This window comes from Eumetopias jubatus, unplaced genomic scaffold (assembly GCF_037043125.1).
Source record: "Eumetopias jubatus isolate StellerSeaLion01/CBP00866 unplaced genomic scaffold, mEumJub1_p1.0 scaffold_12, whole genome shotgun sequence".
Classification (NCBI taxonomy): Eukaryota; Metazoa; Chordata; class Mammalia; order Carnivora; family Otariidae; genus Eumetopias; species Eumetopias jubatus.
Window position 1 is genome coordinate 6,897,704 of NW_028274818.1, and position 64,221 is coordinate 6,961,924.

Sequence of the window (64,221 nt, forward strand, 5' to 3'; positions counted from 1 at the left end):
GACCACTGGGAACTCTTTCACTTGGTTCCTGTGTCCCTTTGATACAACCCCATCACTTTTTTGGGTGTATACTTTCTTGATTTCTGTCACTAAAAGATTCTGTATGTGTCCTACCCCAGGCCTGGGATCAGCCACTTCTCCAGGGAACTCTGGTTTCTTTTATTGGAAAATGCTATTAAAAACCAAGATGGCGGCACCAAGACTTACTTGCTGCTCTTGTGGTGTCTGGCTTCTAGGCCCTCTGCGCTGATACAGCAAAGAGACACTTGTGTGTATACTAACCTCTATATATGCTATATCTTTAAATCTCTGTTAAGCTGAACATGAGTTCGTACTAATGTCTCAACTCTAAGCCCTTACCACACAGGTCATTTGGGGAAATTTAAAGATACAGAATCCCAGGTACCGATAAATATTGACCTTAGATCTTTTGAAAGGCAAACACATTAACATAATTGAATGTTTTTCTTGGTTTAGTATTGGAATCAGTATCAAAATTATGTAAACTTCATAAATGTAAGTTCTAGTTTATCACCATTCACAATTTGGGTAAGTATGTATTGTAGTAAAACTTTGTTACCTGCCTATAGTTTTGCTAATTTTAATCCCATGACCTAATAGAGTTACATCATGTGACTCTTGAATGTCCCACTTGATTCTCAAAGTCTGTGATTTGAAGTCCCAGATAAAGACTCTAAGAACACAAATATAATCCTAAAAATCATATTCATTCATGTTGATGGTATTTGTCTCACTCATTTCCTCTCCTCTTTCTTGTTTTCTCGCATTTTTTGGTGGGCTGCAGGCTCCAGTTCCAACACCATCTTCTGAGCTGACCTCCGTTCCCAGGATGCCCTTGGTGCTGCTCCTGCTGCTGCCCATCTTGAGTTCTGCAAAAGCTCAGGTTAATCCAGGTAACACAGCCATTGCTCAGCCACATGCTAGAAGACCAGCTGGACATTCAAGTCCATCAATGTTTATCTTGGGAAAGGCCCTGCCAAGGGTATCCACAGGGTCTTTCTTTATTCTTTACTTTTCTTCTTTCCTTCTTTCTTTCCCTCTCTCTGTCTTTCTCCCTTCCTTCCTTTCTCTATCTCTTTCCTTCTTTCCTTCCTTTTCCTTCCTTCCTTCCTCCCTCCTTCCTTTCTTTCTTTTCCTCCCTTCCTCCCTCCCTCCTTCCCTCCCACCCTTCCTTCCTTCCTTCCTTCCTTTTCTTTCATGATATAACATGTCCAAAGCAGAATCAGAAACTAATGTCCTGTGTCTATGTAACATCTTGACTATTGTGAAAGGGCTCCTGATATCAAGTAGAGTGGAGTGAATGGGAATTTAAAAAAAAAAAAAGAAAGAAAGGGAAGTGGAAGAAGCAGCCATATGCTTCTGCATCTTCTAGGAAACAGAAGGAGAGAACTTTTTAGATGTCTTCTAGAACCTCTGCAGATTGGGTTTCCAGTTATTTTTCTATGGTTCAGGCCTGCATTTTACTTGGATGTCACATTGTGCTTTTGGGACCCTGGTCTTGCCGGATCTTGGCAGTCTTTCCTACTGGGTGTGGCCATACTCAAAAATAGATGTGCGAAGAGAAATCTTTTCGTTTCCCCCAATTTTAAAAAATTAGATGTATGTTTTAACTTTAAATTGAAGCATATAGTTTTGTCACTTGTCTATTACACAGCAGTGCCTCTTAATGACCTGTGTAGTGCTGGTGACTTTGCCTGGTTGCGCTGTTGTTCTGATCTCTGGGTTCCTGCACATATCTGGGAGTCAGCTGGTTATTGGCTCGTCTAGGATGGCCTTGGCTCTGACGACAGGGCACCTTGGCTGTGCTCTCTTCCAGCAGACTAGTGTGGATATGTTTTCGTGGAAATTGCACACAAGCAAGAGCAGAAGCAGAGACGTGCAGCATTTCTCAAGCCGATGCGTCAGTCGTATTTGCTGAGATCTCATTGGCCAAAGCAAATGGCATGGCCACGCCCAGCATCAGAGTGGGCGGGCATAAAGAGTTACCTGGGACAGGCCTGAGTACAGGGAAGGGGGAGGGAGGACTGCCATCCATTTCTCGTGTGGACACAGATATAAATATAGGAAAGTACCCATAGTATAGGTGCTTAGTGCGATGAATTTTACAAACCGAATACATCCATCAGCAGGATCCAGATTAAGAAACAGAACCTCACCAGACGTCAGAGGCTCTCCTCGCGCTCCTTTCTAGCCACTTCTCCCCACCCTCACCCCAGGCTAATTGTTATCCTGCTTTCTAACAATATAGATTAATTTTGCCTGTTTTTGTTCTTTATATAAGTGGAAGCAGATGATGCCTAAATGTTCTTTTGTGTCTGGCTTCTTTCATTCAGTGTGTTGTTTGTGATGTTCATTGCATGCAGTTGGCAGCTGTTTGTTTTCATTGTTGTATAATGTTACTTTGTTTGACTATTTTATTTATCCAGTGTACTGTGGACGGGAAAGTGGATTGTTTCCAGTTTGCGTCCATTATGAATAAATCTGCAATAATCATTCTCGTAAAGGTCTTTTGGTAGAAGTCTGTACTCAGCCTTTTGGAGTGTACACCTAGAAGTGTAATTGCTGGGTTATATGTCACATACAATTGCTTTTCTACATACCGCCAAAGAGTTTTCCAAAGGGCTTTCACCCATTTGCCCCTCCATGGTCACATATGAGAGTTCCAGTTGCTGCGTGCTGTATTGGGATTTTTGAGGACATTTTTATTTTGTCCTTTTCCTACAGCATGTGGGTACATTGTGAACATTCTCACCCTCTTCCCCTCGCAAGAATTCTGTCTCCGTGGGATAGTCTTCATACCTGAAAAGGAAGTATCATCAAAACACCTTAAAATCAAAGATTTATTGGTTTAATAAACCCAGTGTCTTACTACTTTCTTGTAATGAGCTTAGTTGGTACATCTCAGATCTGAATTTTGACTCACCAGTCTTTCATTTTCCTCCTCTGTGTTCCTCTCACCTGGTTGAAGGGTGGTTGCTTCCTGCTCAGTGTAACAAGCCCATTGTCATCTCCCTGACTAGATCTCTGAGGAAGTGTTGCTGTGTGTGTGCAGAATGGTAGAAAGTTTTGGTGCCAGGCACATTGCAGAGACTGGAATGACATGAAGGCATTTTCATGAATATACCAAAAGAGCTAGCCAACTGTGTGAGAGGACACTGTGGTAGCCCTCTGGCAGGAAATGAGCTGTTTGAAAACAGTAAACAGTTATCTTTAAAACATTTTCTCCCTATTCCTGCTGTCAACTATTTCTATTGGCTCTTTCTGCCAGGGAAGAAGAAATAAAGGTCTTGACTTGCAAAGATCTTTATAGGAACATAGCATATTTGAGGTATGTTGAAGAACTAATCCTTCTCTCTTCCATGTCTTCTATTTTATCAAGGTAAGCTAGAGACAAGCAATGGGAAATTGTAATCTGTGTTAAAGGATCTGATCACAAAGCTTGGGGTTCGTGGAGTCTTAGGGCATGCACACTGATTAACATAGGGTAGGTATATAATAAACACATGTTTATGGATTTATGGGTGGCTTTTTAGAAGTCCTTATTGGTGTTTCTTGAAAGATGGAAATTCTTGGCCAGTTAAGTTTTCCTCATAGGTTGGTCACATGGTATAAACAGATGGCATCTTGGACTTAAGCCAGGAGAACAGGGTTATAAACAGATCTGGTATAGAGCCAATTGTTAAAATATCAACACATATTTTAATAGATTATTTGCTATAAAATATTGGCTGGCAAATAGTAATTGGGTTAAGCATTAAACTTAATTAATAATATAATTAATCTAAAACAAGCTCATTCATTTAAGCCCACTTTGGAGATTTCATCATGGCAGCTGGCGTCACCCCACAGAGGCTGCAGAGTGGTGCTAGGGTGATACAGGTAGTAGATCATGACATGATGGCAGGGGTCTGTTGACTCACTGCTCTACAGCAGCAGAGCTCTGAGAGTGGCAGCAAAGCAGGTGGTGGGGCAGGCAGTAATGGTGGCATTTCTGGTAGTGGCAGTGTTGAAGGTGGCATTGTCCCTGCAGTGTAGGCTCTGCAGGTCCCCGTGGGAAATGCTGACACGCAGGAGTACGTACCCAGTTCTAAAGTGTGCAGTGTGCTGAGCCATCTTCCAGTTCTAACAGCCCACAAGGGAGCAGGTCCCGATGACTGTTAGTTCAATGGGGAAGTCATTGGAAAAGTTTGAGGCAGTTTCCTCTGTCAAAATCATGGCTCAGGAGGATCAGTTAGCTGGTGGCATCCCTGTCAAACAGTCATACCAACACTTTCTGAAAAACATTTCTACAAATCAACAAATGATTTGGATATTACTAGAACATTCTGACGAATGATTTGCAGTTCACTTAGAAAATAGTATTCAACTCATTTAGAAAGTTATTTTGAGGAAAAACCTGGTTACGAACCTGGCTTGGTCTTAAATTAATTGTGTGACACTAAGCATGCCACTGTACTTCTCTTTGCACTCCCTTAATCCTTTCACCTGTAGTGAGATGAAGTTGGATTAGATGATCTATGAGAGCCTTTCTGTCACTATGATTTTATGGTGTGGGAGCTTTACTGCCTGTATTGGAAGATGTGGATGGGTTTTGGGCTTGGAAGAAGGGTCCCTGATCTTGCATGGCTGTTCTTTGTAAGAAAATCTGCTTGTTCCCAACTCCCTGGCACTTCTCAGACTCAGGGATCTAAAATCTGAACTTTAAAATAACCTTGCCTTTGAGGTGAAGCACAAAGAAGATAGCTGATAAATATTTTTTAACATTTAAACCCTGAAATGCCCTCTAATGACAGGTTGGGTACAGAAAACCTGCCCCAACCTAACCTGCAGGAGTTTCATAGTACTAGAAGCCTTTTGTAGGGCTTTTTTTCTCTGGACGTGGGTCCAAGAAGAAGTCTTTCAGGAAGAAGGACTAGCATACCCAGTGGCTGGAAGGGAGGGAGAGGTACACATGGGCTGCCTGGTGGAGAGTGCTGAGTGAGGGACCCAAAGGGGCAGTTTTTCCATCCTCTCATGGGTCCTTGGGTCAAGTTTCCCCACCTTCCGAACTTGGGCTGGGCTACAGGACTTAACTGGGGAGCTTGGGAGTACCTCCAGGAGAAAGGGAAGTCTTTGGACTTCACAATGAAGCATAAGAATACTCTGGGCTGTAGTAGTTGTTTGATCAGCCACCAAGGTCAGACTCCTCCAGGCTTCTCCTTCGGTGGCCAGTCAGGGCCCAGAATCTCGTGGATTTCTAGGTAGCAGGATGGGTGAAAGTGACCCGATTACCCTGGACACAGAGCCCCTGGGGTCTGAGGTCCTCAAGACTCACCCAACCAACCAGATAATTGCTGTGATAATTGCTTTTACTTGGAAAAGGGAGAAACAGCTCTTTTCCCTAACAGGCAACCCAGGCACTTAGGATCCATGGTGTGGAGCCAGGGCAGGGCACTGCTGGGGCTTTCTGTTTCCATTCCACACTTTCCCCTCCTAGGAAGCAGGCAACTTACTAGCAATTCAGAGCCCTGGGGTGGGGGAATCCTCCTTCATTGTCTAGAATGTTCTACTTTCAGGGGAGGGACAAAGACATTAGGGGGTTGGGATTTTGAGAGGAGGAATTCTTCTCCTATAGACTCCACATTTGTTTTAGGTTCATTGTTATGGTTTTGTTATTTCCAGCATCAGTCCTACCTTCCAGTGAGTTCTTCAGGTCTAGGCAACTAGCATCTTAGGCTGTTTGTATTGCAATGTACCTTAGCAATATTCAAGTCCCTCTTCCGCATTTTACAGACAAAGGAAGTGGTGTCAAAGCGGGTGAATGATTTGCCCATGAGCACAGATCTAGCTTATGATAAAGCAGGAAACCAAGGCTCCAGTCTCCTGGCCCCGAGTTCATTCCACTAAAACCACCCAGCCCCGCGAGGGAACCAGTGAGGAAATGACCTTTCTCCAATAATCATATAATAGCTGGGCATCCTCATGGCTTCCTTTTTGTGACTGCCAGTGTGCATTTATGGGGGTGAGAGGTCATTGGGGTTTGAGGGACAGCCTGAGGCGGAGGAATAGAAGAAGACTAACAGGACCATACAGGGCTCCTTCTTGGAGCCTTGGTCTCATTCGCATGCCCAGCAAGCAAGGCTGGAGCTAGAAGCCCTTTGGGATTGACTCAGCCTTGCAAAGAAACCAAAGTACTAGAGATGCTCCGGTTCCCTTCTGCACAAATTTGTCCCCTTCTCCTCACCCCCTTGTCTCCCACCAAAGCAACATAACAAACATGTTAAGTTATGTATACACATTTCCAAATTGGAGAATCATTTTTGTTTCCATGGGCTCCCATAATTCATGTCCCCAGAGATGTGTGAGAGGGTTTGTGGGGCCTCATCTGATGAGACTGTAGTACTAGTTTCAGATTTCTGAAACCAGATCTGAGGTGCTAGTGCTGTGCCTGTGTGTGTGTGTGTGTGTGTGTGTGTGTGTGTGTGTGTGTGTGTGTGTGTGTGTGAGAGAGAGAGAGAGAGAGAGAGAGAGAGAGAGAGAGTGAGTGAGTTGGGGGCAGGGGAGAGAGATTGCTTGCTTGCTTTATTCAGCCTGAACAGGGCCTTCAGAGGGAGATAAAAAGTCTGGGAAGAGGCCTCCCTGCTTGAATTTCTCTTAAGCAAGCAAAGCCTGATGCTGCCCAGATTGGCTCTTTCTTGCTTGTATGTTTGTTTGTCAAGTCTAGCCTGAGGGTGGCCTTTGGTATCCTTCCTGCCAGTAAAAGGATCTTTCTCTGGGGACAACAGAAGCTCATCTGCCCCTCAAACATCCTTGGTTGTACCAAAGGGAAAAAGAGAATGCAGAGCTCAAAAAAGAGTACCAACTAATATCCAACGAGCACTTAATATAGTCCTGGTGCCATTCTAAGTGGGTGTCAGCAAATTTAATCTTCACAGTAGTCTTATGAATTAGATAGTCTTATTATTCCAGTTTTACAAAGGAGAAACTGAGGCCCAGAAACATTAGGTAACCCACTCAGGTTTACAGAGCTAGCTAGGGGGCAGAGCGAGGTTGTGATCCACCTGCAGCAAGCATATTCTTGACCTCTGTGCTCTACTGTCTCTTGAAGTGTTAGACTCACAGAATGTTCATGTGCTACCCAAACAGGTCGGGTCTCCAGTGTGCTATTGGTTGAAATACTGAAGGTATGAGAGTGAGCCGGATATGAAAGCATTTGCGAGGCTAGGGGAAAAGAGGAAAGGAGAACATTTGAGCTTAAGGAAAGGCACGGAGCACAGATAGAAAAGTAAGAGTGTGGAGATGTTTGTCATCAAGGGGTCATGAGGACAAAAGTGAGGTTAGGGTGGTACCCAAACCAGGAGCCACATAACTTTGGGATCCTCAGTATGTGACAAGTGCTTTCTGATAACAGGCTCTGTCTTCACCCTGTGATAACAAAATGCTATGCCATGTCCTTCCTCCCAGGATGCAGGTTCTTTCCACTGCCCCCACAACAGTTAGATTCCTTATTTTACTTTTTAATAAATTTATATCCCCTTCACCCATTTCTCCCACCCTCTACCCCATGCCTCAGGCAACCACCAATCTGTTCTCTGTATCTGTGAGCTTGTTTTTTTTTTTTTTTTGGTCTTTTTTGTTTTGTTTTTTTAGATTCCACACATAAGAGAGATCATAGAGTATTTGTCTCTCTCTGTCTGACTTATTTCACTTAGCATAATGCTTTCAAGTTTTATTCATGTTGTCACAAATGGCAGAATTTCCTTCTTTCTCACGACTGAGATTCTGTTGTGTAAGATACCACAATTTCCTTATCCATTCATCCATTTATGGACACTTTGGTTGTTTCCATATCTTGGCTCTTGTAAACAATGCCGCAATGAACATTGTGGGGGGGTGCATACATCTTTTTGAGTTAGTGTTTTCATTTTCTTCAGATAAATATCCAAAAGTGGAATTGTTGGATCACATGGTGGTTCTATTTTTTTAAGATTTTATTTATTTATTTGAGAGAGAGAGAGACAGACAGAGCACGTGCAAGAGAGCAGGCAGGAGTGAGGGGAGGGGGTAGATGGAGGGAGGGCAGAGAGGGAGAAGCAGGCGGCCTTCTGAGTGAAGGGCTCGACATGGGGCTCAATCTTAGGACCCTGGGATCATGACTTGAGCTGAAGGCAGATGCTTAACCAACAGAGCCACTCAGGAGCTCCCATGGTAGTTCTATTTTTTTTTTTAAGCTTTATTTATTTGAGACAGAGAGAGAGAGAGAGAGAGAGTGCACAAGCAGGGGGAGAAGCAGAGGGAGAGGGAGAAGCAGATTCCCCAGTGAGCAGGGAGCTGGATACAGGACTTTATCCCAGGACCCCAAGATCATGACCTGAGCTGAAGGCAGATGCTTAACTGACTGAGCCACCCAGGCACCCCCATGGTAGTACTATTTTTAATGTTTTGATTGAACTCCACGCTGTTTTTCGTAAGGGCTGCACCAATTTACATTCCCACCAAGAATGCATAAGGATTCTTTTTCTCCACATCCTCACCAACACTTGTTATTTATTGTCTTTTTGATAGTAGCCATTCTAAAAAGTGTGAGGTGATATCTCATTGTGATTTTGATTTTCATTCCCCTGATGATGAGTGACGTTGAACATCTTTTCATGTACCTGTTGGCCATCTGTATGTCTTCTTTGGAAAATGTCTATTTGGATCTTCTGCCTGTTTTTTAATAGGATTGTTTGGGTTTTTTTTTGCTATTGAGTTGCACGAGTTCTTTATATTTCTTGGATATTAGTCCCTTACCAGATATACGATTTGCAAATATTTTCTCTCATTCAGCAGGTTGCCTTTTCATTTGTTGATGGTTTCCTTTGCTGGGCAGAAGCTTTTTAGTATGATGTAGTCCCACTTATTTATTTTTGCTTTTGTTGCTTTTGCTTTTGGTGTCAGATTCAAAAAAATGTTGCCAAGATCCATGTCACCTATGTTTTCTTTTAGGAGTTCTATGGTTTCAGGTCTTATATTCAAGTCTTTAATCCATTTTGAGTAAATTTTTGTGCATGGTGTAAGATAGTGGTCACGTTTTATTCTTTTGCACATGGTTGCCCAATATTCCCAACACCATTTATTGAAGAGACAGTCCTTTTCACATTATATGTTCTTGGCTCCTTTGTTGTAAATTAACTGACCATGTATGTGTGGATTTATTTCTAAACTCTCTATTTGTTCCATTGATCTATATGTCTGTTTTTATGCCAATACCATACTGTTTTAATTACTATAGCTTTGTAATATATCTTGCAGTTGGGGAGCATAATGCTTTCAGCTTTGTTCTTCTTTCTCAAGATTGCTTTGGCTATTCAGATTCTCTTGTGGTTCCATACAAATTTTAGGATTTTTTGTTCTATATCTTTGAAAAAACACCATTGGGATTTTGATAGGGATTGCATTGAATCTGTAGATTTCTTTGGGTAATGTAGACATTTTAACAATATTGATTCTTTCATCCATAAGCATGGAATGTATTTCTATTTATTTGTATCTTCTTTGATTTCTTTTATTAATGTCTTGTAGTTTTTGATATACAGGTCTTTCACCTGCTTGGTTAAATGTATTTCTAGGTATTTTATTATTTTTATGCAATTATAAATGGGATTGTTTTCTTATTTCTCTTTCTGATACCTCATTTTTAGTGTATAGAAATGCAATAGATTTTTGTGTATTGTATTTATATCCTGTAACCAGAATGCAGGTTCCTTTTGCTCTCATATTTTTTAAGGTTTTATTTACTTATTTGAGAGAGAGAGAGAGAGAACATGAGCAGGTGGAGGCGCAGAGAGAGAGGATCTCAAGCAGACTCCCCACTGAGCATGGAGCCCAATGTGGGGCTTGATCTCACGACCCTGAAATCATGACCTAAGCTGAAATCAAGAGTTGGATGCTTAATCAACTGAGCCACACAGGCACCCCTTGCTATCATATTTCAACAGATCTGAGACCAAGATGTTGTAAGATGTAGAGCGGCAGTAAGCCCTCCTGGGTCCTCTGTCCAGATTGTTCCCCAAATTGGTGGTTCCTCTTGACCCTGAGGTCTCATTATAGATAGTGCAGAGAGTGAGTGCGGACAGAGTGTGATGCCAATGTGGTTGATGAATAGACCATGGCAATGGAAATCAAGAGACCTAGAGTTTGGTTCCAGCTCTGTCACTACCTAACTTTGTGACTTTAGATAAAACTCTGTATCTCACTTTGCTCACTTATAAAATGGGGAGAATAAACTCCACTATCTGCACTTCACATGGCTATTTTAGGAGGCCCAAATGAGATAAGGGAAGTTAAGGGGCTTTGGAAAGTTATATGCAAATATTGAGGGTTGTGATTTGTTACTTTTGGAAGAAAAGGAAAATAAAATAAACCAAATACCATAAAACAATGGTTTCTATTTAACAGATGATGGGGGAGGAAAGAGAAAAAGAGTTCATTAGTGACCATTATGGTCCCTTGTGGTTTCCAAGAAAGACTCAAGTTACCTTTGGGAATTGGGGGCTTCTAACAACCCTGAACTCTGGCCATCCTAACTCCAAGGGAATACAGGGCCCTGTGCCCAGGCAAGCTTATCCACAGCAGTGTATTTTTCTGGGGGAGAATAGTGTGATTGTTGACTTAGCTTTTGGTCCTAGCCAGCAGGCCTCTGAAGAGCATGGATGTGGCAAGATAGGCCTCCCAGAATTTTTCGTGGTTTGGACTCATACACAGTAAAGTAAAGTAAAAGTTAAGACATTCAAAACAGTGAGGTTTTGGGGGGGCTTAAGTAGGAGGTGATGAGTTGTTAAAAAATATGCAACTTTTTTTCCCCTGCTTCACAGATGTTTATGACTTTGGTCTTTGTCTTATTTGGTGCGGCAATGATCTCTTGCATATTCATGAACAACACCTACCACAGTCCTTGGCCTATACAGGCAATCAATAGGTACTTGAGGAGTAAGGAGAAGGTAGGAAGGAAGGAAGTCAAGGGGCTCCCAGGCTTCTCTGTATTTTTCTGCAAAAAAGTATCTAAATTATGCCATTTGAGACTTGATCTCACAAAGGTGTGAGGAACCTGAGAAGAAGTTCATTAGAATATCATCCCTTTGAAGGATGGGGATGCTAAGTACAGAGGGAGTGAGCCAGAAGGAGAATGAGGGACCGAAGTGCCCTAGCTGCAGCTGCTAGGGTGAAGTGTCAGAAGTCCAGCCTCCTGGTGTCTGAGGGCCGGGAGAGCTACAGACTGTGCTGGGAGAGAGCAGTCTCTGTGCTTTTCCCCAAATGCCTCAAGTCTCCCTGCTTTGGCCTATCAGCAGAGCATTTTAGCGGTTGTAAATAGAAGGAAATGTGCTTCCATTTACCTAAATATGTGGAAAGCTCTTACTTTTGGCATTATAGGGGAGGAATTCAGTCTTTCGGGTGCCATGGCCTCTATTCAAGACATCAGACCAAACAATGAAGTGTATTTTCTATGGACAAGCCTGGCTAACGTAAGAAATGATTCATCCTGGTATTGGAGGAGCCCTGGCCATGGGGGTAGGGCAGATCCACCTTGGGAAAGTGATAATTTGATAATTTTAATTTGTTGGCTTTTAGTAGGTTAGACCAATATTTAGGCCTTTATTGGAGCTTTTCTTATTGAGATACTTGCTCACCAGTGATAGATAGCTATGCATTTGGCAAATGTGCTCAGCAAGAAAAGTGTTGCTAGCTGGAGGGATCCCCAGTCTCATTCAAGAGCTCTGGGATTTTGCCCCATGGGGACGCTTTGCCTGTGCAAAGCCCAGAGTCAGCCTTCTGTCCCTGCTCCAAATTGAGGACTGGCTAAATGTGGCTGCAGGAGTTATATCACCTCTCAGATTCTCCCTTCTCTGAAGTGCTAGTCCCTTGTGCTCACAACCTCTTTGGAAAAATAGCTGTGTGGCTATTCTGCCCATTTTTAACTTTTTTAACCTCAGGCAGCAAGCAGATGCTTTCAAATAGATGCTTTATGAGTTTTATCTAGGTCTTCCAGATATTCTCAGGAGGAACACTGGTTCCTGCAAGTGACTCCATCCCACCTGGAAACAGAACCAAAAAGTTCACTTTTATCTTGTTGCCATTGTGATTCATGTTAACTGATTATGGTGGGCTTTTTGAATTGGCTGGCGGGAAGCTCAGAGCCAAATTTGCGGCCCATCACTAGCAAAGGTCGAGATCCAGATGTAATATATTTCCAATATTAACCTTAGCTCTCTGGCTTATCTTATTGTCCCCATCCTCTTTCCCCTTAGCATACCTTTATTTGTTTGTTTATTATCTTACACAATTTTGGAAGCCAATTCCAATCTTTATTTTAGAATGAGAGTAAAAACAGCTAAAAAATACATAACATCAAACCTTTGTTATTACTGCTCTAAGCATTGCTCTGCTTTAAACCTTATGAAATACTTGATATACGGTAACTCCTATTTCCTGACAGCATTCCTATAAACAAATGCTATTATTACCATTAAGCTGAGAGGCTGAAAGTTAAGTAATCTTCCTAAGACCATAAAACCTCCGAATTGCTTAAGAAAGAGTGAATGTAATATTTAAAACAAACAGTCCCCTCTCTTCCTCCTTCTGGATGTCATTCCTGGAGCCCTATTATATTTCATGAAGTCCTTTGTATTCATTATATTAAATCTCTCTAACAACCCTCTTGGTAATATTATTAAAGATGAGGAGATTCAGGTTCAGAGAGGTTTAGTAACTTGTCTTGGCGTCCCACGATTTGGAAGTGGCAGAATCCAGTTTTAAGCTTCTAGACCATGCCCCAGTTTTCTTCTCAATTCCTGACCTTCATGGCTGTTCTGCTGTCCCTGCAACTCACCTCCTTGCTGGAAAGAAGGACGTTCCATTTCACTGTGAAGCCTTTGCTGACTTATTGAGCCAGGAAGAAGAATGTATCTTGGCTGACTCTCACTTTACTACCCTGGAATCCCATACAGCCTGGGGACCCCTCTTCTGCAATAATTGTTTTTGGGAAGTATTTTGGGCTTCTAGGAAAGCTGCAATTCGAAAGGGCTAATCCTAAGGAGAATTTCAACTTGGGCAAAAGGGGTGTTGGCAAAATAGCCCCGTGTACCTAGAGGAACCCAAATAATCTTCCTTGGCTCCTAGCAGAATCCCATTGTGTAGGTATTTACCTGAATAGTGAACCAGTTTGAAGTAGCCTCCAATGTGGAGCTTGTGGGGAGCAGGGACCCAAGCGACAGCTTCTCTAATGGGACCATCTTGTCCTTTCTGGAATTGGAAGAATTCGATCGTGGTAGCCAAGGGTTGAAGAAAGAGGAACCAGGGATCAGGAGACCTCAATGTCAGTCCTAATTACACTCATCAGCAGTGCATCCTTGAGTAAGTCAGTTCACTTTTGGGGGGCTCAGAGGTTCTGATATTTAATGTAGAGCCGTTGGAGGGGTTGGTTCCTGAAGTCCCTTCCTGGCTTTAAAGTTTATGATTGCAGATGTTCTTTTAGACCATAGATTGTCTTGGGTCCCTTGGTTGACCCCAATAACCCTGCTCCTGGTCAGGCTCATCTTTCTGGTGCCCAGCGAGCCCCAGGTGTCAGCTCTCCATTCCTTGGGCCTCACGTGTGCCATGTGTGTGTGTTCCTGGAAGCGGCATATAGGACACTCATTGATGGGTAAGCCCATGGTCTGGAGCTAGCAGTGAGATGGTAAACATCATGGAACAAGCAGCCCTTTCAGGCTCTCAACCTTGGCAGCATGGTGTGAAAATAATTCTTGGGAAGCTGGGGCCTAGTGGCAGCTGTTTCTCCTGGCCTGCCTGCCGGGGCCCTACCAGCGCTCAGGATGGAGTGAGCCCTGCCTGGGCATGGGCAGCCGGCACTGGTAGTTTTCCACTCTGGGAAACTGGAAAGTGAATTGGCTTCTCTGTCCAGAAGATTGGCGGGTAGCGGAAGCGTCAAGAACCACCAAGACAACTCAGCAGGCAAAATCAGGACATACTTCTTTGCTGCCGGGTCTCTTGCTTCTCTTGCTATTCTCTGCCTTTTCATGCTTCCCTGTCTTTCATAATGTGGAGTTCAGAGACACATGGATGGGATCTGATAAAAAATGAAGTGGGCTTGGGGAAAAGCAAGGGGGCCTGACATTTAGGACTTGGCACTCTGAGTCTTTGCTATTGGCCGGGATCCCTTCCACAGAACGAGTTTACCAAAAATAGGCATACTCAATAGGAAAACCACAGTGGTACTGCTGAGAAGTGCCACGTTGGTTGCCCCGGGCCAAGGCTTATCCTGGTTCCAAAGACCCACTAGGATGAGAAAGGCCATCCAAGATCAGCTTGTCTATTTTCCTATGCCCTTTCTCTGAGGCCCCTGGGAATACTGATTCACCAAGAAACTTTGCCTAATGGCTGCTTTTCTGGCCCTTATCTCTGAATTCCTCATCCTTATCCTTAAGTTCTTTGGTCCTAAAGTCTAGACCTCCAGAGCCACTCCCATTGTCTGAAGAAGGTTTGTGATACCTGTGGCTCAGAGCCTTGCTCTGGCATCGAGCTAGGGATCCACATCAAGGCATACAGTGTTATTCCCACCTCTTTTCCCATCCTCTGTGTCTCTTGTCACCAAAGTTTGGGGATCCCTCCTTAGTGCAGCTTGTTGGACAGTTATCCAGCGTCCGTTGACTAATATTCATGCCAGAGCTTCTCTTCCTCTCATGCAAATACCCACAAAGCCCTTGAAAGAGCATCCCCACTGCTTGCTGTCGTTTGGAGATGGTTGAGAAATAAGTCATTTCTGGAGACATGAATCAGTCACAGCACCTGCCCTTGAGAGTTCAACACATGTGAGCTCTCCATTCATCTAGACTTGTAGCCCGCCCTCCCTCCCTCCTCCCTCCCTCCCTCCCTCCATCCATCCCTCCCTCCATCCCTCCCTCCCTCCCTCCCTCCATCCATCCATCCATCCATCCATCCATCCCTCTACCCTTTTGCTTATTTATTTGCCACATGGGTATTGAGCATCTAATGGGCACTATGTGTTGGCAGTTGCTGAGGAGGAAAAGGAAGAATCTGACATGATTACCATTCTCAAAATTGCTTACAGCTTCCATAAGGAGGTAAACAAGGACAAGGGAACTAGAAAATCTCTGGTGAAGGTTGTTATCCAAAGGTCCCCCCACCCATCTCTTTTATCTCCCCGTCATATTGTGGTGCTTTTCCGTAGTTTCGTCATACTGTCTGAAATAGTACCAACTAATAATAGCTATGGTCAAATAGACAGTTTGATTGCCTATTTGATTATTAAAAATCTATTGTCTTTTGCCTCTCTCCTCTACCAGAATGTAAGATCCATGGGTTAAGTTATTTTATCTGTCCTGTTCAATACTGTATCTTCAGATCAGGAACTTATTTGTTAGATAAATTCATGAACATTAAATAAATTAACATTGACATTAAATACATACATTCGTTAAATCAATACATGAACAAAAAGATCAGTTGCAATAGGTATGTAATGACCTGGAATTACCAGGAAGTCTTATGTGTCTATTGGCTGGTTAAACATCATTAGTCAGGGCTACCCTTGCCTGATTTCCCAGGTCTCTGTTTTTAAGTCCCATAACTATGAACAACACAAAACTCTTCTTTTATTGCTTTTTTAACAGATATTTACTGAGCACTTAGTTAATGTCAGACACCCTACTAGAAATTAGGGAAACAACAGAGAGAAAGATAGACAGGCTCCCTGGCCATATGACACTTACTCTTTGGTGGAGAGACCAAAATTAAACAAATAATTATTCGTATTACAAGTGTGAGGAATACTAAAAAGGGAGCCAGTGCATTATAGGAGCATGTAACAGAGATTCCTAATTTCCCCCAGGGCTCAGAGGAATTCTCTGAGAGCTGGAGGATGAGTAGGAGTCAGCAGGTAAGGGAGGGGAAGGGAAGAACATTCCAGGTAAAGGGAACAGGACATACAGAGAGATCTTGAGGCTGGAAGGTACTTTGTGCATTTATGAAGTTGAGATGAGACCAATGTGCTGGGTCCTAGAGAGCGGAGATGTGTGGCTAGCCCAAGGTAGGCTGAGGCCCGATCCCGCAGACCTCATGGACCACACTGTCCCAGGAAGTCTGGAAAGCGGTTAGAAGGTTCCTGTCAGAATAAGGTTTTAGGAAGCTCACTTGGGCTGCTGTGTGGAGAAGGGTTGGTAGAGGAACTAGGAAGAAGAGCTAGAAGGCATTATAGTAGTTCACCTGTGAGGTGGCGGAGGTTGGGCCCTGCATGGGAGGCATGGAGAAGGAGACAAATAGCTGGACTCAAGAAATTCGCGGGAAGTAGGAGTTGTGGGATTCCCTAATTGACTGGATGACTGACTCCCAAAGGCAGGTTTACTTCTCACTCCTCAACTGCCTCCTCGCAGGAATAAACATGTCATCTGTCCTTCCTGTCCTGGTCGCCAGGCAGAGGTTCAGAGCCACGTGTGCCACAGCTCAGGGAGGCCTTCCAGTTCTCATCATGATGTTGCCACTGCTGTCCACACGTGGCTGTGTGAGGGAAGGCCTGGAGGGGACGAGGAGGAGGGGCGCACCGACAGAGTTAGAATTGTGTTTTTTTTCATGTGGAGAACTGAAGTCTCCTTTCATCCCCCAGTTCTTCCAGTTATGAAACTGGGGCTGCATAAGAGTCACCTGGAGGGCTGGTGACCACATAGTTGGCTGGGCTTCCCCCTCGGAGTGATTCTGTTGGTCCGGGGTGGGGACTGAGGCTTTGCATTTGTACCAAGTTCCCAGGTGGTGGCAGTGCCGCTGGTCCCCCAGCACACTTGGAGGATCGCATCCCGAACACCGTAGCAGATAAGGGAGCAAAGAGCCCGAGGGGTTGGGGGGGGTGGTGCTCCTCCGACACCAAATGGAGTATTCTAGGTGGGATCTCGCTCCCTCTCTTTCCGGCCCTTTCTTTGTTAAATATGGAAAGTACCTACATAGTTACAGTCAGAACACAAAATAGACAGGATTCCTGAGCCCAGGAGCTATCGACACGTTTCATAAAAGTGGCTCTGCTACAGCAGCTCTGTTAAAACTTCCTGGTTGCTGTTCCCAGGGTAAGCAGTGCCTTGGTGGAGAAGTTATTTGCAACAATATCATGACTCACCCCATGCGACCCTTTTTCTCCATTTCTGGTTTACTTTAGATGTTCCGAGAAACAGAAGTTCTTACTACACTCGTGGCCCAGTGACTGGAGATGCATGATAGCCAGGAATGAAAGCCCAGTAGGACTGTGAATGTGGGTGTCTCTGGACTTTGGAATGGCCCCAGAGAGTCATCATGTGTCCAGGCTGGAGGGACCTGGGAGCAGTGGTTCCCAAGCCTGGCTGCACAGCGAAATCACCTAGGAAATTTTTTAAATATGCAGGTTCCTGGGCAGTTTCAGATGTCCCAAAGACAAGACAAGCCTCTAAGAGAGGGCTCACACCAGATGTTCTACAACCTTCCCAAGCAACTCTAGAGCAGTTGGTCCATGGACTGGCTTTAGGGAACCCCTGCCTTGGAAAATATCTAATGCAGCTCCCTTGCTTTACACATGAGAAAACTGAGACCCAGCAAAGATGGCAACTTTGCTTAGATCCTGGAGTGGATTTGAAATCTCTTTATTTTCAGAGGTTGTGTAGCCGAGAGGGCAGTCTTTCGAGTCAGATTCTAACGTGACTTACCTCTTACTTGATGAATGGCCTTGGGCAGGTTTTTTGTTTTTTTTTTTAAGATTTATTTATTTATTTTGAGAGAGACAGAGAGCATGAGCAGGAGGAGCAGAGGAAGAGGGAGAGAGAATTCTAAGCAGACTCTGCGCTCAGCACAGAGCCCTACATGGGGCTTGATCTCACGACCCTGAGACCACGACCTGAGCTGAAACCAAAAGTTAGTCTCTTAACCAACTGTGCCACCCAGGCACCCCCTTGGGCTGTTATTTAAACTCTTACCTATAGATGGGTGATTGGTGAGAAATACGAAGTAATGAGTGAGAAAATACCACATTGTCTGATACTTGACAAATGCTCTTATTTTATTTTATTTAAATTCAATTCATTGACATAAAATGTATTATTGGTTTCAGAGGTAGAGGTCAGTGATTCATCAGTCTTATATAATACCCAGTGCTCATTACATCACATGCCCTCCTTAATGCCCATCACCCAGTTACCCCCTCCCTCCCCCACAGATGCCTTTAAATGGATGCTATTATTACTATACTTCATTAGATTTAAGACATTGCTGACCCTACCATGTCTCACTACTTTGTGTAACTCTAAGAAAAAAACCCCAGACAGTAAAGCAATGACTCACCATTTGCTTGTAAGATGCATTCAGATTTCAGATATGTTAACGTGTGAAAAATAATAGGAAATATGCTCTTTCACTTCTCTTTCCTCAACCTGCACAGATTATTCCCATTACTAAATTAAATACTTCAATGCCAGAAGAAGCATACTTAGTGTGCTTGAGGAACAGCAAGGAGGCCTGGGTGGCCAGATGGGGAAGTCACTGGATGGGGGTCCAGGACAGCTGGGGACCAACTCTTCAGGTCCCTGGAGACCACACATGCATTTTGAATATTATTATGAATGAGGTGGGAAATTCCTGGAGGGTGATGAGCAGAAGAGTTACATGGTCTGATTTACATTTTCATAGATACATAGGACAAGGCAGACAGAGGAAGTCTGGATAGGAGACTGTTGTTCTATTCCTGGTGATAGGAGACAGTGGGTTGGCCTAGAATGGTAGCAGCATAAGTGGGAAATAGATGGGTTATGGGAACTTTTTAGGGTGGCTAACAGGATTTCTCATCAGCTGATGGGGTGGATATGCAGTATGAAAGGACTCAAGGATGGCCTCAAGATTTTTGGTTCAAGTAATTGGCAGAATGGAGTTGTTTGAAATGGAATAGTCCAGGGGGTAAGGTTTGCAGGGAGACATATTTTACTCAACTTTATCCTTACTCCTAATCTCTATCTATCTCTTTTTTCAATCAATATTATGAGCACCTATTGTCTCCCCACATATGCACTGAGAAATAAAATTGAATACGATATAATCCCCCTGCCCCCCCCCCCTTTTTTCCCCAAAAAGTTCGCCATCTGCAGGGGAGATCGGATTTCCACACAAATAATTATGACAAAGCACTATGTACCTAGGGCTAGAACACAAATATTAAAAATGTTGGAAATCGGAGGAAGGAGAATTTACCAAAATTGGTACTCTTCTTTCTCAAAAACGCTTGGTTTAGTTGCATCCAAGTTTGTTACATGGCAGCAAGAGAATGCTGGATAATAATTTAAGCTAGTCTTTCCACTTCAGGTGTGCGACCTCCTTGCTATACCTGAAACCACCAAGAAGGCTCTTTTCTCGACTTCCTGTTCCCTTTCCACGAAACATCCTGCCCTCTAAGAATCACGTGGCTCCCTGTCTTCCCCCACCCAGGCCTCTGCTCAAAGTCACCTCATCTGAGAGGCCTTCCTTATCTTTTTACAGGAAAGAGCACCTATTTCCTTTCCACACTTAATTTTCTTCACAACACTTACCCTGTTCTCTCATCTGTGTATTTATTTGCCTGTTGTCTGTTTCCCCACACTAGAATGTAAACTCTGACAAAAGGCACTTTGTTTTGTTTATGGCTATATTCCCATAGTGCTCCAAAAAATTGCTGAATGAATGAATGAATGAATGAATGAAAATAGGAACTCAAAAACCGCATGGACTCAGAAAGCAATGAGCAAACAAGCAGATTATCATGCTGGGGATGGAGATAGGACTGGATCCATGAACAAAGCTTTGGTTTCAGAAGGGAGGGAAGGTGCCAGACGCCAACTCTCTTACTAATCTGCAAGACTTCCGCATCAGCCTGGCATGTTGGGAGAAACAGCCTGCATCGTGTTGCACCTGTGGTTAAAGCAGAGGGGGTCCGTTGGGTACATTGGGACTAATTTTGGATCAGGACGGCTTAATAGCTGTGGGACTTTAACTGGTTTGTTTCCTTGCGTATAATTTTAGAATAATAATACATGCCCTATCTACCACATAGGGTTATCATATGGGATCAAACAGATGTAAACAATGGGACACCACTTTGAAAACTGTGAAGAACTGTATTTTAGGAGTCAAGATAGCAATTGGGGGCACCATGACATGACTGATAGCCAAAGGAACAGGGGTTGCCTGCTTTGGCCAGCCAGGCCCCCTCCCTAGAAGGTCCTCGAGGGAAATATACACACAGGGAACAATAACAAAGGGAAAGCAAAGGTCTAGTTTATTAGTAGCTGGCTTGTGTCCCAAATGCCAATGTGAGTGTTCTGGTAAACTGGACTGGGGCATGTGGCATGTGGGATAAAGGTGTCCAGAAGTTCTTGCCATTAAGGCACTGATACTGAGAAGTACTAAGCACCAGGGCTAAAACACTTAGCATAGTCTTTGAGTCAGGGAATGGCCTCCACGACATGGAGGGGTGGACCACGAGAGAGGGCACACCCTGTGAGTGATTTCTGAAATGTTCATTGACCTCACTCATTGGTAATTTTGGCCTCATTGGCATCCTATATCAATATTTCCTCATCCCTACTCCTCCCTTCAATTTCACATTCCAGAGAGTTTAGAATTTGAGAATGTGATGCTTCATTCCTGAACAGCCCAGAATTACACTTGAGATTCAAGCATAATGATTATTTGTAGAACCTGTCACCTCAGGTGGAGAAATTATACATCTGACCAGAATAGACAAAATGATACTAGATCCCACATTCATCCCTTGATTCAAATTTGACTTGGAAAATGCACTGGACAGGAACCTAGAAGTATTTTAGTGGTGTAGATGGTCATAATTCTTGCCAAGATAGCTGTATATGGTTTTGCTTCATCATACTGTTTCTGGAAGTACCAGATGACATCACGGATGTTGTACTTTGTCAAATGCTCTTTCTGCATCTGTTGAAATGATCACATGGTTTTTATCCTTTCTCTTGTTGATGCAATGTAGCATGTTGATCGTTTTGCAAATATTAAACGACCCTTGCATCCTGGGAATAAAGCCCATTTGAGTAATGCTGATTTCATAGAATGAATGAGGAAATAGCCTCTCCTCTTTGATTTTCTGGAAGAGTTTGTGAGTGCTTGGTATTTTTTCTTTCTGAAATATTTGGTAGAATTCAACAGTAAAGCCATCTTGTCCTGGAGTTTTGTTGTTGTTGTTGTTTGTTTTTGTAGGAAGGTTGTTGACCATATATTTAATTTTTTTAGAACATGCAGAGATACTCAGGTTATATATTTCTTTATAAGTAAGCTTTGGTAGTTTGTATCTTTCAAGAAATTTGACTATTTTATCTAAGTTGTTGAAATTGTTGGCATAAAACTGTTTATAATATTCCCTTATTATACTTTTAACATCTGTAGTATCTGTTACTAGGTAACTTCCCACATTCCTGATGTTTGTAGTGTTTTCTTTTTTCTCTTCCAATCAGTCTGGATAGAGATTCTTTTTGCTTTTTTTTTTTTTTTAAGTCTTGTCAAGGAACCAGCTTTTGGTTTTAATAGAGTTTCTCTGTTGTTTTTCTGTTTTCTACTTCATTGATTTCCACTAATATATCTATTATTTTCTTTCTTATAATTACTTCGTATTTTATTTGCTCTACTTTTTCTAGTTTCTGAAGGTGAAAACTGAGGTCATAAGTTTTCAGATCTTTCCTCTTTTCTTTTTTTTTTCTTCAAGATTTTATTTATTTATTTGAGAGAGAGAGAGAATGAGAGATAGAAAGAACGAGAGGGAAGAGAGTCAGAGGGAGAAGCAGACTCCCTGCTGAGCAGGGAGCCCGATGCGGGACCCGATCCCGGGACTCCAGGATCATGACCCGAGCCGAAGGCAGTCGCTTAACCAACTGAGCCACCCAGGCGCCCCCTCCTCTTTTCTTAATATAGGCTTTTACTGTGGTTAATTTTCCCCATAAGTACTTCTCAAGTGGTATCCACAAATTTTGTTATTTTATATTTTCTTTATCTTACAGTACAGAATACTTTCTAATTTCCCTTTTGGTTTCTCCTTTGACCCATGGAATACTCACAGGAGTGTTATTTAGTTTGCAAATGTTTGGGGATTTTCCAGATATCTTTCCATTATTTATTTTTCTAAATAGTAATTGCATTATGACAGAGAACATACTTTGTATGACTGGAATATTTAAAATTTGTTGGGACTTGTTTTATGACTCAGAATATGGTCTATCTTGGTAAATGTTACATATGCACTTTAAAAGAATGTATACTCTTTTGTTGGGTAGAGTTTTATAAATGTCAGTTAGGTAAAACTAGTGGATAATGTTCAGATCTTCAATTTCCTTACTGATATTTTTGTCCACCTGTTTTACCAATTATTGAGATATAAGTGTTGAAATCTCCAACTATAATTGTAGTTTTATTCATTTTTCCCTGCAGTCTTTTTTTTTTTTTTTTTTTTTGCTTCATTTGTTGTGAAGCTCTGTTATGTGCATAAATACTTAGGACTGTCATGTGTTCTTGATGAACTAACCCCTTTATTATTGTGAAATACCATCTTTATTTCTTCTCTTAAAATCTGTTGTGTCTGGCATTAATATAACCGCTCCAGCTTTTTTTTTTTTTTTTAAATAAAGTTTTCGGGGCTCCTGGGTGGCTTAGTCGTTAACCGTCTGCCTTCAGCTCAGGTCATGATCCCCGGGTCCTGGGACTGAGCCCTGCATTGGGCTCCCTGCTCAGTGGGAAGCCTGCTTCTCCCTCTCCCACTTTCCCTGCTTGTGTTCCCTCTCTCTTTCTGTCTTTCTCTGTCATATAAATAAATACAGTCTGTTTAAAAAAAAATAACGTTTTCATGGTATATCTTTTTTCATCCTTGTAACTTACCTCTGGTTTTCTGCCTTTTTTTCAGTGAATTGAATTTTTTTATTCCATTTTGTCTCTTATTGACTTATTAGCTATAAATCTTTTTGAAAATTTTATTTTGGTGCCTGCTTTAGGATTTGTCATGTCCATCTTTAATTAAATAAAGTCTATCTTTAAGTGATATTATATCCCTTCACCTATAATATAAAAATCTTCCAACAGGATAACTTTCATTTTTCCCTTTTCAGCCCTTATGCTATTGTTTTCATGTATTTTTTTTAATATATATTATAAACCCCACAGTATATTGTTACTGTTTTTGTTTAAATAGTCAATTACCATTTAAAGAGATGTAAATAACATTAAAACTCATCTTACATATTTACTATGTAATTACTGTTTCCAACAGGACATTTGCTGTCATTTTTATCTTTGGTCCTCTGTTCATAATGTGTTCTTTTCCTCTAGCTGCTTAAAAACTTTTCTCCTTATCACCTGTTTTAAGCAGTTGGATTTTGATGTACTCCAGTGTAATTTTCTTCATGTTTCTTGTGCTTCAGGTCATTGAGCTTCTTGGGTTTATAGGTTCATCAAATTAGAAAAAAATTTCCACCATGTTTTATTCAAATACGTTTTTTGTCTTCCTTTCTTCTCTTCTTTAAAGGAATCCATTTACATGTGTATCCGGGTGTTTGAAATTGTTCCAGAACTTACTAATATTCTATTTTTTTGTTCATTGATTGATTGATTTTTTTTTGATCAATTTCTGTCATTGTTTCATTTTGGATAATTTCTATTGCCGTCTTAATCTTTTCTTTAATGTGTGAATAACCAATCTTCCTTTAATCTTACCCAGTGCATTTTCTCACACAATCAAGTTTGATGTATATCCTTTCCATATCACCTATAGCTCTCCTTATATTTTTATTTTTCTGTTATTATTTTTATTCAAGTATAATTAACAGACAGTGTTATATTAGTTTCAGGTGTGCAATATAATGATCCAACAATTCAACATTTCTCAGTGCTCATCAAGATAAGTGTCCTCTTGATCCTTTTTATTTGTTTCACCCATCTTCCCCACCTGCCTCCCCTCGGGCAACCACCAGTTTGTTTTCTGCATGTAAGAGACTGGTTTTTTTTTTTTGGTCTCTCTCTCTTTTTAAAATGTGTTTGTTCATTTGTTTTGTTTCTTAAATTCCACATATGAGTGAAATCATGTGGTATTTGCTTTTCTCTGACTTATTTCACTTAGCATTATACGCTCTAGTCCATCCATGTTGTTGCAAGTGCATTCTTTTTATGGCTGAGTAATAGTCCACCACGTCTTCTTTAGCCATTCATCAGCCGATGGACACTTGGGCTGCTTTCGTATCTTGTCTATTGTAAGAAATACTGCAATAAACACATGGGTGCCTATATCTCTTCAAATTAGTGTTTCCATATTCTTTGGGTAAATACCCAGTAGTAGAATTACTGGATCATATGGTAATTATTTTTTAAATTTTTTCAGGAACCTCCACACTGTTTCCCACAGTGGCTGACCTTGTATTTTTGAACATGGACAATATAGTTATAACTGTTTTAATAGTCCTCTTCTTAAATTCTAACTTCTATATAAGTTCTGAATCAGTTTCAGTTGATTGATTTTCTCACTTAGAGGTTCTAGTTCTCTGCTTCTTTACACACCTGCTACTTTTAAAATTACATCGTACATATTTACACTAAAAAAATGACTCCTTATTTACCTGAAATTTAAGTTTAACTAGGAATCCTGTATTTCTCTGGCAACCCTAGATCCCCGTGGCCTCTCCAGACTCTTCTCTTTGTCTCCTTGATTTGCAGAATCCTCTAGATGCTGTCTGAGTTCTCACTCACTGTGCTACAGCCTGACTCTGTCACAGCAGTAAGCTGGTGCCACTGTAGGACTCATCTTTTTTGTTCCCTGTCTCTCAGGGATTGTTGTCCTTTGTTGTCTGATATTCATTGTATTGAAACTCAGTCTTTTGTATACTTTGTTCATTTTTTTGGTTGTTTCACCCGGGAGAGTAAGTCTGGTTCCTGCTACTCTGTCTTGGCTAGAGGTGGAAATCCTTCTCAGAGGCTATTATTTTTAGCCAGAGGCCAAAACATGGTGCCGATGGGGGCCAAAGCTTGGTGTTCAGTCCCTTCATAGGAGAGTTTGTTGGCTTTGTGCCATAATTTTGTGCAATCAGCTACCTAGAAAAAAGAATGTTTGGGGTCACAGGTGGTACCTGGTGACTGTGAGGATGATTCAGCACAGTTGGGAAACTGATTAGAAGTGCACATTTGCTAATAGGGGAATGGGGATGGGCCATGGGCTTATTACCAAATAAAAGGATAAATCAGCACAGTACATTATATTACATTACTTGTCAGATTTTGGACCAAAAGATAGGTGTGGCTGAAGGTCAGTGCTCAGGGGATTGGATGCTAGTAAGTTTGGAGGCAGGACCAGGGAGAAAAGGCTGAGTCAGGGTGATCAAACTGGGGTCATAGAAAGACTTTGGAAAATTTAAGTCCTCTGTTTCCCTGTCCAATAATCAATTATGTTATTCCTACAAGGGGCAGGGAATCTTCGGAAATAAAAAGAAAAGTATTTCCTCTCTGTTTTTCTTCGGTTTCTCTTGGTCCAGCCATATGCCGCTATCCTCTGGGAATGTCAGGAGGCCACATTCCAGATGAGGACATCACAGCTTCCAGTCAGTGGTCAGAATCCACAGCTGCCAAATATGGAAGGTGAGGATGGATACCCCGAGAAAGCCTGAGTCCTGGGTTGGATCCATTTTCTGACTCAAGGGACTGGGGAAGAAGGGTGGTATTTGGTGGGAGCTGTAGGCGTGAGGGAAGGACATCAAGTGCACCTGTCCTGTATGTTTTCAGGAAGAGAATTCAGGGCTTGGCACCATGTGCTGGTCTGGCAACCCCATCCTAGTCACAGGGCCTTGCGCGGCACTGCCCACAACAAATGGGTTCATTGATATGCAGTGGGTTTGCTTTACTCACCTTCTCACTATGAGCAACTGCAGGAAGCTGGCGACAGTGGTAGGTAGGGAGGTGCAGATGAGGTAGGACACTGGGAGCTAGGAGACCCGGTCCTCTTCTTAGTGGGTGTCTGTGAAACATCGCTCACAGTGCAAAGCATCAAGGCTTTAAGCATATACTGAGGGCTCCAATAAATTCTTCCCTTCTCTCAACGATACCTCATAGAAGGGTCATCCTCATCCATAAAGAGTATGGTGGGTTCCTAGTGGCCTAATAGCAGGGGTCCTCTAAAGCAGTGAACCCCCGTGTCAGAAACTACTCTGCTTGTGAGGGCATAATCCTCCTCCTCCTGGAATCTAATTCTTTTGGTGTAAAGTGTTGATTTCTGTTAAGATGGAACACCCATAAGAAAAGCAGCCTTAGTAAACCTTCCCCATAATTTCTTAGTATGTGAAAGGTGAGAGTGATGGTTGGTGGGGTTGGACGAGAACAGCAATGAGTAGGTGACATCTGTGAGAAAAGGCACATTCTAGGGAAGAGGGAAAGTGGTAAGAGACTCCCCAAATAAGCCTTATACTGATTTCACAATTTTGCTCACTGGTAGCTCAGCTTGGAGGTAATAAAATGAAACCAGATTATTTATTACTCCCCTGATGCACTCCTACTCCTCACTCTCATAATGGGTTCCCATGGCTTTTTGCTGGGCTACCATGCCCATCCCGTTGGTTAAAATTCCACTGCATTACATAGCCCACACTGGGGATCTTATGATTCCTCTTTCCTCCTTCCTATAACTTCATATCCAAGCAAGAGGTGGCCACCCTTGTTATGCTGGGACAGAAAGTGGAAGGGGGTGGTAAAATGGCTCATGAGGGGAATATAGGGTTAGGGTAGAATGGGTTTCACTTCCCTTGAGGTCTTTAAATCAGGATGAGAAATAAAGACTACATCTGATCTGAAGGCCTCTAGGCCCTGGTGGTAAGTGTCTCTCTGTGTTTCATAGTGCCCCGGAGACAGGGGACTGACCACAGGTGGTGGCAGTCAGGCCTGAGGGGAGACCTGAAGAGTCTTTTCAGAGTGGGGTCCCAGCCTGCTCTCTTCCCTCAGGGTGGGGCAGCTTCTTGCTGTGGATTGGTGAACAACTCTAGTGTCATGGTTCCTCTCTGTCTCTCCAACCCCATGTCTCAAGGCTGGATTCAGAAGAAGGAGATGGAGCCTGGTGCCCTGAGGTTCCAGTGGAGCCCGATGACCTGAAGGAGTTCCTACAGATTGACTTGCACACCCTGCACTTTATCACTCTGGTGGGGACCCAAGGGCGCCATGCTGGGGGCCATGGCATTGAGTTTGCCCCCATGTACAAGATCACTTACAGTCGGGATGGCACTCGTTGGATCTCTTGGCGGAATCGGCATGGGAAACAGGTAGGAAGAAGAGACATCCAGACCCTGAGATGTCCAGGACCATATTTTGACTTAGACTAGAAGAGGAAGTACACAGGCTGTCTTGTAGGTATGTGCATGCCCTTGTCAATGTGTGACCGAAGATGAGGGAGGGCGGGGTGAGGGGACCGGGAGGAGTAGCAAAGCTGCTGAGAAAGCTGAAAGGATACATTCTGCTCCTTCAATTCAAAAGAGAGGGTCCATGAAAGGGGTGATGAGGAAAAGTCAGCATAACCTCATAGCATCTTCCTGCTCTTTCTCTTCTCTCTCCTCAGGTGCTGGATGGGAATAGTAACCCCTATGACATTTTCCTAAAGGACTTGGAACCACCCATCGTGGCCAGATTTGTCCGCTTCATTCCAGTCACTGACCACTCCATGAATGTGTGCATGCGGGTGGAGCTTTATGGCTGTGTCTGGCTAGGTAGGTCTCCAGAGAGAAAGCTTATAGACCTTATTAAAACCCCAACCCCTGGAAAATAAAGGCAGACAAGTCAGAAAGGTATGGGATTAGTAATCTCTGGAGTGAAGCGATTCCCTGTAGGTTAGAGTCAAGAAAGGACATTGTTCCTCCACCAAGGCCTGGTGCTCTATGCACTAAATGATGCATTCTGAGTCATTTCACTGACTGCCACTGAAGAGTGCTCCTCGGTGGTGCTCCCTTTGTGCCCAGATTTAGTCCTGTGCAGACACACTGAACAAGATTGCACCCTTGAAGTCTCGTGTGGCTCCCTGGCATAGTTGGTCTGAGCAGTAGTTGCCTCTCCTTCCTAAGGCACTGACATATCTGTGTTTCCTTTGGCAGATGGCTTGGTGTCTTACAATGCTCCAGCCGGACAGCAGTTTGTACTCCCTGGAGGCTCCATTATTTACTTGAATGATTCCGTCTATGATGGAGCTGTTGGGTACAGGTAAATTCTGGGAAACTTTGGTCATCAGAATGGGAAAGTGGCCACTAGAAGAGAATATTTTAGTATGGCTTGGGATTAATAATTAATCAACCAGTGAACCAACTGGTGTTTATTTAGACCCTGTATTAGGCATTGTGAAATAATGTAGATGAAATAAAATAGGGATTCTTTATTTGCAAGGAACTTAGATTCTAGTTTGGGAAGACAGGGGAAACAATAAATTACACAAAACAAGAGCTGAAATCGTGGTATAGTTCTAAGTATGATAGCCATACTTTTTTTGACCCTTAAAACAGGAAATATGGTCTAACATAAATAATGGCCTACTTATGGACACAAAGGACCGGGAGAATTGAAGTTACAAGTAGACTAAATTGGACAGGTCAAGAAGTTTGGGAAGAATGAACCCCATAAATGTAAATGCTCTGGCAGTTGTGAAAAGGAGACTCATAAGGTTTATGATAAACAAGGAGAAATTCTAGGACGATATGACTTAGAGCAGAGGAGGCAGGTAGAAGGGAGTGGAGGAAAGGGAACAGGGCTGAGGACAGGAATGGCCTGACTATAGCAGAACCTCGAGCTGGGAGCAGCAGGAAGGGCCAGTGGGTAGTCCTGAAATGGACCACGGTGGAGAAACTGATCAGACACAGTAGGAATTTAGGGTTGGATGAGAGCTGTTCCTACCTATCTCACTTCACACCGAGCCTTGCCATTCTTCTAGTCCACTTTGACACTCTTCTCTCTCTTAGCTTGGTCTTTGTCTGCAAAGATTGAGCCTGGGAGAGAGGTTAGGTTGAAACTAGATGATGGAGGTTTCTAGTGGTTGGCAGAGGATGAAATTAGTCTCAGGAAGAGGAGTGAGGGATTACAGCACTTCCATTGTTTTAAGTGTAAAGAATAAACTCCTGCCCCCCCCCCCCGCCCCCAGCTGCCATCCCCTGAGTGAAGACCTGACTCACCCAGTAGTCGATTTCCAGCTACTTCCTTTCCATCTGCTTAGTCACTGTTGCTCCCCGTTCACTTAAACTGTTCTGGGCATCATTTCACTCAGCCACTCCCCAACCGGCCTTTATTCAAGGCTTAGAGAAAAATCAGAGATCAGTTGAATTCATTTTAGGTTAATAAATCTTTGCTAATCCACTGTTGCTACCTACAGTGAATTTGGCCAGACTTGGTAGGTATTCAAAAATATAAGGAAGTCCTGGATCCTACCTTTAAGAAGCTCACAGTTAGGAATGGGTACTAAACCAGGATATAAATTACTGTGATACAAGCATAGGGGTAAGAGATATCTTATGAGTGCTCTGGGGTTCAAAGGAAAGAGTAAGCTAGGGTAGGAAAGCACAGCACTGGGAGTGAAAACACCTGGATTCATGTCATCAAAGTTACCTCCGTTTGTTTAAGTGATAAAAATGTATAAGAAAAGCATTTTGTAAAGGTAAAGTGATAAATACATGTAAGTTTTTATCTGATTTGGAAAACCAGAAAAGACATGGAATGGATGAAATCTGAAGTGGGCCCCAAACGAGGGGTGGAACTTTCACAGGTCAAGAATCTTGCAATGGCATTTGAGGCAGAGTGAAGAGCATAATGACAAAAGAATCACACTGTAAAGTTTAGGGGAATGACTGCTAAAGATCAATCATTTTGTTGACCACCAGTCATACTTATGTAGCAAAATAGTAGATGAGAAGCATGATTGGAAAGATGATGTCATATTTTGGAGGAACCTGAATGTCAGGGCCAGGAGGAGGAATTGTTTTTTCTTCAACAACATAATCGTCAACAGAACAAGTCATTGAAGATTTTTAAAGCTGGGGAAGGACAAGACTGGAACTGTGCTTTAGACAGATTAATCAAGCAGCTCACAAAGGTTAGATGTGAGTGATAAGAAGAGGTGATGAGGGACATTTTCTAATTGCAAACCCTGATGAAAAGAATGAAGGACCAAGGCCAAAACGGGAGGAGGAGACATTCACGTAGGGACCATTTGCAATCTGATTGGGTGTAAATGAGGAAAAGAGGCAGATGAAACCTTGGGGATGGCATTTATTCATCAACAGTCATATTTTGGTACATACGGTGCGGCAGGCACTTTCAATGAGCCACTGAACATGAAAGAGAATACAATGGGCAGGAATTTCACTTAGGTGAAAGATTTAGTTTAGAAAGAGATAGTGATGGATTTAGTTTGGGATATAAATTTAAGGGACTGGCAGGATATTCAAATGTATAAATAAGGCAGGTACTGGTAACAGAGGAAAGGTCAAGAATAATTGCAGAGATTTCAACACAATCACCTTCCACTTGATAACTGAGGTAGTGGGGTTATCTCTTTGGAGTGTGCCTGAATGATGAGGTATAAGTACCTGATTCAGAGTCTTGGGAATAGATAGTTTTAATAGCAAAAGTTATTTTTTTAACTAAAAAAATTACAGAAGTAGTACATGCTTGTTGTAGTAATTCTAACAATTGTAAAGGATATGAAGTCAACCGGAGTAAGTTTCTGTCCTTACCCATCCCCATTTGATTTAATTTTGACTAAAAGAAATTAACTTTTCATTTGTGTTGCTTTTCATAAGTTTCATGGGGATTTATTGTTCTGGGGACAATGGGAAATATATTTATTGCAAGTAAACTTATGTTCTCCTAGCCTTCTGATCTGTAGAGAGAAGAAAAAGATGGCAAATCCTTGGAAGGGAGATCCAGGCTCTGGTCACTGTGGATAAGGCCAGTCAAATTTTATAATTTGCCAAACATTTTTCAATGAACAAATAAATTTAAAAGTGTATCTGTAAGGCTGGCATAATCACTCAATTATTTTTTTTGTGAATTCATAACTTTTACATTACCTCAAAGGGCACATGTATTATTGCTCGAGGGTGAGTATCCCAATCTCTTCATTTGGGAGACTCCTGACTTAGAGTTTGGCGCTTGAAATGCAGAGCTTGGGAAGAGAGAAGTCCTAGTGGAGAGTTCTTGCTCTGTGTCTCCATGAAAAGAAGCCAAATAGAATAGAAATCCAAAAAGAAATAGCCAAATTAACATAAATACACAATCATCCCGTATACCAATCAAGAAGAGCCTTACAATCAGAAGTGGAAAGCCTGCCAAGCTAGAAAACAAGACTAAATCCAATGCCTGAGACCCTCATGTAATTCATGCATTTTATTCCATGAATCTAGTATTCTCCAAATTTAATTAAAATTACATATAAATTAGTATTTAAATTTGGCACCGATTACTTTTCTTCCCCCCTTTAGTTTGACATCAAATTGAGTTGTTGGATGTGGGGTAGAAGAGGGCATGACTGGCTTCTCTGGAATTGATTCACTGAAAAATGGTAACATACAGTCAAAGGAGAATCAGAAAAATTTCCAACAAGCTCTGGGACTATTTATTGAGTGATGGTCAAGTGCTATACCTACTATAGTGTTCATTCTATGCATCCATCCATCCCTTCATTCATTTACTCATTAATGGATTAATTAATCAAATCAAATAATTAATTAATCAAATTATATAAAAACATATTGTATTCAGTATACAAGAATAGGTAAGGATACAATAGATTATAGAAAGCTTTTCTTATAAAATGATAAATTTTGTTTAAAAGCTTTGCTACTAAAGGAGTAAGCATTGAGTATTTTGTAAAATTCATTTATATGAAATTCTTTGTTCTCCACTGATGCCAGGATAAATGCATCAATACTATAAAATATACTGGATTTTTCATAATCCTTCAACCTTCAAGATAATCAACTCTTACAAAACCCGGGGTAAAGAAGCTGGGAATAAAAGCTCTTCTGTGAATGTGCAATTAATTTCAGGTTCCTCTCTCCCTTTCCCTTCTCTTCCCCTGGCCTGAGCAGCATGACTGAAGGATTGGGCCAGCTGACAGATGGGGTGTCTGGCCTGGACGACTTCACTCAGACCCACGAATACCATGTGTGGCCGGGCTATGACTACGTGGGCTGGAGGAATGAAAGTGCCCCCAGTGGTTACATCGAGATCATGTTTGAATTTGACCGCATCAGGAATTTCACGACCATGAAGGTCAGTGGTATTAGGTGTGGTGGAACGTGTCCAGGGAAGCCAAGATAATGGTGTAGTGAAAAGGCATGCTAGAAAGAACCTTGGGTGGTGTCAGCGGAACTGGATTCAAATCGGTATTTTGCCACTAACAAGCTACATGCGTTTCCAAGTCACTTCATCTCTGGGCTTCTTGCTTCATTTGTAAATAAGGGGGTTAGACTAGGTCACTGTTTCTCAATGTTTTCTGTTACTGTTCCAACATCAGAATCTACAGACCATTAGGCACAGTGGGTCCGGTGTCTAGAGCCCACAATACTTTGAAGACCTAACTTCTTTTAACATCAGGGGGAAGAAAGAACTCTTAGGGTCAAACCTCATTTTCATCTGTTTAACAACACGGTTTTAAAATGCAGTTTTAATTTTTTTTACGGAGGGAGGGGCTCACAAAAGCAAAAGTAAATAGGGCCCATGGAAATCATTTTATGGCCCTGCCCAGTGCTCCCCAGGGACATCCTTTTATCAGTAAGGCTGGCTCATTGCCACTCTAATTCTCAATGGAAGAATGGAGAAATTCTTTGGAAACTGGAAAATCGAGAATTTGTATTTTTTCTTTGGAATCACTTTTCACACCTACCCTGTTTCTTCCTCCCCTGGGCACTGAGAAATCGTGATAGAAGGCTCTGCACTCTTCTGTTTCCAGAGTTCTTTGTTTCCTTATCTATTGCAATGGCACATCTGTCTGGTTGTCCTACTAGATTTCAAGTTCCTCCAACTTGAACTCTAAGCTTGAGGAAAACTGGGGCTTAACAGTAGAAAGTCCTTTGTTGAATGTAAAGGAGGCCCCCGAAGTTTTGGTGGTTCATGTGTAACTCTTACTGGTTTATTGAGGAGCATGAGAGGACTCCAGTATGAGGCCCAAGAGAGTGGGCAGGTGAATTTGCCCTCACACATGGATCCCTGCTTATCTGTTATTTTCCCTATTCATAGATGGGTACAGAATATTAATGGCCAACAAAGTGGTGATGCTGCCTCTATCTAAATCCCCTTGGGATGATTTGCAGTTCAGTGGAAGAAGGCACTGTTTATTTGCAAAAGGAGGTATGTAGGATGAGATGAGGACCCAGAAGAATGAAATCTGTGTTATCATTAAGGGTCCCTAGTAAACCAAAATTTGTTAGTCTCGGCACAAACTTGGAGCCAAAGAGGAAATCCATGTCTGTTATATTACCCTCACATGTTAATGTGATAATATCGCCTAACTGGATTAATAGCTATTAGTTAAATGAACAAACATTTAGGATGAGAACAGAAGGATCAACACATGCCCATCTGCCTGCATATTGTTCAAGGATGGCTCCTTGGCAGGTTGTAAAACGTAAGTGTGTGCAGTTGTGTGTGACACATTCTTCTTCACAGGGTTTTCTGGAGGGAGGAGGGGAATATGCATAGTGACAAAAATATACCTCCAAGGAAAATTTATTTCTATTGCCGAATAGTAAGATATCCACATGAACTTATGAACAAGTATCTCAATTCACAAAAATATACCATTGGGATAATTTTTAGTCCCATAAATAATAAAATGTATTTTAAGCTCTCCACAAAGTTATAATATTTAGTCAATAGACTTTGATCTTCCTGAGTCCCCCATACCTCCTGTTTAATTAGTTTATCAGAGGTCAGAATTATTCAAAAGCATATTGTGCAGTAAGTAGGTACCAGAAGCTTCTAAGAGCTATCTTAGGGTCAGTCCTCTCGAGGCCAAACAAGTCTCTAGCATATTTTAATTTTTCTGAGACAAAAAAAAACAAAAGATGACTTTCAGGTCCCCAACATCTTCTAGAAAGTAGTTACTGGTTTCTAGGCAAATTACTGTCATTCCCCCCACCCCTTAAATACAGTCAAAATATTCTATTGAAATATATTAATGTCCTTTTAAAATGTATTGTATTTATTAAATAAATATGTAAATCCACAGGGGAATGAAATTCTATACTATTTATTTGCATTCCAGGAGAATTCCCAAAACATCTGTAGGAGAGATTACTACCTCCCCCACAGGCTACTTATCCAACAGTTTGCAGATTGCAAAAAAAATCTGAAAAATCTGTTGAAGCTGTAGATGGTATTTTTTGGATTTTTTTTCCTTAGCCTTGCTCCATTGACTTGTGCTCAATAAACTGAAACGGTTAATTCATCCCAAGGAAGATACTAATAGATGTTTTCATCATAAGAACTATTTACAGGAAAATCCAAATGGAGAAGTTAAGGCAGCTTGCTCCATTTCTGTGTGGCGTGGTACTGGCAAAAGCACTGGACTAGGAGTCTAGGGTTCTAGACTCCATTCTGTTGTTGACGGGCCATAGGCAGGTCACACCTACCTGAGCACTAGCTCATTAAGAAATAGAGAGTCAGAGTAGGTGATTTTATTCTGTTCTTTCAGAATATCTCTGCTCATTTCTTTTATCACAACATTTCTACGATCATTGCTGCTGTTTCTTCAGCTAAACATAAATTCTCAACGGTAGTCCTATAGTTGCCATCCAGAAAGCAGAGGAGGGTATCGACGACAGTCGGAGGGTTGCAATGCAGGGCCTAAGCAAGACATTAAAATTCAAATAGCAAATATGTTCCCAGAATGGCAATGAGGCTTTTCCAACCTATGAGGGGCTAGTGACCAATGAAGCTCCATTTTCCACGTACGACTGAGCCAGAGGAAATGTGAGTGAACTACCACCAGGGACCTGACCTGGTTACAAATATGTACATTCCATTTTTGAAGGATGTTGAACACACCAAGGTGCTCCAGATGACTGTTGTGGGATCTTTGTTTCTTATGACCCTTTTAAAAGCCATACAAATGTCCTGGTGAAAGAGTCAGGCCGCAGGCAAGAGGATGCAAGCTACTTTTGGCAAGACCTTCTTTTCTCATCTCAGAAAATATCCCTAAGGAAGATTCCATGCCCTCATCAGAAGGGCTTGACCTAAACTGAACTTCATTAAGACAGATCATTAAGTCTTGTGTCTCTGGCTAAAACATGCTAATTAATACACGGCCCCTGAAATGAGATTTCTAAAGAGAAAGATGAAATTGTTTTGGAATGTGTGTGAGTTCAGGTTTCTCCACTAAACCTGTTGGAAGGAGTGGACTGGCTTTAGCGCGGACCTGGGAGGAACGAGGCGGGAGGGCGTACCCTTACCTCAGCCCAGAATAGCTCGCTTCCGGGTGGACGGACAGTGTGTTGGGGAGGGTTAGAGATGTGGGAGTGTTAAGGGCAAGGAAGGCCCCCGAGAGGATGCTGGTCCAGCCCTCACTTAACTGATGAGGCAACAGGAAATGAGGTGGCCGGGGGCACACAGTTGCAGAGAGGGGACTGGGGGAACTGCCCCGGTTTTAGAGGGTCAGACCAGTGTATCACGGCCGCTGTGAAGAGGATGGAAAGGCAAGTCCAAGAGACTGCAGAGCAACTATTCACCAGGTGCGGGGCTCAGAGAAACGGGCAGATGGGAAATTTTACCAGGTTAGGTTGCCCTGTGTCCCTGTGCCACTTATGGGTGTCAGCCTGTCCCTCACATGCCTCCTTCTCTGCCAGGTCCACTGCAACAACATGTTTGCCAAAGGTGTGAAGATTTTTAAGGAGGTGCAGTGCTACTTCCGTTCGGAGGCCAACGAGTGGGAACCGAACTCCGTGTCCTTCCCCCTCGTCCTGGACGACGTCAACCCCAGTGCTCGGTTCGTCACGGTGCCCCTCCACCACCGCATGGCCAGCGCCATCAAGTGCCAATACCACTTTGCTGATACCTGGATGATGTTCAGTGAGATCACCTTCCAATCAGGTTGGGAGCCGGGGGGCCTCCTGCGGAAGTGGGAGCAGGGTGGTGGGGAGGCAGGTGCGTGCTGGAGCTGCTCATTGGCGGTATCTGAGGAGGAAGGTTGCACAGTGGTTCTCATCGGTGGATAGAGGAATCTTCCGCACGACTAGAATATTTACTGGGCTCTCACATATTTGTTTAAAAGGCATGTAAAATAAAGGATTAAAACATGAGAGCACAATGAGGTAAAATGGTGTAAATTAAGCCGGTTAAGGGGAAGCACACTATTAAAGTATTTAAGTGAAAATTTCTAAATATATACAAAAGTAGAGAACAATGAACCCTCGTCAGTCTCTCAGCCTTACTAACCACTGATGATGTGCCAATCTTGTTTTATCTATTTCTCCCTTGTCACTGTAGTATTTTAAGCAAATTTGAGACATTATTTGATTTCATTACTAAAAATTTGAGAATACATCTAAGAAAATAACATCTTCTTTATAAGCATCATGCCTTATAAGCATGAAGCATTATAACATCTCACACCATTTGTTAATAAGTAATTCCTTAATATTATCTAATAGGCTGTCCACAGTCTCCCCACCTCATCATGGGGAGGTAGTGTTAGATTCTTTCACCTTTAGTGATGCTAAGATTGATTTCTGGGCTCAGGTTATCCCCACAAACTGGTGACCACTGCTTGAATTACTTATTTCATTAGGGATTGCTAAATGGTGATTTTCTAATTCTTGCATTCCTTCTGCATTTATCAGCTGAATTTCTTCTGACTACATGCACTTACTTACTCTGAGATACAGTTCACATTGGAAGGGCAGGATACATGATTAATTTTTTTTCCCTTCATCAGTTTTCAGAGTTGATGCCCCAAGAAATTTCAGTAATGTCTAATGAGTTTTGTTTTTGTTTTTCATACTTGTTTTGCTTTTTAGTATCATTATGGACTCATTGCTTTTTTTAAATAAATTCAATATGTTTAATCAATTGCAATTATTAATTCTTTCTGATGCTCACATTGTCTTGCATTTGACCAGAGCACACACCTTTAAGCTGGCTCTGTGGTCTTTGGATCTGACCCTATAAGCCTTTGATAAATGTCTTATTTTCTGGAAGAACAAAATTACCCAAGTTCTTTTTGAACGTTTTGTTCCATATATGAGACCAACCATTTCCTTAAGCAGTTGTGGTTCCTTTTAGTGGAGAATGGTATTTAGAGACCACAAACTGGACAGTAGGGATTGTGCTGAGTCCTGAAAAGTTAAAAGGCTTTTAGGACATTGTCTATATCACTGCAATGTAGATGGGGTACAAAACCCACACAGTGATTTTTCAAAAGATGCTCAAAGTGATACCAACAATAAGTGATCAAGAAAGAGGGCAGTAGAGAGTGGCTTTTTAAGTGTCAAAAGAGTGATCCTTGCACTGGACCTGTTCAAAAAGTATAGGCGAAAAATAAGGGAAGATAGAAGGAGAGACTAATGTAAAGATAAAGCAAAGACCCCATGCTTCCTGATTTAACTTTTATTTTTAAAAATTTTTATTTATTTATTTTAAGATTTTATTTATGAGCGAGAGAGAGATGAACAGAGGGAAGGGGACAAGCAGACTCCATGCTGAGCATGGAGCCCAACATGGGGCTTGATCCCTGACCCTGAGATCATGACCTGAGCCAAAATCAAGAGTCAGATGGTTACCTGACTGAGCCACCCAGGCTCCCCTGATTTAATTTTTAAAAGAAGAAAATTTCAAGATGTTTTGCTCACTAAGATGTACTGATAAGGAAATAGAACATCTGTTTAGAAAAACAGGTTTGGCGCCTCACTGCCTTCTGTTATAAAGATTTAATTTAAAAATAAATGGATTGATTATTTTATATGAAGTATTTATTAAGAGTAGAGATTATTTAGATGTTCAAAAACAGTGGCATTACATTGTGTTAACTGGAAGACCACAGATTCCCATCCATCCTCAGGGATTCTATTTTCTTGGCAGAGTAATTAGTATACTTACCCTGTTGTAACCAGTTGCAGCTAAGGACTACAGTTTTTGACTGCTGGGAATCTCTTGAGTTTTAAATCTGATATCATGATAATGTTCATTTCCACTGGAGCCTGAGGACCCAACGCAGAAAAGTACATGTAGATGCTAGATACCTCCCAATTTGCGTAATATTGCTAAGAAGAAGAAAAATTAGGATTTATGGAGAGCATGCTTCTTGAAGGGAAATGCATATTCTAATTCTTGACCTCCTTGGTTAGACAAATCAGAGGGGAGAATGAGTTGCCAACGTCAGTCTAGCAAATATGCTTTTGGGGTCTAGTTTTAGAAGCTTATACATCACAGTAAAGGACACCCCAGTATCAATAATCTACCTATAAGGGTGAAGGCTTGATTTATAAATTAAAGGGCTAGGTCAATGAGCATAGTGAAAACAACTTAATTTCCTTGAAGGAAAGAGCCTCTTAGCACTATGTCTGTCCCATGCCTGCTTATACCCATCATGTTCTCTCTACATTTTCCCGAATTTGAGTCTGACTTCCTGTGCATGCTTTATGATAATGCATGGTCACAGCCCACTGAGCCACTGTTTCTTAAACTTTTTTTGTACCATGACACCTAGTATCGTTTAAACAAACATTTTACAAAAGAAGAGTTGCCCTTACTGTCTAGATGAACGGTGATTTTTAAAATTTAGAATATTATATGACTTTATTTTTAAGAAAGGCTGATGGCAACCCACTAAATTGATTTCACAATGTGCTAGGTCACAATCTACCTCCAGAAAAAACACTACTTAGCTGTCTTCTCCCCAGCTCTGACTCACGCTTGTTTTGTAACAGATGCTGCAATGTACAACAACTCTGGGGCCCTGCCCACCTCACCTGTGGTGCCCACAACCTATGGTATGTGTGATTTCTAGTTATAAAAGTTAAAGTTGAAGAGGCCTTCTAGAGGATGAAGAAGGGTGGAAATTTGCAAGGGCCTGACTGTCTGTGTAGGAGGCTTTATACCAGCTGGCTTTGGATGAAGGGGTTTCTGGAAAGGTAGGCTCCAAAGTAAAGGGCCCAAACTCACTCTCCTCACTGCTGGTTCATGTGACTCTTCAGCTAAAGCAGAGTCTGGAGTTGTTCCAATTGCTTCATGGGAGTTTGGGTAGCTTGGAACAGAAACAAGGCAAGGGACATTTCTAGGTAAGACCCATAGTGGGGATCTCAATGAATGGATGGAAGTCCATTAAACAAAATGGTAATCTCTCTAACTGGAGATATATGCTAAAGTGTATCCAGGGCTTCAGATGGTCACTGGCCATATGAGTCAGCAATCTGGGAAACACATATGATCAAATGTCTCCAAAGGGACTCTTCACCTATTTTTCATGAGGTGTGATTATGAGCGAGTAGATCTAGGCTGTGGTAATAAAGGAACAAAATTTCGGGACCAAAGGAAAACCTCTCCATTATCCTGTCTGATACATGTGGAGGAGGAGGCTATGGTCCCAAGGAGGAGGTGTGTATGATGGAAGAGCAAAGTCATACCAGAGTAGCAAGACCAAAAGTAAGCAGAAGTGTTAAGGTGGCATCTTGCAGAATTATCCTGAAGGAAAAGGTTCTACCTTTCCGTCTCTGGCCCAGTACCTCATGCTTTTCCTTGCCCCGTGAGATGATGATGTTCTCCATCTTTCTCTTCCTGGTTGCAGATCCAATGCTTAAGGTCGATGACAGCAATACCCGGATCCTGATTGGCTGCTTGGTGGCCATCATCTTCATCCTCCTGGCCATCATTGTCATCATCCTCTGGAGACAGTTCTGGCAGAAAATGCTGGAGAAGGTGAGGAAGTGCAGAGCAGTCATGGGATAGGAACCTGCTCCATTTGCCTTGCCTAAGCCATTGTTACCCCAGGAGAAAAGGCAAACTACAAGGACTTATAAATGCTTAGAGTGTTAACTGAGGCCACTGAGAAGCCTGGGAGTGGTGAACTTGGTGCTGAAGGGAGTCAGAAAAGAATAAGCTAAGTCAATTTTCTCATGTTTGGAATGGGGATTTTGGAACCTCCCTAGAAAACCCAGAAAACTCTTCCTAATACATTGACTCTCAACTCAAGCATCTCCCTTGAAGGTTTTGATCCACTGGGTTTAGAGGGGAGTGCAGGCATCTGTAGTTTTTAAAAAAATTAACAGATGCACAACTGCTACCTAGCTAAAATTTCTGATAATGCTATTCCTTTTCTTCTGTTATTTACACACGTGCATGTGTGGTGCAGAAAAACATTCAGCCTCATTAATATCCAAGCCAAGTTTTTCATAGTCCTATTTCTACTTCTTTATGTGCTTGAAAGTTATGCTTATGCCTCCCTCTGGGTCCCTCCTCAGATTTGCTTTGTCCAATCTAGCTTATTTGAATACGTTTTTTACACATTTGTCTAACATTTGACAATCTGCGAGGCCTTTTTTCATGTGTGTTATTTTACTTGAACCTCATTGAATAACAGTGAGCTGGGCCTAGTAGTTATATTTAACTCTTTTTATGTTGAGAAAATGTGATTTGCTCAAGATCATACAACTGATACCCTATTTTCTATGCTCATTCCAATTGTCAGTCTTGAAATTTGTCAACTTCCAAATATATATAATCCCAGCAAATATGGGATATCTATGGCTTTTCCTGGTTTCTTAGTCTAGATGGCAACTCTCTGGGCACTTCTGCTAAGTGTCTGATGCTCTTGGGGCCTGCTGATGATTAAGTGTTTCTATAGTTGGCCATGGACATCTTCACTGATCAGTGAGTTCAAATGGATGTGGACTGAGAGGTTATAGACACTCTGAGCTGTGAGGCAATTCAAAAACTTTCTTCTAGAATGCTGGAACACACTGGGTGTCTAAATTCAGGGTGAGGGGCAACAAAGAGTGCTGGTGGTAGTAGAAGCTGGTGGGCTGCAGGTTCATGGGACGGCTTGAAGCCGAAGTGTGTCTTACTGAGTATTTTGTTACGACTGCGTTTTAACTGGGAAGAGGGAATCTGTGTTCTCTACTCTATGAACTGTTTTTCTCTTCATTGGAGCCAGAATTTGCCATACTTCTCTCGGTCTTTCTTGGGAGTCTAATTGGAATATGTCCATGGACTGGAAGAGGAGTGTTGGATTGGAGACCCTTCAAGTAAAAGGGAGAGCAACAATTTTGCCCTGAAATACTTAACTTGGTCCTTCAAGAAATTCTTTCTACCCTGTATATCCTAGTTAAGACAACTCCAGATGCTCTGGAATGACACAGGACTTTTTCCTGGTGACAGATTTGTGTGTGTGTTTTGTGTCTGTGTGTGTGTATAAAACCCTTAAGCATACACATGTATTCCAAGAAACATTATTCAAAATAGCTTTAGACTAACCATTATTTGTAGGATCCTTTTGGCAGTGTTCTTAACATTTTTTCTTTGAGAGAGTTAACCCATTTTTATTGAGTACCTACTATGTGCTGGGTTCCATGTTCAGTATTGGGGGTGTTACTGCAACAAAGGACTTTTCAGTCCAGGGGACGAAGCAGACATCTAAGTGTCTCCATTGAGGACCCAAAGTGTGTTTGTTGGAATGGGACATTGTACATGTTCAAATCCAAATAGTCACATATATTCAGATTTTGACATTTTCCTTTGGAAGGAACAGGCAGGTCACATTGGGTAGGATGCCAAAACAATTTGTTATTTTATTCTTTTTCTTCTTTTATTAGGTGTAATTCACCGCAGTATCCCCAGGGATTTCCTTTCCCATTTTATAGCCATTTTATTTTTGGTTAGTAAAAATGCAGGATTGAGGGCATATTACCCTAACCTACAGTGCCAGAGTGATCAGGTAGACTACTGACCCATCATGTTACAGCACATTTGTTGAGTGAATGGGCATTTTAATGTGTCTACACAAAATCAAACCAATTAAGGGATAAGTCTGCAAAAACCCAGTACTTAATAGAACATCGAAAACTCTGCAGGTTTGAGATCTGTGATTGGCTACTGATAGGTTCTCATAGTGTCAGGTAAATAATGCTTATACATGCTTCAGTGAAAGTTAATGAATGTTGGTAGCACAGAAGTTAGGGGGTCAGGCTCTGCCTTGAAGCAATCAATGAAGGATTATTCTAAGTTTCTACGACCCAGGCATTTGTGGAGCCAGACTGCATCCCTGTCACTTGTGCTTGCAAGTTGAAGAGTAATAGAGAGGTACTTCACCTGAGTGGAAGAGCTGGGTCTCAGAAGAGGAGGAAGCCATGATCCCCTTTGTGCCAACATGCCTTCCCCATCCTTCTCATTCAGGCTTCCCGGAGGATGCTGGATGATGAAATGACAGTCAGCCTTTCCCTGCCCAGTGAGTCCAGCATGTTCAACAACAACCGCTCCTCATCGCCAAGTGAGCAGGAGTCCAATTCCACTTATGATCGCATCTTTCCCCTTCGCCCTGACTACCAGGAGCCATCGAGGCTGATACGAAAACTCCCAGAGTTTGCTCCAGGGGAGGAAGAGTCAGGTGAGGATGACACGGGGGCAGAGAATGAAGGGAGATGTCCTGACAGGCACTATGAAGGTGTGACACTTGGCTCCTACTCAACCAAATCTGGTTTCCATCGAGAGAAGTCCACATTTCCCCGAGAAGTCTGCACTGTCTTCCTAGATTGATCTGCCACGGCTCCTACCCTAATCTGAGTGCCTCTCAGGTGTTTGATCACATAGTAGGTGTTTAAAGGGACCCTCAGGTCAGAAGAGAAAGAAAATAAATAAAGGGTGTCACTAAAGTGTTCACGCCGGAAGAACCTAAGCAGTCACTAGTCTGGTCTCCTCATTTTCCATAGGAAGAAGATGAGGAGGCCCAGGTAGGCTACTCACCCACTACCAAACATCATTAGCCGTAAATTCAGGACTAGCATTTCACCTGGAGAAAATAAATTAATGAAGCTAAAGACAACCTGGAATTCCCAGTTTTCTAGCCCTCGAGATAACTGAGTTTATCTAATTTTTGTTTATTTCTCTTTGGCGGAAATTTATTAGCATAATACAAGATCTTTTGCGACAGCAAATATTTCTTGCCTTTCTTCAAGGAAAGCGTTGCTTTGGTAAAACAGTGCCAATTGATTCACATCCAGTGTTTTTTAAAGAAGTGCTGCAGAGTGACATCAGAAGGGATTCTGGGGTCATCACTGAGGCTCAGAGCAGCTTTTCCAGAAGGTCCGCAACTGAAGAGTGACCAAAGCCAGTAGAAGAACTTGTGTTCAGGAGAGAGCCAGATGGAGAAGTAGACAGGACTGACTGGGAGCGCATAGGCTTTTCAAGGGCTCTTCTCAAAGGAAGAGAGGAAGCTCACATGTATTTATCACTCAGTGGATAGCAAACACTGAAGGAGGGCATTGAACTCAGGGAATTTTACAGAGATAGCGAGAATAAAGGATGTAAACTAATTTATTTCCTAGGCTGAACTAAAGTAATTTACCTATTTTCTAAAGTCTTAAAATATTTCCCCTCTCATATTTTAATTTTTTTAAGGAAGGATGTGTCTTAAACTAGATCATCGAAAATTATTTAATCCCTAAAATGGGTTATTAAATCAATGATAGTGTCTTAAAATCATAGAAATACGTGATTAAGTCTTCCAACTCCCTGCCCTTATATAACATAAACTGTCCTCTAGCTTCACCCACAATCCCCTAAGATTAGCCAAGGAGGGTGTTAATGATCACGTAGTTTAAGAAGAAGAGAGAAAATGATGTTCCACATTCCGAAGGCCACAAGAAAGGGTCTCTGGAGGAACCCTTCTCTGAGTGAGAATGGCGTGGAGTAGCGTAGCCTGTCTTCAGGGCATGTCCTGGCCTTCCTCTCAGATTTTCTTCCTGGAAGGATCTCCAAAGATGCCCCTTGGAGTCGGACTCATTGCGGGTGTCTTCCCAGGCTGCAGTGGCGTTGTGAAGCCGGCCCAGACCGGCGGGCCCGAGGGAGCACCCCACTACGCAGAGGCTGACATTGTGAACCTGCAGGGGGTGACCGGAGGCAACACCTACTCAGTGCCTGCTGTTACCATGGACCTGCTTTCAGGGAAAGATGTGGCTGTGGAAGAATTCCCCAGGAAACTCCTAACATTCAAGGAGAAGCTGGGAGAAGGCCAGTTCGGGGAGGTGAGTTGAATCTTTTTCTGGGGTCTCCAGTTCTTGGTATCCCAAAGATAGTGGTTGAATAAAAATAGCCAGGAGAGCAGAAAAAGTGCCCCTTCCAAAGTGGATTCATGCCAGAATGTCTCCTTCACTCATCTCTCCTTGCCTTGCCCTCTAGAAGGCTGGGATTGGGTCCACCTCATTTTTGTGGAAGAGCCCGCAAAGCTTCCTGGGTCTTCTGATTTCTGTATAGTTTTTAAAGCCAGCAAGTCACTAGACTTTGGATATCCTGAAAAACATTCAGTATTTTCAAATTTTTTTTACAATAGGTTACAGAGGGTGGGGACCCGTAAGATGTGATCATCTTTGATAAACTGTCCAAGAACATCCTGCTACTTGATAGCCACTTTGTTTTCCTCCTTTTCATGGGAGTTACGTGTGAAGTGGTCAAAAACAACCTCGCCCCTGACTTGAGTCCCAGACTCGGCCACGAGGGAATGAACTGCCAACTGAGATAAGGAGGAGCACTCTTCCCAGTCGCCCTCCATGTCACAGTGACTTTGCACTCTTACATCAGTCACGTGAACCTTCTGAGAATCCAAAGCCATGATTTAAGTGGCAACAGGAGCCCTTCAACGGTGCCATCTGAACTACAGATGAGATAGAAGAATGTGTTCTTGGCTTTCCGTGTGGGTGGTATGCTTTGCCCTTGGGTAGGTTTGGTGTTGGTGGAAGAGTTCATGGCATCTGTTTGTGATGTCATATGTACTCCTCCTGTCTCCGGGGTTGAAAACACAAGCTCATTATTCTGCACTAATACAGAGGGGTTACTTTTAATGCTAACGCCATACTAAGGGATTACCTTAGAGAAGAAATGTTCTGTATGAACCAGTAACTAAACTTCCTTGAATCAAAATGGGAGCATTTATGCCGAGCGACATTTTATAGTGGACTGTACTGGAGTAAAATGCTATGTTGTAGATTCATTCACAAATTTAGCGTTCCAATCAATGTATGTTTCTTTTATAAAGTAGTAACATGTCATATTAGCTGGGTAATTTACCCCTGTTTGTGTCAGCTATTTGAATTAAAGGTATGTTACATGTACCTTAACAGTCTTTTGATGATTTTGCTTGAGTTGTAAGAGTTAGCTTATCTCCAGGAAATGCCCAGCAAGAGTACTGAGCCATCTTCCAGAGAAACGCTGATGCTGAGACTAGATGACTTTTGTCTAGGTTCATCTCTGTGAAGTGGAGGGGATGGAAAAATTCAAAGACAAAGATTTTGCCCTAGATGTCAGTGCCAACCAGCCTGTCCTGGTGGCCGTGAAAATGCTCCGAGCAGATGCCAACAAGAATGCCAGGTCTGTGGTCTGCGTTTTGATTTTTCCTTTATGTATTTCACCTTCAGGATCAGGAATACTTCCGGAAACCTTTGAGCAATTTTTTTTCTTTTGAGATGGGAAGGTCTGTGAGCGGCCTCACCTTTGACTGTTGTGCTTTCTTTTTCTGATGGGCCTGCAGGCCTCATCTCTCTTCTCTATCTCTGGCAAATGCAGGTGTCCACTTTCCATTGAATTAGCGGGTTGACTTCTGAACTCCCTTTGCACAGAGCCTGAATACGTGCTCCTTCGACCATGATGAACAGACATACTCCCGAATGTCATTACCGCCTCTTGGCTGACTTCCACGTTCACACACAACTTTCTTGCTAAGTGTCCTCCCTTCTCCTTTATTCCTTTCACTTTCTCATTCCTTTGTTCTCTCTTTTATGCTCCTTTTCTTCTATGTCCAGCAACCCCCAAAATGAGAAGCGACCTCTACTTGGAAAAGTATCCATGGACCTCAAAGCAAAAGGATCCTACAGTCCTTTAGCAGTGTCCCAAACTGGCTAATAGTCTCTTGGATCCTTTACTACATAAATTGCAGTTTCCAGCCATACTCCATTGTCTGACAGCCTTTCCATTACAGTAATGGTGAGTTAATCCTCACCCAGAGAGGCATGCTGGTTGAAAGCTGGTTGTCTGTGTCTCAGGAAAGTCTGCACATCTGGGTAATGTATGTGTTTTCCCTTTTGTGCTGACTTGATTTTGTCTCACTGATACTCAACGTGAGAGAAAGCTTGTGAGTCCTCTTCCCCAAATTATTGGAAATGCCAAGAATGGTGGGTAGAGTTTCATTAAAAGTCTTGCAAAAACTAATGATGTATTGTATGGTGACTAACATAACATAATAAAATAAAATAAAATTTAAAAAATAAATTAATTAATTAAAAAAAAAGTCTTGCAGTAGACAGGATGTGGAATGAAGAAGAAAGAAAGGTGAAGGAACAGAACTGGAATTTTAACTGTGAGAACCTCAATCTTAAAGACATTAGTATGCATGAAAAATGACATCCTCTGGGTCCCTTAGAGAGAGGGAATATTCTTAATACTAACCTTAGCACACAATTGGAGAGAGTAGCAAGAAGAAAAAAAACATAAGATATAACAAAGCCTTTGCCCATTGTTTTGGTTGGTGAGGTTTGGTGTCCCTCCACCTGTGCCCACTGCAATTTAGCAGTGAAGGGTGGCCTAGACTCTGGTCTCCACAAGCTGTGGAAACCCCTGGTTTTGAGTGGAGGGGGAATTAAAGAGGGGGTGTGTCACATCAGGACTACATTGATTTCAAAGGTTTTATATTGACACAGTATGACTCCCAATCCAGGGTTCTTAGAAAACTCACAGGAGATTCATAACTCATCTGCTCTGATAGTTTTAAGAATGTGCGCTGGTGGTCTCACTGACCCAAATATTGTTCCTGGGCAGGTGAGAGCACATTTTGAGACTCAGGGGTGGGGTCCTCAAACAGTTCCAGTCTTGGTCAAGTGAGTACTGTTTTTGAAATGACTCCACATTACCACCATGAGCTTTAAACAGCTCTGTTTTGAACAGGCTGCTCAGTGTGTGTTATGACTGACTGCTGCTGTGTCCTGTACTACAAACAGCCAGTATGAGAAAAATAAAGACTTACCAGACAAACCAGAGGATCATTATTCACTTTATAAAAAATTTCTTTGCTTTATTAGTAGAGTGAGTCCATGGCTTTTAAAAAGGTAAATACCCCAGTACACTTAAGATATGATTTCCAGGGAAAGATTTCATTTTGCAGACTAGTTTTTAGCAGCATGTATTTGATTCAGCAAATGGTAATCACTTTCTACGTGGTGAGCCTTTTGTTGGATTCTAGGGATGCAAATGTGAGCAGGTCATGGTTCATGTTCTCAAAAAGATTATAGTTGCGTAAGGGTGCATACTATTCTGGGGTGTATAGAATGAGATAGTTTCTAGGCACCAACTTCTCTGTCCTCTCAAAGGTTATCCCAAGGGAAATAAGACTCGGGATAATGGGTAGGACTAGGCTTTGCTGTGTCTTTTTCCCCCTCTTGTCTCTAACCCTGGCAAACCTCTGGGTTTACCTATGTCTGTGTCGTCCAAAGGAATGATTTTCTTAAGGAGATAAAGATCATGTCCCGGCTCAAGGACCCAAACATCATCCGCCTCTTAGCCGTGTGCATCACCGACGACCCGCTTTGCATGATCACTGAGTACATGGAGAATGGAGATCTCAATCAGTTTCTTTCCCGCCACGAACCCCCCAGTTCTGCCTCCAGCAACGCACCCACTGTCAGGTATATAAGCCAGGTCTCCCATCTCTTCCCTGTGTTCATGAGATTAACCTGGGCTCTGAAGATGGGGAGCAGCGAATGTTAAAGTTCCTCAGTGTTCTGGCATGGCAGGGAGTCTAGTAATCAGGAAATAATGGTGCCGCTGCCCTTTGGGGGAAAGCAAAGAGAGTCACTGAGAACAGGGAAAGGATGTTGAGGTTGAAATTCCAGTTCTTCGGTACCACCTGTAGAAAGAGTGCCTCTCACGGCTTCCTCTTCCCATAGGCCACTTTCTTCTTTTTTATTCCCTCAGTTATGCCAACCTGAAGTTTATGGCTACCCAGATTGCCTCTGGCATGAAGTACCTTTCCTCCCTTAATTTTGTCCATCGAGATCTGGCCACACGAAACTGCTTAGTGGGTAAGAACTATACCATCAAGATAGCTGACTTTGGAATGAGCAGAAACCTGTACAGTGGTGACTACTACCGGATCCAGGGCCGGGCAGTGCTCCCCATCCGCTGGATGTCTTGGGAGAGCATCTTGCTGGTGAGTTCCTCACAGGTTTTGTTTTTTTTTTTTTAAGATTTTATGTATTTATTTGAGAGAGAGAACAGAGTGAGAGAGAGAGAGAGAGAGGAAGCATGAGTCGGGGGAAGGGCAGAAGGAGAGGGAGAAGCAGACTCCCTGCTGAGCAAGGAGCCTGACGTGGGACTTGATCCCAGGACCCCGGGATCATGACCTGAGCCGAAGGCAGATGCCTCACCGACTGAACCACCCAGGAACCCCAGAGTTCCTCACATTTTTAGGCCCTACCTCAGCAACTGACGTATAGGCAGGTGCACATGGCCCATAGGGACAAACCTGTAGGGAGCAAACAACAGATGCTGATATTTTCTCTGACTTGAGATAATTTACTTGGTGTATTAATTATTATTATTTTTTAACACTTGCCTATTTCTGCTGATAAAATGTAACACTCTCACTACAGGACACTTGGGGAAAAGGTTAAAAATGCACCTATCATCATAAGGGATTTAGGATCATTTTTTTTCTCTCTACCCTTTCGACCTACTGATTGGTCTTCATTAATCTAGGTTATTAAAAACCTTATCAATTAATGATATCTACACAAAATATTTTTCTTCTGTATTAACTTCATAACCATGTTTCTAATGAAGTATTTAGACTGACGTCTATATGTTTCTTTTAATGATTATCACTGTTTAGTTTTTATTTTAAGTTCATCATTTTTTGCTTTATAATTTTTATTCAATTCTTGGTATTCTGGACCACGAGTGAATAATTTTTTCCCAAATGTCTCTCTTGGGGGTATATTTTCTGACCATGCATATTTGAGACATTTTATTGTTGATTTTACACCACTTGGTTGATTCATGGAATTATTAGACTTTAAACATTTACTTCCTACAATGCTGTGTACATGTAATTTTGTCTTTTGTCATTTAGTATTGAAGAGAAAAGCCTGAGAGCAACCTAGCTTTTGTTCATTTGTAGTTAATCTGTTTATCTCTTGTTCATATTCTCAAAGGATTCATTAATTAAATTTGAAATGAAAAAATATATATAGTCATTCCCTTTCTCTCACCAAGATAACCATTATTAGTATTTTGGCATATTTCCTTTGAGGGTTGTTCTCTATACACACATTTCTGTGTATGTGTATATGTGTCTATGTATATATGTATGTGTATGTGTATATACGTGTGTGTATGTGTGTATGTGTATATACCTGTGTGTATGTGTATGTATGTATATGTGTGTATACATGTGTGCGCATATGTATGTGTATATACATGTGCGCGCATACGTAGTGTATGTGTATATACATGTGTGTGCATATGTATGTGTGTGTATGTACATGTGCGCGCATATGTATGTGTATATACATGTGTGTATGTGCGTATACATATGTGTATATACATGTGCATGCATATGTATGTGTATGTGTATATACATGTGTGTATGTGTGTATACGTATGTGTATGTGTGCATGTGCATATGTATGTGTATGTGTATATACACACATGTGCATATGCACGTGTGTGTATATACGTGTGTGTGCATATGTATGTGTATGTGTATGTATGTGTATATGTGTACATATACAGTAGTCTCCCCCTTATTTGCAGGGGATATGTTCCAGGACCCCCAGTGGATGCCTAAAACTGCACACAGCTCTGAACCCTATACATACTATGTTTTTTTCCCATACATACATATCTATGATAAAGGTATAATATGTATATTTTAATATTTTAATATAGAAATCAGGCACAGTAAGAGATTAAAAACAGTAACTAATAATAAAATAGAACATCATAACAATATACTGTCAAAAGTTATGTAAATATGGTTTCTCTCTCTCTCCAAAATATTGCACTGCACTCACCCTTCCTTTTGTGACGATAAAAGATGCTGCAGTGCCTACATGACGAGGTGGAGTGGGTGCCTTGTGAGGCACTGTGATGTAGCGTTAGGCTACTACTGACCTTCTGATGATCCATCAGAAGGCAGATGCTCTGCTTCTGGACCGCTGTTGACTGTGGGTAACTGAGATCGTGGAAAGGGGGACTGCTGGGTACAGATAATTACATTCCATAACCAGGATGATGCTATGCGCATACAATTCTATATCCCTAGCATTTCCTATGTCATTAAATATTCTTCAAAAACATGGTTTTAATGGCTATGTAATATTCCAGTGTATGTATCTATACAATAATTTAATAACATCTCTGTAATTTGATATGTAAGTGCTTTCCAGTTTCCCACGATTACGACCGATGCTGTGATATACCCCCGTTTACATAAATCCTCACAAGGATCTTTATCATCTCTGTATGTGAAGCACATATTTTACCCACCTCTAATGTGATTAGTGAGCATTGCTCCCTTTAAAGGTATTGTATAGTGTTGTGAAAGAGGATTAGTGCGAGATTCACAGGATCCTGTTCTATATCTCGGTTTTTCCATTACTCATGGCCTTACTCTCTAGGAGATTTTTAGTAAACCTCCCTTGTCTCACTTCTCTGATCTGAAAAAGTAAGAATGAATAACATCATGTACTTGAGTGTTGTATTTACTGAATAGGAAATTTGCACAATTTTATGCGTGCCGATTACACCTGAATCCCATTGCTGTCACATGCTGGTCTGCCCTTCAAGACTGGGACTTTCACTGACCTGGGAATTGAGGGTCCTGGATTCTCCCAGGGACCTCTCCTGGCACTTAAACTAGATTCCTCTACCTTTAACATAAAAATGATTGCCTTTTCCCATTCTTATTTTGCCGTTCCCATGGGCATTTTCCCAAGGTTGCCCTCCGGCCTGAAGTTTGAGCTTCTGACACTCAGTGGGAGAGTCAGATAGCTTCTGGCTGCACCTCTTTCAGCCCTGGGATCTCATCGGCAGGAGAAGCAGACCTAAGCTGAGAACAGGAGGGCGAGACAGTGGCCTGCAGCTTGATGTCAGAACAACTTGACTTTGTCGTTTTAGATTCTCCATACACATCGTGGCACTTTTAGTGTTTCTTGGCCTGGGTAGTGGAATGGGGTAAACAGGTCACGTGGATCTTTACCTGCTCTTGTCACTCATAGGCTATTCTGGTTTCCTCTTCTTCTCCTTGCATAAACAGGGCAAATTCACGACAGCGAGCGACGTGTGGGCCTTTGGGGTGACTCTGTGGGAGACATTCACCTTTTGCCAGGAGCAGCCCTATTCCCAGCTGTCAGATGAGCAGGTCATCGAGAATACTGGAGAGTTCTTCCGAGACCAAGGGAGGCAGGTGAGAACTGCTGGGGATGGCCAGGTCTGGATCTGGGTGCTCCAGAAGGCGAGAGGAAGAGAGTCTTGACTTAGCCGGTTAGCCTGAGCTGGGATGGGCCACGTGGATGGCAGTCTTTGGTCACTAATTATCCAGATGACGTGAAAGACCGAGAGGTACCCCGACTCCTGCCCAGCCAGCCCTACACTCTGCTTTATCCATATGGCAACCCATGGTCATTGGAGGATATGAGGGGTTAGTTATATCAGGAAATAAAATCCTCTCTCTCTCGTGTTTGCTCTATTTCTTGATCTAGACTGTGTGGTTTGTCCTCCTGGTTGAAATACATACAAACAAAAATATAAGTTTTCAAGTGAATAAGGAATTTATTGGCAGTGGTTAATAATTTGGTTTGGACTAAATATTTAGCAATGTTTCTAGATTTATATGCCCAGAGACGATCAGGTGCATCCTGGACCGTGGCCTCTCAGAACTTGGGAAAAGCTGGATCCCCATGCTGACAAGGATCCCAATTCCCAGTCAGGATAGTCTAAGACTTCTTTGGCTGGCTCAGTTTGTAAAGTCCCTATGAGATGTAGGATTTAGGGCTTGTTGAGGTGGCTGGAGCGCTGAATCTCCCAGAGTGGCCTGGCCACAGCACCCTGGAACATGGCAGCTCAAGCTGACAGCCGGGGATGGGGAGGACGCTTTTGCAGAAAGAAAAGCTCCCTTCTCCGATGGCTGAAGTGGCTTAAATACATTGAAGCAAGAAAAGATAAGGGAAGGACAAGAGATAAGACAATAAGGAGGTTGAAAATAAGAGGGAGAGGTCCTGGATTTCATTTTATCTTGACACTTTGTAGAGATCTTGGGAGCAGGGGATCCAAATTATCTTCTTGGTTATAAAAATAATTGCTTTCTTACCATGACAAAGGGCAAAGTTACTCCTCTGGGCAGAGATAAGTGGGTGGACCAAGGAAAAGAATGTTTTTCCTCCTGGACCAATCCGTCATGACCTCAGGTTGACCTTGTTTCATTTTAATTTCTAACAATCTCCAGGATTTTTCTTTATTTAGTTTTGAATACTCTGCTTAAAAGGGCCCACCATTTCGTCTTCACTAAATACTAGTAGTGAACCAAATATATTTTCACCAACCACCAAACGGTCGAATAGTGAAGTTTAGTATTTGAGTGAAGCCAAGGTCAAAATCAAATATTAGTATTATATGCTGAGTAAGCTTCTTGCCTATAGGTGTGAGTTTAAATTGTCAATAAAAATTTATTAAATTGAGCACATTAATTACTAAACATAATTTATCAAATTTACACTTGATTACATTTTACAACATTTAATTACTTTAAGTTTTATTACTAACATTTCAGTATTCACATTTTAAATGTTTGATATTAGAGTGCAGGCACAGTCATTTCTCAACCCTATCAGCTGCGAGGTGGACTCATTCTGTGGACAGCAGACTCCTCTCTGTGGCCCAGTCTGGGGGAGGGGGTCACAGAGAACATGACGGTAGGAGCGACATGGATACATCCTGGCACATGGATACATTGCAGAGCCTGTGTCCGGCTAGGGTCCTATTACAGTGGAGGAGCTGAGACAACGTGCCGCCGCACCTCCCCCCCGCTCCCCGCCCACCATGATTGGCTCGGCCAAGATCAACCTCAACGTGCGTGGGCCATAAACAGAGGATTTCGTGTTTTAACCACTTGCTTTTCAGTCTGAGACCTCTTTTTGCTTCAGGTTCATCTTTTGTGTGGTGACAGAGACCTCAGAGTGGTTCATCAGGAGATCCTTGTCCAGACAACGAGGCACAAGGGAAGGGGATGGGGCCAAGACAGGAGTGGGAAGAGCAGACACCAAGCTTGTTTCAAGTTCAAGCAGGGAGGGAGGCAAACAAAATCACAGTGAAACTACACTTCCTTTTTGCCCTTCTTTTTAACATTCTTATTTTTTGTGCACTTTTGTTTTCAAAGACTTACCTCCCCCAGCCTGCCATTTGCCCTGACTCTGTGTATAAGCTGATGCTCAGCTGCTGGAGAAGAGACACCAAGCACCGTCCTTCGTTCCAGGAAATCCACCTTCTGCTCCTTCAACAAGGGGACGAGTGATGCTTTCACTGCCTGGCGACATTCCAATGGCCCAGGTCCTTCTCATGAGACCTACCACTCACCCACGCCTAAGCCACTCCATCTGGACATTGAATGGGCCTGGGAGACGGAGGCTTGTTGGCTTCTCTCTCTCTGTCCCTGGCCTCCCTTCACTCCACTCCCTCACTCTCTATTCCTGACCCATATATACTCTTTTTTTTTACATTAAAGAACTAAAAAAAGAAAAAAAAAAAGCCTAGGGCAGATAAAATCTAGTAAAGAAATCTTACTTAACATACCAAAATGTTGGATAGCAGGCTAGACAATTTAGATAATTTATAAAGGTTAAATATGCTATGTTTATAAATGTGCAGATGCTACAATATTTTTCCCATGTCACCTTTTAAAATGTATTTTCAGAACGAAAAACTTGAAGAATACTAATGTCTTAGGAAACATGAGATGAGGCTTAGGGAAAACACTCGGTAAGTGTGGAGAATCGGATGCAATGGTTGGTATTCAGCAACTGATCATAGATTTCTTGGTTTCCTAATTTGACCCTCTGGACATGTCCTACCCTCTGTGTTTCCCTCTCCTGTCAAAGCAGATGATACATGCTTGAGAAACTCCCGCTTCTTGGAGCGGGTGTTTGTTCATTTGTGGGCAGGGGTCAAGGGTAAGGTCGATATGGTCTATATGTGTAGGCAACACAGAGGACGTGCATAGGAGAGAATGTCTACTGCAAGGCTGTATGAAGGGGAATTGTCACTTGCCAAAAAAGAATCTCGTGCACGGAAGGATTCTTGAACAGAGAATGGATATAGGAAACGAGGTCTGTGGAGGACAGGTAACAGGTGTGCTAGTCACCTGTGATTTCTGCAGAGGGTCCTCTTCTTGTTCAGATGTTATCAGGTGTGTGTTTCAGTGAGAGCCTGGTTTTGAATCAGTAAAGACTGGTGTTTTGATGTCTGGATCACAGGCCCTTTAATTCATCTTCTCTAAGTGGATACATCCCCTAGGGAACCCATGTCTGAAGGCTGTGTGTAATAGGGAGTAGATCTGCGCATTTCCAGAATGTTGACCAATGAGGGCCAGTGAGGGAAAGTTACAAGCAGATAGATTTCTACTCCTTATTAGAGAAAGCCTAACCAGCAGAACACACAGGGTGAATGGGCCACCTCCAGAGGGTGGGGGATGGGGGGGGGAGTCGGGGGGGGGAGTCCCTTGTCACTGAAGAGCTTCAGATGTAGGCTGAAGAATAGGCAAGAGAGATGTAGGCTTTCAAACACAAGGTAAATGGTTGTGTGAGATGATATTTAATGTCCTTTTAACCCTAAGAGTCCTTGATTTCAGGGAGACACAGGGTGAGCACGAAAGAGAAGTCATTTACTGCTCCTGCTTCATACACACTCTGGCCTCAGAGATGGTGCGGCCAGCAGAAGAGAAATCGGGACGGTCTGGGTTCAGAATTCGTGGAGACTGGTACACTGTCAAATGAGTCCCCTCAGAATGGACTGTGAGCTCCACAAGGGCTCAGATTTAGTGAGAAGCAGGAAAGGGGGCCTCTCAAGTTTTTCTGTAAGAAAAACTTACAGAATAAACTTCCCAAGCTCAGAAGAAATAGTCTTGAGTCCTTGGGTCTGTTTCTGGAGCCCTCACCTGGTCCCCCTTGTGCACAGTCGCTCAGGGACTTGACTGTTCTTCCTTGTTCAGCCTTCAGCATTGCTCCAGGCTGCAGCAGAAGCAAAGTTCCCAAATCCCCCAGATGGTCTTCTGACCCTAGTGAATACCTGCCCCCAGTGAATACCTGCCCCCATCGCTGTCCTTTGACTCTGGGCTCCAGTCTCTCCCAGGACTAATTTTATGGAGATTGTAGGTTTGGGAGTCAGGAGAGCGTTGGTTTGGGATCTTTGGTCCTACTTCTGCCCCAAGCCAAGTGTGTCACCTTGGACAAGTCACTTTACCTTTCTGGACTTCCTGTTTCCCTCTCTGTAGAATGAGGACATTGGATTAGATGGTCTTGAAGCCTCTCCCAGTCCTGATATGTGCAGGGTGGGTTGGATAATCGACAGTTGATACGGATTCCCTTATCTGGTCGTCTCCTGCTCTGAAAATCGTGGTCAGCACAAGGAATCATGCAGGGAACTCACTATAATGGTAACAGACACAGCTGCCCCGGGTACAGTGCTTTGAAGTGTTACCAGGCATTTCCACAGACATATCTCAGTTCATATGTGCAGGGCCAGACACGTTCTTATCCCCTATCCTCTGCCTTCAAGACCAGGGTTAACTTCATGTATTAGAGAGTTACCTAGAGAAACAGAACCAATAGGATACATATACAAAGATATATATAATTTATTATAAGGGATTGGCCCACATGATTATGGACTTTCAAGGTCTCACCATCTGCCTCCCGCAAGCTGCAGACCCAGGAAAGTTTTGAGAAACAGAGGGCAGGAGAAGACTGACATTCCAGCTCAGCAGTCAGGCAGAGAGCGCAAATTCCCCCTTCCGCAGTCTTTTTCATCTATTCCCCCACCCCTCTCAGTGGATGTGATGAGCCCCCGCCCGGGGAGAGGGCAATGCGCTTCACTCAATGCACCCGTTCAAATGCTAATGTCATCTGGAAACACCCTCACAGAAACACCCAGAAGTAGTGTTTTATCCGGGCACTCCCTCCCTAATCACCTCACTTCAGTAGAATCAAAGGGCCTTGAAATCAGGGCAGACAGCCTATCCTCCTTCATCCTCATGCCTCTGGGAGGGCTCCCTGCAGACCGTGCCCCACAATTTCTTGTGTGGCGAGAGAATACATCATATCCCCGTCTTCGCCTCATCTCGCCCCTTCTTTCTTCTTACCTTTCTGCCTCAATTCACTGCGTTCCATGGTCCCATATTAAAAAAAAAAAAAATACTGAAAATCAACTTAGTGTGTCTGGATTTCCCTGGCCTTGAGTCACAGAGTGATCTGTTTCAAGTGGCTGGCAAGCATGCGTTCTCCCGTACAGTGACCCTGTCTCGGGAGGAGGACACTCATTGTCCGGCACCGAGACTCTTTGATCACAGGCCCAGGTCTAGGGTCTAGCCCTGTGGTCGGGCCCAAAGAGCCTCGCTGCACAGACCCAACAGACCCAACAGAGGACATGGTGAAGGCTTAGTATGTCGAATTTAAAAGCAGCTCCAACCTCGATGAGAAGAATGTAGCTGGGAATTTTTAGAAATGTACATAGGAAAAGGGACAGCCAACCAGGGGCCTTTGTTACGTGTGTAGTGAGTTGTCCTCTTGATGACATACATGAAATAGTTTATGTCCAGATTGTGTTTGTGGATTTAAATTTATACTTTTGCCAGTGAATGGGCTGACAACTAGGTCCACATCTTGATGTGCCGTCCAGACACATATGCAATCAGATGAGATCTGAAGTGGGAAGAGGCACCAGGGAGAGAATGTGGTTTTTGTGCCGTGGAAAGGTCACTTACAAGTGCACGAGACAATGTAACAAAGAGCATTGTATGGAACTGGAGTCAAAAGTGAAGCAGTGAATGTGCACGTGGCTGAGTGGGGGAGGCGGGTGGGAACCAGAGAGAAGGCGACACAGAAAGAGCTAAGGGAGGGTATGCAGGGAAGGATGCAGGGCGGGGCAGGGCGGCAAGGTAGAAACAGGTGGCGCAGGTGAGAACCCGTGCTGAAGCATGAAAAGAGGTCCGAGAGAGGGCAGGAAAAGCAAGTGTCTTGAAGATAAAAAGGATAGCTGTGTATAGAGAAAGAAATTCTGAATGATAGAGATTATAAGTATTTATTGAAAAATGAAAAGGCAGGTGTGACGTATGAAAAGGAGGGGAGCTTTTCAGAGTTTTCAGAAAGGGCAAGTCCTGACAGAAACACATAAGCAGCCATCAGGGAAGGGTCTTCGCGGTTCCGAGGAGGTGGGGGAGGGGGCCCTTAGAGCATCAGTGGCTTCTGCACCCCTGCAGGTGCTGGGGATCCCCGTGGCGGGAAGAAACCAACCCTTTGCCTGAACTAGACTGGTTCCCAAGTGCCACTTTGGAAATGAAGACCTAGAGATAGGGAATTTATGGCATTTCATGGGTCTCTTTCCCCCTTCTCTTGTTTCTGTTAACCATATCCCCTTTAAATAATGCCCATCGCTGCTGTGCCCAGAAGGGCCACAGGGAAACATTGAAACAATGGGCTGAAATTAGACAAGACTGAGTCTTGTTTGATATCTGTGCAAAGAGGTATGTGCCACGTTGGAACCATGTGTTTTTCTAGTCCCATCCAGACTTCCCACAAGAAAGCCATGATGTGGGGCTAAGCCATGTGTTTTGAGTAAAGGGGAACAGAAGAAGGGGAGTGTCTGCAAGAGGGAGAGATGAAGATGTTCCAAGGAAATATTCTAAAACAGAACAGCATCTGTTTTTCCCAAAACTGAAAAAAAAATGAAGAAACTTATAGTTAGGGCTTAGATTACTCCAACATAAGTCTTTGATCCGAACTTGAATTTATATTTATGTACCTGCCATCTTGGTCTCTTCAGTAAGACCCCTGACTTCTCGCAGGGCATATGGTAGGTCCCAAAATATTTCTGGAATTTGCAGATCCTGATCTATGCTGGGAAATCCTTCTGAATTGAAATTTAACATTTTTATAGAAACAGATGAATGTCTTTTCCACTTGGTAAATGTCTTGGAATGCTGAATCAAGACAGAAAGAGACTAGAATGGTTAACGGTGATTGGATTTTTGGCATTTTGAGTTCTCTGGCACAATTAGCTGCATTGCTTGGTGGCAGACAAGTGGTGGGTAATTATTTACTTGCTGTATCTTAAAAAACAAAACAAAACAACTTGTTGTTTTGAAATACTTTTAAGACTCGTAAGAAGATGGGAAAATAGTAGAGCAACCCTACCCTAACACCAGGCTTTCCCCATTGATAACATCTTCCATAGCCATTGTCTATTTTCAAGCCCAGAAGGTTGACATTTGTAATACTCTTAACTAAACTACAGACCTTACTCAGATTTCACCAGTTTTTTTTTACATGTACTTATTTAGTTTCTGGATACTTCATCCCTTTCTAATTTGTAACCCGGCCTTGCTTGGATGCAGCAGGAAAAACACTATCTGGATATAATTCTACAAAATTCTAAAGAGAATATCACACATTAATCTGTTCCTTTATCAATGAGCAATATCCTGCCTAGACTGCTTCCACATTTTCTGACTAGTTTGGCTCTTTAGCATCTGGAACAATCCGAGAACAACTTAGAAGGATTTGGAAACACGGAGACAGTGAGACCTGCATGGAGCTTGCTGGCTAGAGAATCAGGTGTGGGGCATTCTGGATGGTCCCCGCAGTTCCTCTAAGTGAGTAGGGTTTGTAATGGTGGCAGTCGGGGGACTTCGGGTAAACCAGTATTTTGGTCAAGAGCTGGGTGGCACTTAGTTAATGGCGCCAGGGCTGGCTTGTGGAAGGAATAGGGTACAATGGCAAAGAGTCCTCTAGTGTGTGATGAAACACAAAGTTCAGAATGGTAGAGACATTTCATTTGCCAAAATATCAATTCTTAAGTGGAATAACAGCTACATTGGACCAAATTAACTGTAAACACAGAAATAACCTGGGGTGGGGGGGAATTGAAACAACTGTGAGTTTTGTGATGGCATCTTTCACCTGCCCTATTTGTGGGTCACAAGATGATTCCTGTGTTCACACTACCTACCGCATGTCCTGTCAAGTTCCAAGCACATAGCAAGCACTCAATAAATATTTGCTGAGTATTGTTTTTGGAATGAATAAAAGGCAGAAACCGAAACTTGTCATCCAACATAACTGCGGTGAATTTAGGTAGAACTGCTTTGCTATAATGCAGAGGGTTTATTTTCAAACGAAGAAAGAGAGAAGAGTGCCCAGACTCGTACCTGGTGAAGTACATTCTCCATTTGTATATTTTCTAAGGATGAAATGGATCTATGGAGATACCTCATTCTTTGGGGTAGTTAGACAGCAGTGCAAGGCAGTTCTCTACAAGATACCCCATCAAGAGCAGGGAGGGACTCTGGCCCCAAGCCCAGCCTGTTTGAAACAAGCTTTCTGGTTTCTCCGGCAGATGCCTGTCAAGAACCTCTAAAGGAGAAGGATCAAAGTCCCCAGCTAGCCTGTGCTTACCCATATTCACAAAAGCATATGAGGGAAGAATTTGCAGAGACCCAAGGGAAAGCACAATGCGATAAGGCAATCACCTGTTTTCTTGAAAAGAGGCTTAGAAATAGTTGGAATTGGGTAGGATTCCTGTAAACACACCCAAGAGTTTGTAACCTAGCCTATTCACTTTATGTCCCTTACTACTCATGATATCCTGTTCTTCTACCCTGTTGTCTGCTAACTTTTTCTGAGGATTGAGTTTCTGAACCAACATGGCTCACTCTTCCTATGAGGAGGGAATATCTGGGCCTCGTTTTGTAGGCTTTGGAGGATGATGTGTCTTGTCAAGGGGTAAAGAGCAAACCAATTGATCTCTGCTTAAAACTATCATAGTCATTCCAAAATAGAATACATAAAAGTTCTCTGTATTAGAAAAAGAAACAAGATACCAATTGTATATTTTCTTTTCTTTATTTATTCTCTGTAAGTCTGTCAGATGATAAATTGTAAATAACGATGATTAAAGAAATATGCTACTGATGGATCCTTCTTTCTGTGTCAACAGCTCTGGGCTTGGTTACCTTTACTCCTTACAGTCTCTTTGGAGACCTGATGGGGCACGGGAATGGAGCCAAGGAAGTGTGGTGTGTGCATGGTGTGCGTGCCTGTTCGTTGGGGGATATCCAGCAGAGGGTTACTTACACAGGCTTCTCACATATTACTTGACTGTTTATTGGAAGAAAAGCATCTTGGTCCCTGGCACATCCAAACGTACTAGAGATTGGGATTCTGGGTTGTCTCATTAGTCCAGTTCTGGAGAATCCAGTCCAGAATTAATTGCAGATGTTTTATTGTTGTTGTTACAAAGTGGTCTTGTTTGATACATAGAAATCTCTTCTAAATCCAAATGTCATCTGGCTCAAGACCACCCAGGCACTCTAAAAGCAACAAAAACTATGAACAACCAGAATACAGACGTGGTCTTTGTAAGAGAAACTAAAATGAACCAATCCCCTACCCCAAAGAAAAAAACATGTTTCTTACTTGGTCCCTGAAGAATATATTTATCCTTTTAATTTTCTGAATAATGACATATTTTTTCAGCAATGGTTATGATAGATAAGAGAATGGATAAAAATTCTCAGAGAATCCTCAGAGGACAACAATAATTCACGAAGGCACACTCTGCCCCTCAGAGTGTCTGGTTTGATTCTAGGGCTAAAGGCCAGGGATTCAAGTATCTGTGCAGTGGGAGTGGGGTTGGAGGCAAAGGAGAAAAAAGTAAACAGGAACAGCAGAGATGTTCAAAGAGATACAATTGTATTGTCAACACCTGTTGTCAAACTTTAAAGGAAGGTATGCGTGATATGTATTTGTACACGATATGGCATCTATATGCCATGCATTGATCTGAGTATGTAATTTGTTACTGATTGATTGCCACTTAGAATTTTATGTTCATTTTATATTTGATAAAGAAGTCTACACACCTATTTTCTGGTCCTTGAGTCGCATGGAGTAACTCCTTATGTCTAAGCAACATGTGTACCTCTTCCTATCCAGTGAAATGGGTAGAATCCCATTCTCAGAGTAGGTTTGGGCCAGGCTGAATGTGTAGTGATTTGAAGAGGAGACAGATGAGAGACCCACGAGAAGAGCTATGTGGCCGCACCGGCAGCTGTTCCTTTGCCTCTGTTTTTAACCAGAGGCAAGTCAGTTCTGAGAGGTTTCTAAGGACCCAGAATAGAGCTCTGTCCTGGGTGCTAACGGTACCTTTACTCATCTTTGTCTACCTAAGGACTGTGTCAGGCACCATCAAAGGAACCAGAGATTGGTTTCAGCATTTAGGGGAGAGGCAAATTTACTTATAAGGTAGTAAATAGTCAAAGGTAGGAGTGCTATATTTACTCTACTCTGTTCGAGGGGCCAAGGTTTGCCAGGGGTACACGGGGTCACTGCGTACAAGGTTCCTCTTCCGGTTTCCAGGAAAACAGCCCCATAAACAGTGTAAACTCAAGATGACTAATTCGGGACGATGAAAGCCACACTTACTCACCTTTCAATAAACTATATATTATAAACGTTACTGAGGTGTCCTACATGTGATTAAATATTTTTAAAATACAAAATTCAATGCCATCTGTTTCAACAGATTTCTGTTCTCCTGGTCTCTCCGGCACCTCTAGTGGTTCAGCCCATCCTGTGAAGGTTCAGGAACCTTGAAAGGCCCAACCTGAATTGAAACAGGGAAGCAAAGAGCAAGGTTTCCTAACTTGGACTGGATGGACATCATGCTAGTAGGGGACTGCCACTCTTGCTCTGGTCTTCCTGTCTTCACTTAACTCACACTGGGTCCTATACTGGCTGTCATCCCAAAATTGTGGTGATGCTGAATCTCCAGAGCCTGGGCCCTCCCCCTTCTTTGTAGGAATGAGTTTTTCATAGGACAGCCCCGCAACTCTTATTCCTTCTACATGTCACTTCTGAGCCCTAGGACACTTTAAAAGGATCCTTTGGGTCTAGACTGTAAAGATTAGGGTTAATTTTACTCTAGGACTCCCGGAAAATATTGTCAAAGCGTGGTCTCTTTAGAATAGTTGTAAGTGGCATAAGGGTAGGAGCTGAGTTCCACACAGATAACAGTAAAGATGTTTTAATGATTTAGGAATCTAATATTCAAATAATTGATTTATGTTCTGAATATAATTTTATTGGTATAGGATAAAGTATTACTAAACTAGCCGATATTGTTCCTGGACAGAGAACCTGTTCTGAACTCCGGTTCAGCTGTTTGCCACTTGAAATCAACACTCGAGAGACAAGTGATGGTGGGAAAGCAAAGGTTGCTTTATTCAGGAAGCCGGCAACCTGGGAAGACGGTGGACTAGCTTCTCAAAGACCATCTGCCCCATCCAGACCAAGGTGGAGGCTTTTAAAAGGGAAGGCATGGGAAAAGAGGGGGGGAGGGTTGCATGGAGGAGAAGCAGGTGCCCAAGCGGTTAGTTGTGGTTAGTTGTATGTCAACGTGACCCTGAACAGACCTGCTGGTATTCGTGGCAGCTGTTTTTGAACGTAGTCAGACCTTATCTTCTGGGAAAGTTCGGTTCTTCACTCCTGAAGGCCAGTGGTCTGCCAATCGCAAGGAAAGTAGGTTAGTTCTGTTGCAGAACACGGGACTTAGGTCAGCAAGCAAGGAGCGCATAAACTTGAAGTGAGCTGGAATGCTGTTACAATATCAAATTAATCAAGACCTCTATGATTTCAAAAGCCAGTATAAATTATATCAGTCTCATGTTGCTGAGGGATCATTGCTTTGCATAAATAATTGAAACTTTGAAAGAGGCCATGAAGTAGGTTAAAGTACGTTCCCTAGGGCGCCTGGGTGGCTCAGATGGTTAGGCGTCCGCCTTCGGCCTCAGGTCATCATGATCCCAGGGTCCTGGGATCGAGTCCCGCATCAGGCTCCCTGCTCCTTGGGAGCCTTCTTCTCCCTCTGTCTCTCTCTGTCTCTCATGAATAAATAAAAATAAAATCTTTTTTAAAAAAAGTACGTTCCCTAGAACGTACATGAGGTGTGGAGTTACTTAGTGTGAACCTAGACTAGTGATGGTCACCTTGCTACCAATGCACGATAGAGAAACCTAGAGTAAGCCTTAGAAACTTTAATAGCAGTTTGGCAGAAGATTCTTTTATGTGTCATAGCTAATAATAAAAAAATTGGGGCTTGTATTTTGTACCCTTCGCTTTTTATTTCATTTTTCTAATAATGCTTTTGTTACTGTATTTTCCAAAAGTACCCATCTGGGATGGCTTGGAAAAACAAAACGGGTCCTTTACCACAGAGTTTGAGAAACACTCAAGTAGGAGCTTACAGTATACCCTCGCAATGTCCTATGAAGTTCTTAGATACTCTGATTCATACCACGTTCCAAATTTTGAAAATTGGTTATTCATGCATGGGTCCACATAAAATTAATGAAATCAATGTTCACTTTTCCAAGATGATTTTTTATTTTTTTTAAGATTTATTTATTTATTTGAGAGAACCAGAATGAGAGAGAGAGAGAGAGAGTACATGAAAGGGAAGAGGGTCAGAGGGAGAAGCAGGCTCCCCGCCGAGCAGGGAGCCCGATGCGGGACTCGATCCCGGGACTCCAGGATCAGGACCTGAGCCGAAGGCAGTCGCTTAACCAACTGAGCCACCAGGCGCCCTAAAGATGATTTTTTAAAGAGAAAGAACTGGTCCGGGATCAGAAGCTGGTCTGTAAAACGGCGCAGTGCCTGGATCTACACT

The 64,221-nt window shown here is 42.5% G+C and overlaps 1 protein-coding gene across 1 annotated transcript; it reads left to right on the forward strand.

The window, feature by feature from the left end:
* The first annotated feature begins 805 nt into the window (after positions 1 to 805).
* On the forward strand, positions 806 to 53,800 carry DDR2 (discoidin domain receptor tyrosine kinase 2). Its single transcript, XM_028104720.2, has 16 exons — positions 806 to 914; positions 25,560 to 25,662; positions 27,098 to 27,329; positions 27,623 to 27,770; positions 28,152 to 28,257; positions 32,130 to 32,313; positions 35,886 to 36,129; positions 38,964 to 39,026; positions 39,821 to 39,951; positions 42,424 to 42,634; positions 44,047 to 44,270; positions 45,482 to 45,609; positions 47,724 to 47,915; positions 48,205 to 48,439; positions 51,548 to 51,697; positions 53,666 to 53,800. The coding sequence occupies exons 1-16, from the start codon at positions 851 to 853 to the stop codon at positions 53,798 to 53,800; spliced, it is 2,550 nt and encodes an 849-aa protein (XP_027960521.2). The 5' UTR covers positions 806 to 850.
* Positions 53,801 to 64,221: the final 10,421 nt, after the last annotated feature.

Coding starts and splice junctions, on each gene's coding strand:
- DDR2 (XM_028104720.2), top strand. CDS start 851: ATGCCCTTGGTGCTGCTCCTGCTGCTGCCCATCTTGAGTTCTGCAAAA. Junction 36,130..38,963: donor TGAGATCACCTTCCAATCAG/GTTGGGAGCCGG, acceptor GTTTTGTAACAG/ATGCTGCAATGTACAACAAC. Junction 42,635..44,046: donor TCCAGGGGAGGAAGAGTCAG/GTGAGGATGACA, acceptor GTGTCTTCCCAG/GCTGCAGTGGCGTTGTGAAG.